At 37.3% G+C, this 72,089-nt stretch overlaps 1 protein-coding gene across 1 annotated transcript; it reads right to left on the minus strand.

Moving 5' to 3' along the window:
• Positions 1-215: 215 nt before the first annotated feature.
• On the minus strand, positions 216-57,880 carry OPRM1 (opioid receptor mu 1). The gene is made up of 4 exons (XM_014828870.3): positions 57,373-57,880; positions 20,866-21,218; positions 19,564-20,084; positions 216-2,944 (listed from the first exon to the last, which is right to left on the minus strand). Exons 1-4 carry the CDS (start codon positions 57,663-57,665, stop codon positions 2,906-2,908), a joined length of 1,206 nt encoding a protein of 401 aa, XP_014684356.2. The 5' UTR covers positions 57,666-57,880; the 3' UTR covers positions 216-2,905.
• Between the last annotated feature and the right edge of the window lie 14,209 nt (positions 57,881-72,089).

Here is a 72,089-nt window from a genome sequence, read left to right on the forward strand (position 1 = left end):
CATTTGCTGCATTGTAAGCCAAGATTTTTTTATATATTATCTCACTGATCCTGACCATAACCCAATAAGATTGCTATTATTGCCCTGCTCTTAAGAGAAGACTGAAGCTAAGAGAGCTTAAATATGTTGCTCCAAACCACAAAGCCAAAAAATGCCACAATGTGTATTCCAACATGGATGTAGGTGGCTCAAAGCTCAAAACATTCAGCCCCTTCAGTAAACTCTTTTATTTGACATCATCAAATTGTTAACGTGGATCTGGAATATCACAGCAAAAGACTTTTTTAAAAAGTGTGATCAAACCTCCTTCAGAGGACCCCACAGTGAGGGTGTTGGCAGTAGATTCCAGGTAACTCGCTTTTGCCTTAGGTGAGTCTCATCTCTCTTCTCTGCTTTCTAGGGACTAGCAGGGAAAGAAGAATGCAGGAACAAAATGACAGTGAAGGTGGAGACTAAAGGAGCAAAGGCCACTACCCACTTGGGATTAGAATTTCCACAGCAAGTAATCAGGTGAAGAAGCCAAATTTCCGCTTCACATCTACAGTCTGCATTACTGGGATGCCAGATAGGAAGAAACCCCATCCATAAAGATGAGGGTGAAATAAAAAGGAAGAACAAAGCAGAACATTACATTTTCTTTATCTTCAGATTTCTAAGAAACTTTAGCCCATCCAACGGGGTTAGGGCTGTTCCTTCTCTATTTGCCATAGAATTGCAAGATCTAGCAAATTTATGATAAAAAATAGTTTTGAATGAAAAATATTGAGAACACATTTATTACTTACTTTAGAATGTCTTAACAAAGAGTAAGTGATTATTTAGACAGAAACAATAATGGTTGAGAAACAGCCCTGTGAGCAGAGCTCAGTACTCCGTCATCCCTCGAGAGAACTCATGTTACTATAACCTATTAAAGACAAGAATTTTCCTCCCCAGCGACTGACATACAAGTATTTTATTCTTCATTATTGTGTTTCATTTGAACTATCCCTTTTACCTGTGGAAGCTCTAGTAGTGTATATAGGTATATATTTGTAAAAGTATTGCACACAAATGCAGCTATTTAACACTTTAAAGCTTTTTCAGGCCCTGGTTTTAGTTACTTTGATCAGAACAAATATTAAAAATAATGCATATCCATTCTGGGACATAATATTTGAGAAATGGAGGTTATTAGAGGCAAATATAAGACTTAATCAGAAGGAAACATGAAAACATTTATCTTAGTTTTTGTTTTTCTCTCACGCAATGGGTACATGTGTTGGGTCCACGTGACTGCAGCCAATTGGATCTGAGACAGTAAATTGGCTCATTCTGGTCTGCAATGGTTGTCTTCTTGAAACATTGCCTTCGGGTGTCCAGTGCTTACTGTGCCTTGTTAAATTGAAGAATAGATACAAATTTAAGGTTGAGTCTTCTGGCAGCTTGCAGACTCAGGAATACTCTTATAACAGAAGATACTACCCTGTTTTCTACTTGCGTCTTCATAAATAACTACAATATGCATGATTCATTTAATCAATGCAGACAGAATTTCAAAGAGGAAAGCTTTTTGGCATGTGCCATTTGACTTGACTGTCTACATAGATCAAATAAAATGAGTGATTGGCAAATTTCTACCATATTTATACCAAAGAAAACCAGTCAAAGAGGAGGATTGTCTTAAAGAAACTACTTAGAAGACTGACATTTTACAAATGAAATCTTGACATTTAGCAAAGATCAAAAAGACCAACATATTGGTGATGACATTACATAAACACAATATTCTGGGGAAATATTTTGGGGTAATTGTTAATATTTCATGTCCAAGTAACTACAGAGGATTGAAAAGTAGATCAGCCGTTTTTATCTATGGTCATTTGAGTCTTTCTGTTTTGAAATTAAGCTTATTGCATCTATATTTTTAAAAAAGTTTAAACTGTTCTGAAAGTCAACAAAAGCATCTGTCATTTTGTCATGCTTATTCAAAAGGCATAAGTGTTCTGAGCAGAGTCAGAAAAAGGAAAATAATATGCAAAGGGAGCATGCAGTGTGGAGAAACTACTGAGAAATGAAGAGTGCATTTTAATGCTTGACTTCCTGTGTAGAAGAAGTGATGAGTTCACTGACCCACTATCACCTTCTGTGAATACTTAGATGGGAGCAAAGGAATGGAACAGTTAAAACTGAGGAGCAAATCACTGCAAGCCTAACAATGGAAAAATCTCCCATTATGACTCGCAGGAAGTACTTGCAATGCACAAGAACCAAGCTTTCTGAAGCTGACATATTACCATGCTTCAGATTACCTTTCATTTTATCCTTTCCCTTGCAGTTTTGGAGCTAGGTATTCTTTTAAAAAATACAAAACCAAGAAATGAAGGTGGAAATGATGCCTTGACCAAAAGACGATTTTAAGGTTAACGTTAAAGGTGAAAAATAGAGCAAGTATTCCCTTAGAGAAGACTAGAAAGTCTTGGACTTTCCACACAAGATGCTTTGATCAGAGGTAGCATTTACTTTACGTGTTACTATGGTGAATTTAACAATCAATGATTTTTCTTTGATGAGGTCATAAATATTTGCTTGAAAACGAAATATTATATACAGAAGGGTCATCTTCCATGTGACCCCAATTCACATACCACAGTGCGTTTTGGTCCCATTGGGCATCTTCCTTGTGATTAGGTACGCAAGGTGGACTCGTTAGTGTGATATAGTCCTCTCCTTCCCAGTGCTTGATTTAGTTTGGATGTCCCTCTAATGTGCCGAGTGGAGTGGCCAGAGAGGAAAGAGTTTTGATGACTCAGAAGCAAGCATGTTCCTAGGAAACTAGAACCTCCCACACATTCTCGCAGCAATCTTCTTCCAAATATATGGTGGCTTTTAAGCTCAGTGAGGCTCTGAATGGCATGAGACCCACTTAGGGCAACGGAGCAGTTTCTGCTTCCAGATTTTCTAGCTGAAAGAGAAAGAAAAAGACAGTGAGGATTTCAGATTTGGTTGTAGCACACATTTATTGGGTGTCTTCTGTGTGTCAGACCTGTATTGAGGACCTTAATGTATATTTTCACCTGCAACCCTCAAAGTTTTTCCTACATGTCAAGACATTAATTAATCTCTTGGGTTATTATGAATAATCTCTCGGATTGTTATGAATATGCTATTCCATTTGTATACACCAATGAATAAGAATTACATACTAGTCATCAAAGAGATATTATTGATGGCTTCCTTGAAAAACTATATTTTAACCCAAAACCCTCATCTCCCTGTCTTTGACCTTCTTCCTCCCTCTTTATCCTCACATTATTCATGACTTGGCTAAAACGTCAAAAGTAAAACAATGCTTTTATTTTTTTTTTTGCAATACCTCTTATGTTCTTTATTTCTAGATAAAAAAATCTTTATTTTTCACCCAATTCTCAAAATTATTGGAATTTTTTCTGAAGCAACTGATTTGAAGCACAGGGATTTCCCTACCCCAACCTCTACTGTAAAGCTAGCATATATGTTGAGCTAATAACATGACATTTATTCACACACAAAAAATGTGACTTGATTGTGAAGCGTGGCTTTCCTTTTCAAATAAGGGAGGAGGATTAGGGAAATCAAACAATATTGTAATTAACAAATAATCCTTGCTGTAATTGTTATTATTACTTTTGGTGAGAAGAAAAGGAAGCGTTTGTATAGTAACTGTAAAAGGATGAGACATTCTTTTTCTTTATTTTGGTAAAGTCCAAACTTCAGGAAAAGTGCAAAAATAAGAATTGTACAAGGAACACTTCCGTATCTTTTACCTAGGTCCACGTACTATTAACATTTTACGCATTCTCTTCATCATTTGCTTTCTCTTCTCTTTTCTTTCTCCTTCTACACACATGCACATGCACACACACACACACACACACATATTATCTAAACGAATAATTTGATACTAAGATGAACTTCTATCTCCAAATATTTCAATATATTTTTCCTAAGAATAAGGAACAGAAAGATCGTAATCACCATGGGAGAGACATTCTGCCATGGGCCCTGAGGTTCCTGCACATCCTTGCTGACTGTGCCAAACTGCAAGGCTTAACTGTCCTCTGATCCGGAACAGTTCCTGCAGACAGCCACGTGGCAATTCAGTAGACTTAGGTGACCCCAGCGTTGATCACTGTCTGGCTGCTTGCTCCTGGGGAGGTTCATTTATTACTTGCCTCCAAAGGGGTTACGAGTTTATCTTTGAGTTCCTTAACTATGACACAACCCATTGTGTGTGCGAGTGTGTGTATAACCATCTGTAGTTGTGCAGCCATTATGTGTGTAGCTGCCATCCGGCCCCACTGCATCGCCCAGTGAGATCTGAGGGCAGAGGAGGCACTGATGCGCTAAAACCTCTGCTGTTTGCTGTGCTGTGAACACTAAGCTGTCTGAGTTTTTGTCTACTTTGCCACCTATAGACTTGTGCCAAGACAACCTGCTTGTTTGCTCAGTCTTCTCCTTTGGAGTCTTGTTACTTCTTACCATTTTCTAAGTGCAGATGTTCTTCCCAAACTGACACAATGAGCAGGGTGCCAAGACAGACAACGGTCTTTTGGAATAGAAAAGGCAAGTGCTCATGGATGAGATTCGAGGCTATGAAGAAACTCCTTGGGAGCTGGCAGCAAATGTTCTGGCCCAAGTGGTACAGAAAGATGGGGAGTGAATGGTCCACTCTTGTCCTACCTGTTGATGAACATGATTTGAGTCAATGGATGGAGGCTGAGTGGTGAGGGATAAAATCTAACTGGCCGTCCAAATGGTGCCATGGTTGCTGTTGGCTCTCTTACGGACTAGGGGACTAGGAGAAGTCTTTAAGCCCCACCAGGGAGGAAAGCACAACTTCACCCAGTTCAAGTCGCAACTAGAAACATCTAGAGGGCAATATGCCCCCATAGTGAGTACGAAAATGTACACTCACAGTGAGAGGGAAAGGAAGAAAGTCCAGGGATGCTTTGACCAACAGACTGAGGAGCTATTAGACACATGGTTGATGAGGGAATGAGGAAGATTATGCACTTAGAGGGTAAACGAAGCACCTAGGCTGCCTCACATGACAACCCATGCATTAAGTCACTATGAAGATTATTTAAATGCTACAGAATCATGCCCCACAATGAGGTTTGCTAATGTGGATTTCTGTTTCCATGATTATATTATGGCTATCCCAAGGAGACTTTCTTGAGGCCAATAAAATCCTATAAAATCCCATGGAGGAAGCTACTCAAAGCCTGAGGGCTGAAGATGCTATAGACAGGGTCTATCCTAGACAGAGTGACAGCCTCATTATGATCCCTCATCCAGTTAGTTGTTCACTGCCTACAGATTGACTTCACCCTACGGATGGGATTCCTTGGACAATAACCCTAATCAAGTATTGATTGAAATTAATAGAAGAGATCTGGTCCTAGCCCTGTCAGTATGTCTAACCCAAATTGCTGATAGGGTGGCATAATCACATGAAAATTGAGTGCAGCCAAAAATATGTTGAGCTGACAGATGAATTCTTGGGAGAGAGCGTCCACCAAGCATCCTGGAAAAATCTTGCTGACTGAGCTGAATTGCAAGTCCTAACTATCTTCTAACTGAGTCATTTCTGGAGTCACATAGTCAATTAAGAACCTTTGCTGTCCAAACACTGTGGGAACCACAGCACGATCACTTTGTGATTGTTTGCTCCTGGGAGAAGTGGATTGGTTTGTTTACTGCTTGCTACAAAATGTGCTGAAGCCCTGGCTCTGGGCTGCTTTGCTGCAGTGCAATCCACTGTGTATGTAGCAGCAATCTGGGTCCATTGTGTTGCATCATGGGACATGTGGGCAAGGGAACCAGTGCTCATGTGCTGATGCTCCTGCTGTTTTCTGTGCTGTGAGTAGTAAACTATTTTCTCTGGTCCATTGAGTCACCTTATCTATTTTTGAAGCCCACAGAGTTGTAACAAGCCAACCCACTTGCTCACTGAGATACCTCCTTTGGAAACTTGTAACTCCTCATTTTCTGAGATTGGACTTCTTTCTAGACAATGACCACAGTACTGTTATAAATTTCAGTAAATTTGACACTTGACATAGACACAATATTTTAATCTACCATGAGTTTTCCAATATTGTCAACAGCTTTTTAAACTGTTGTTTTTCCAGGAAGTCAACTAGCAAATCCCCTTGGGCTAATTTTCAGCCTATTTTGAAAAACAAAGCTTTGAAAGGCTCAGGTTCAAACTGAAGCTTATTTAAGGCACTTTTAATCTCCATCCATACAACGATTTGAGTGTGTTTCCTATCCCTGGTAGGAATGTAAGAGATTATCTTTTCCAATTTCATCCAACTTTGGAAGGAAACAGAAGTGTTGAGAGGTGAAGTGACATGCCCCAGAGTATTGCTTGAGGAAAGCTGGTTTAATATTTATACTTTTGTGCTTTGCAGCCACTCTCTTCCACTTCCGTTTTCTCTTTCCAATTCGTGATGCCATCCAAAGTTGCCCTTGAAGCCAATAATAGACCTGGGTACTTTTGAAGCTGATTGGAGTTTCAGCCAGTAATAGGCTTCAAAATCTCATTCATTATAGAAACCATGAAAACAGAGCCACAGAAAAAACTTTGGGAGTTGATGACTCATAGGCAGAGTTCTCCATTTATCTAAAGAATAGAGAATTCATCCCCTCTTCCAAGCTCCATTGCCAAACTCAGACATTTTGGGATCTAGAGCGCAATCAGGGGTCAAATTTCAGTGAGGGAGAATTCAAGGAGAGGTGGAATAATCTGGCAGTTCAAAGGATCCAGACTCAATATGATGTATGCTTCCTCTTGCTTTTAATATGAATTTAATTTGTTCAATATAATAAATCTTTTCTCTCATAAAAGGAAGCTTTAGTGGTTGCTTTTGTTGTCCATTAGGAGAAGCTAGCCCCCAGAGTCTGAATGGTGTAATCTATCAAACCCGGAAATGAGCCCTAATTCGTTGGCCTTGATCAAAAGAGGCTGAGAAAGCCTTCTTTGTGAAGAGATCCCCTCAGCAGCCACTGGCACGAGATGACAAGCTCACGCAGCTTGTTACCAGCATCCTGGTACCAGAACTCATGTTCCCTAGCTTCCGATCTTTTGTTCTTTCACAAGACAAATTGTAATTATTCAACCTTTGCTATGCTTCTCACAGTTGAGTATAGTGAGTTTTAAAGGAAACCTATTTTCCTCTAAGACGTTTCATTCCAAACAAAAGAGTGTGTCAATTACAAGGCTTATTCTTAGCAGTGTTCAGGTTAAGCGACGTAAAGCACATCCCAAGGCTGCACAGACGTCCTCCCTCCTGAGGACTGTGACCAGAAAGCGGCAAGCTTCAGAGCAAAGCAAAGCAAAGCAAAAGTGAAATCCCAGACAAAACGCAAGCTGTTCTATTTTCAGAGACAGGCAGTTTCAGTATCTTGTTTCTATTTAGACCATATATTATAAATGAGTGTGACTAAGAGATCAGCAATCAATTTTAGAACGCTGGTGAATTGCCATGTATTCTATTAAAACATTGAATTTTGAATAGATAGGCACATAGATTTGTGCCTCACTGAGACTTACGGTTGAAACTGGGCTTTTTGAAACTGCTTAGTGAAACTTTCATTCTCTTAGGTGTTACAAGGCATTCCTTGAAAAACTGGGTCTGTGCTCAAGTAAGTTTGAGAACTTGAGCTTAAAAAAAGAAATATAAACTTATATATAAAACTAAAGGCAGGGGGCCTGCCCCACGGCTGAGTGGTTAAGTTCATGCGCTCCACTTCGGTGGCCCAGGGTCTCGCCGGTTCGGATCCTGGGTGTGGACCTAGCAGGGCTCATCAGGCCACGCTGAGTTGGTGTCCCACATAGCAGAATCAGAAGGACCTACAACTAGAATATACACCTATGTACTGGGGGCCTTTGGGGAGAAGAAAAAACAAAGAGGAAGATTGGTAACAGATGTTAGCTCAGGGCCAATCTGGAAAAAAAAACAAAAAACAAAAACAGGGCTGGCCTAGTGGCACAGTGGTTAAATTTGTGTGCTCTGCTTTGGCGGCCCCAGGGTTCAGCGGTTCAGATCCAGGTGCGGACCTACACACTGCTTATCAAGCCATGCTGTAGCAGGCCTCTTGCATATAAAGTAGAGGAAGATGGTCACGAATGCTAGCTCAGGGCCAGTCTTCCAGAGCAAAAAGAGGAGGATTCACAGTGGATGTTAGCTCAGGGCTAATCTTCCTCAAAAGCAAAGAAACAAACAAACAAACAACTAAATGCAGTGTACAGACACACACACACACACACACACATTATAGGGCTTTTCAATGCCTTTAAAATGTTAATACACAGTATCAGTTCCCATGACCAAAATAAGATATGCACTATTTCTCTAAAGAGCTATTTTTTCATGGACCACATGTCAACATTTCACTGTAGCAGTGTTCTGTAAGAACCTGGTAGAACTTGTAAAAACTAAAAACTTTATGAGGGAATCATTTGTTCTGATTCCTTAAACATCAAGTCTTAGCACCTGGATTCTTGCAACATCCCCTTTCACGCAGGAAGATGCTGATGCTTGAACATTAGAGGCTTCCAGTGACAAGGAAATCCTTGTATCTCAAAGCTTAGAAAATTCTGTATTTGGTTGTATGGAAATCCCTTTCTATCCATTGGCTTTAATTAGAGGAGCTGTATGGTATAAGTCCAATTCCCTATTCACATCCCTTTTAGTATCTGAAGATAACTATCTTGTCCTGTCTGAGTCTTCCATTACTGAGATAATTATGGGCAGTTATTTCAACCATTTGTCATACTCAGGAATTTTAACTCCTTGCACCCTTTTGGTTGCTCGTCTCTGAATATGATCTAATTTGCTTATTCCGTTCCTCATATTAGAGTGAGGCTAAAATTTCTTTGGTTCTAGACACTAGACTTCTGTTGATGCAATTATCTCTAATTACAACAGTTGAGATAGCCTATATCATATTGCTAATCTATGAAATAAAGTGTGACTTTTTTTCATATTTGCTATCACTCACCTTCTCTGCTTCCATAGTTGGATTCTTACACTAAAGTTTTTCTCTGGTAACTACTATTGTTTTAGTTTTTGCTTACTTTTCTAGTATCCTTTCCTTTCCTTTCATCCACGTTATTCAGCATTCCTCCATTTACTGGGACTCTTTAGTTGAGAATGAGCTAAAGTTTATAAACCTTATCTCGTTGTACCATTATATCCAGATTATAATTCAACATAGTATACTATTACAGAAATTAACAAGAGCTTGTCAATCTCTTGTTAAAAACATTATCCACACTGGGTTTGCCTGATTTCCCTGTCCTCTAAGAAATTAAAATCTGTTTTGCCATAATTAATTCTTAGAGAACTTATCTTGCCTTCTAGAGATTACTGCTTCCTTTCTAACTGCTCTCAAAATATTTATTTTTTACTTTTTTTTTTTTGAGGAAGATTAGCCCTGAGCTAACATTTGCTGCCAATCCTCCTCTTTTTGCTGAGGAAGACTGGCCCTGAGCTAACATTTGTGCCCATCTTCCTCTGCTTTATATGCGGGACACCTGCCACAACATGGCTTGACAAGTGGTGCGTAGGTCTGCACCTGGGATTCGAACCAGTGAACCCCAGGCCGCCACAGCGGAACGTGCAAACTAAACAGCTGCACCCCTGGGCCGGCCCCGTCAAAATATATTTTAATAATATGATCTGGGTTCTAAAAATAATCAGTGCAAAGTTAAATATTCTGTGTGATTTTCAGTTGCTACAAAGTTACCATTAAAATTGAGACTGTACTTTTTTCTTCTAGTTTTCCGGGACTACTCCCTCGCTTCTTTGCTTCTGAGGTTACGATTTGTGTTTCATTTACAAGCTCCCTTAATGTTTTAAGATCGCCCGGACATTTGACCTCATTCAGAGCCTCTCAGTGTTCTCAAACAGCATCTTCACCTTTCCTGGCCTTTCATTCTTTCCTAATAATGATTCAGGGTGAAGATCTTTTCTCTGAAAGAGAAGTTTGAAATAAAATAAAGGTTGAAGAATTGCGCTTTCCTCTTGTCTTCCAATAATGTTGAGTCTTATTCTTTGCAACTGGTTAGCAGTGCCGAAGAAAGCTTTCTTTTCAGAAATCACTATGATGTTTTAGAGATTGAGACTAATGTCATGACACCCGGGGTTTAGTTCCAACTCGCAGGCACTTCTTTAAGGGCGTGCCAACTAATTTGGACCTTGATGTTTCTTCACTTATCAAACACAGTTTCTCAGGTTAGATTCGTGGTTCTCAACTGATTTTTACTGCAGTAGTTTTCAACTGATTTTTTTGGCAATGTCTGGAGACGTTTTGGCTGTCACAACTGGGGTTGGTTGGGTGACACTGGCATCTAGTGGGTAGAGACCAGGGAGGCTTCTAAACAGTCTACAGACACGTCCCCCAAAACACAGGATTATCTGGCCCAAAATGTCACTAGCGCCAAGGTTGAGAAGCCTTGTGTTAGACCAAACTTATGATTTCTTTTAGCAACATTACTTCATTCCTTTGAAATTTTCTCTATAAGAGCTGTAATTCAACTTCTTGAGGAACAGGGATGGGAGGAAATGAAGAGTAAAGCCTCATTGAGTGGCTTAGAACAGTAGTATTAGCCAGTTGCCTGGCACCGTGCTATGTACTTTGCATGGACAATCACATATCACCCTGACGTCAAAGCTAAGTATTAGCTACTATAGTTATCACCATTCTTACCGATGAGGAAATTGAAATACACAGTTTCAGAAACTTGCCCAGAGACATTCAGAGGTGGAATCTTGTCAGTGGTAGAAAATGGTTAAATAAGTGAACCATCAAAATTTTTAAGATTTTATATTATATCTGCTATTCTTACCTAATTATAAAGTTTCCCCTTCCTGCTTATATTTTTAAATTTACATGTACTAGAGTTATGTAAAAATATAGTTATCTTTCTCTTTAATCACCAAATTTTTCTTGAACTCAATTTGAAAAGACTCTCACTATCATCTTTTAATTAGAAAAAAGCATGCAATAAAAAATACATTTCTGGTTTACAATTTCTCCAGTTTTAGGACTAGGAGGTTTGGCCTAGAGGACCTGTAGTCTAATATCCTAAGAAGCATGAATATTTTGCATCTGCTTGATAAATCCAATTGCATTATTGGAATTTAGATGTTGATATTTACTTATAGTATGGCCATGTGAAATCTATTTGTTCCACTGAATTTCTGAAATAACCAGAAAAATCTTCAGTTATTGAAGAGTATGCTAGGCGCGCCTCAAGTCTTTATCTGCAGCATTTTAAGATTCTATGAGTGGCATGTATCTCTTCTGTTTCCAAAGAGTAGCTCAAAGGCAGCAATTTTTAAAAGTTGATATTTTGAATTTGAATGAGCTCACATATATTTGGGGATTTTCGAATATAAGGACATTCTACCTGACATGACAGAGAAGAAACAACAGGAAGCGTGAGATATTCTTGCAAGTTGGTAAATTATAGGATGGGTTAAATAGGCGCTTGCATAGTCAAATATATAGTGGCCATATCCCACTCCACATCCACTCTTCACCGCATTTTCTTGTTGTAAAAGGGTTTTTTCCTTACTAATTTGACTTTTCTTAAGATATTGTAATTTCTTAATGTCATTCCTCACAGACTTTACTTTTTTGCCTTTCTATCAGATGTCTTAGACTTACCTATGTCATCGCAAGAAAATGTTATTCATTTCTTATGCATTTAGAGGCTTAGATACACCATTTGGGGACTTTGGATCATATATACATTATATACATAATATATCTTTTTCTTAATCTTTATGAAGATTTGATAATGTGGGTAGAAAAAAGTGGAAATAATTAGATAGGACTTGATAGATTTCCAGCATTCCTGGGATTTCTAGTATTTGTATGAGAAATAAAATAGTAGGAGGAATATAGTTGACTTCAGGCACAAAATGTACTCTGTGGGCCACCTCTTTTTCATGCCTTCCTTCCATCCTTTTTGTTTTCCTTCCTTCCTTCTTTGCTAATAAATACTGTGCTTTATGTAGACAAATAAAATGAATTAGTTTTCTACATGTTCATTCTTGGATTGAGAGGACGATTATTTTAAATTGTAATGAAACTTTAAGCTTATATTTATTTGATATTTGTGATTATATGGAGCTAACCTATCAGGCTTGTTATTTATTTGCTGTATGTGTCCCTAATAAGTCAAGTGTTAGAGAAAGAAAAAATGGTTCATTTCCTTTGATCCACAAATAGTAAACCCACAAGCACGAAATTAAATTGACACTTATTTGCACCCATGTATAGTTAATACTTACGGCAATTCATTCCTTCAGCATACATCACCGGCAATGTGGGGGTCTTGAGAGCTGGTATTATGATCTTTTGGATACGTATCAGGAAAACCATTCATGTTTTGAAGAGGTACTATTATAATTTAGCACTCAAAATGAATCCTGTTTTAGCCTCCCCTCACTCACACCATATATATGGGATTTTATTGCAGTAAAAAGTAGAAATCGTAGACTATATGGTTCTAATTTTCTTCTCATCATGAAAGTTTCTATTTATTTCAAAGCCAGGAACTCTCCAATATAAGAAAGAAATTCCTGAGTGTAAAGGGAGCAGGCTGAAAAAACTTGTGGCTCTAGGTTCTTGATTTCCAGAGAAATAATAATTAGTAAGGAAAAAGTAAGATATATTTTATTCTACAAGTTTGTAGTTTTCACAATGTCATCCCCCAAAATAATATTATGATTTTTGTAAAATTGTAGCAATTTGCAAATATTTATGGCAACCTACCAAAAGATACAGTAGATAAAGAAAATATACCTTATATCTAGAAGACATATCTAGAAAAGATAAAGATTGACAAGTCTAAAACACTACATCTCAATGTGAGAACTTTTTAATGATAAGTGGTTATCAAATAGCAATTCACCACTTAAGGTTAGCCAATAAATAACATCTCATTTTACGTTAGTTTTTCAAAGAAAAAGATGTTGCTATATTTTATCAGTTGGTTCTATTAGTTGAAACAACAAGCATAGGAACATGCTACAGTAATTATACGAGTTAATTGAATCTTAAAAATTCAACTTCCCTGGAAGATCAGAGTATTCAATCAGGAAGAACTCTAGTTAATTCGCGTATCAATGTCTGCTGTATGATTCTGTTTACAGAATAATCCACTTATGTGAGAGTTGAGAAAACAGTTCTTGCAAGAAGAAGGGGTTTTCTCATCACATGTTGGTCAGGCAGAGCATGACAAACTAGAACATTTGCCTGACTCCCTGTCTTGGTCCCCTCTGGCATCACCACCGCACCAAGCTACCTCTTCTAGGAGGATAAATATGATTGTATGCATGATCATAAAGGTCAATTTATGAAAAATATTAAACAAATCTCTCTGACATGAATAAAAATGTTAACTTGTGGAAAAGAAAATGCTATCGTTCAATGAGAGTCAATATGACCTTAATGACCACAAAAGATTTTAGTTCAAATAGTTTGAACTCATATAATGGTAACCAAATACCTCATTACTGAATTTCTAATTCCCCATGCTGTTCATTAAAATTTACCTTTACCTGTGCACTTTAAAGTTTCCCTGTGCACAGACACACAGATACATTATGAATACATCTAAACAAGCCTACATAACAATCTTACGGTATTCAAATAGTCAGTATATGAATGCTAAAATTTAGTTCTAAGAACCACCACTGAGAAGAGTGAAAAGCAGACTGAGGAGACAGTAGGGCACATTGACTAACAGTCCAGGTTATAATACCAAATTCAACCGGATTCATTCCTCAGCCACTACTTTTTAACTATTACCTTGGGCAAGTTAACTCCTTAAGCACTGATTTCCTCAGCTGTAGAGCAGAGCTAATGATCCGTACTTCTTATGATTAAATAAGGTACTGGACACAAACTTGTCAATAAACGTTATTACGAATAGTCTTAAAACTAAATATTTTCTGGGAATAAGCATATTTCCAATTAAACAATATTGTCTCCTCCCAGATTACAGTCAATTTATAGAAACATATGACATTCTTTTGCTATTTATAAAAGGCATTATTCATTTTAAGATATATGCTATTAACACATACATAAAATGGCACATGCCTATTATGCGTGCACACGTGTGAGTGCACACACACACACTCATAACTGGAATCAATTTCTTTTTAAACCACAGAATTGAAAGAATAACCATTTTGGTTTCATTCACAAAATATGCATTAATGTGGCCCAGCTCTGTAATTTTGTGAGCTATTCTCATTTGAAGCTTTTGTCATGAAATTTAAATGCCTTTCCTTCTCAAATGAGCTTCCCACAGATGTCTTGTAAAAAGCCTCAAGATCTGACTTTTGCTAGTGATGTGATTGATTTTAAAAATTATGCTTCTGATTTTAGGTTAGCCTAATTTCTTGACCTGCTCTTTTCACTAAGATTTTAAGAAAGTGTTTTAAAAATAGTAACCAGAGGGCTTAGGAATGGACCTAAGCTCTGAGGAGTTAGCGGGAGGTCCCATAACGTTAGCTTTATCACTGGTATGTAACTTTGTCCTATAAGACTCTCTAATAGATATATTAGAAAGTTAAGGTTTTGTTCAAGGAAGACTACATTATTCTGCTAAATAGGAGATTAATTTGATGAAAAAATTCATATCAACCAGCTTGACTGAAAGGGTTACCAGTTAGACGAAACAGTAAGTTTGGCGGTGTTTGGATGAAGTCGCAGTTTAAACCAGAGTTTTCAGTTTAGTGTTTTATTAAAAATGCAGATTGTTGAACCCTACCTTGACCCAGAATTTCTTAGAGGAGTTCTTCAGAAGTTACAATTTTGGGATCTCACAGTGAAGCTTGAGAACCTCTGGCTGAGACCATACAAAATTACTTGAGCATGAAGTAGCATGTCGTGGGACAGCAGAGAAAAGCTTTGGATTAATATTAGAAGCCCAGATGTTTGTCTGGATTCTGCCTCTTACTGGTGCTTTGGTCTTGTATAATCATTTCATATCTACCCTTTAGGATTATTGTAGGAAGCCGATGTGATGGTGCACATGAATGCACTTTTTAATCTGTACATCGTCATTCAAATGTAAGATAGCATTATCCTTATGGTTATGGTCAATACAAAGTCTTTAAATAATAATCCATCTGACCTAATAGAGTTGTTCCTTTTCCCATATAATGTTAAACATTAATAAAAAATAATCTAGGGCTAGTCCCAGTGGCCCAGAAATTAAATTTGGCATGCTCCACTTTGGTGACCAGGATTTGGTTCCTGGGTGTGGACCTACACTGCTTGTCTGTTGGTGGCCATGCTGTGGTGGTGGCTCATGTACAAAGTAGAGGAAGATGAACACAGATGTTAGCTCAGGGTGAATCTTCCTTAGCAAGAAGAAGAAGAATGGCAACAGATGCTAGCAGGGTGAATCTTCCTCAACAACAACAACAACAAAAATAATAATAATAAAGATGACAAAACAAAAAATGCTTTATAGAATGCGATTGGGGTGGAAACGAAGTTAGTAGTGGCCAGCATCTCAGGTCTGAGTTGTACCTGGACTGATTTGAGCAAATGCTAGATGTGTTCTGAAGCAAAGTGTGGTCCAACGAGGACAATGGCAAGGTGGTACATGTACAGAGGAATTAAATTGCATTGAGAGCAGATGGAAAATGAGTGCCTATGCCTGAGTCAACCTAATCAAGATCTAGAAGCCATAAAGACAGCAAGTCGAACATAAATCAAGCATGAAGCACCACAGCTGGAGCAGTAGGCTGAGCCCTGGAGTGTACAAAAGAACACGAGACCATCTTTTTTTCTTTTATACTTAGCTAGGGCAAGACCTCTTTAGGGCACTGAGTCCATTTCTTGGCCTCCTCATTAATAGCACTTGTTAAAAGTAAAATCTGAAGACAAGCACAAGTGTAGGAAAGTTTCTGAAAAGTATAACTTTTGATCAGAAGACTAAAGGCTGAAGAAGAGAAAACAAAGAAACTCTCCTCTGAATATTTTCTTGTTACTACAGGGTTAGCCTGAAATAATGTCAGTGTGTTAACTCAGTCACTTAGGTTGTCAATCAGTTCCAAGAAAGGGGTCATTCCCATCACCCTCCATACCTCCTGAAGTATTGTGAGCCCTCTGACCATTCATTCATTCAACAGATATTTTTGAAGTACATACTCTTTAATGTGCCAGACCCTGTGTTAGGTAGATACTGAAGGTACAAGAAAAAGCAAGGCAGGCATGGTTTGTGTTCTCAGGAAGCTGTGGCTTGCCTGTCCTGTGCAGCATGTGCCTACTGTAGATCGTTAGCAAAAACGGCCACAGTTACTCCCCTCTCTATATCCATATCCCTTTGCAATGTGACAGCAACACCTCCCATCAACAGATAGAGACTGTTTTTCCACCTCTTGAATCTAGAACCCATGACCACCATGAGAATAAGCCTGGGTCAACATGATGGAAGATGAAGATCCACGTGGAACTAACTATTCTTGCTGAGTTCATCCTAGATCAGTTGGCTGATAGCCACTCAGGCGGCTGCTGCGGACCCCAGTGTGAGCCCAGGGAAGACTGGAAGAATTGCCTAGTCCAGTCCAGCCTAGCCCAAATTACTGATCTATAGAATCTCAAACTAAATAAATGGCTGCTTTAAGACACTAAATTTTGGAATGATTTGTTATGTAGTCAAAACTGACTGAGTAGCCCTTAACTTTGTAAATATGGCTCACAGTTCATTTTGGGCACAGAATTTTCTCATATGGCTTATCAAATTACCTTGACAACTGCCAACTCTCCACTTCACTTTGCGATGTATGGACACAGTCTCAGTGTACAGTTGTCAGAACACAGACACCCTGGGGAGATTTGATATTGGATCTGTGATCTGCGGAATATGAAGTTGACTAATGTGCTTGAGATGTGACATATATAGTATAATACACTTCTTGGAGAAAATGCAAGTATATCAGCAGCATATAAACATCTACAACAGTACAAACTTCAAACAAGCAGTTTAAAAGTTAGTGTAAATCCAACTAGCTTTGTTTCCTAACATGATTGCTTATGATGCAAAAAAAAAAACAAAACGCTGTTTGTCAGACACTGAATTTGTACAACTAATCAACTCTGTCCTACAGACACGGCCATAAAGTCTCTGATTTTTCCTTCAAAGAATTTTATTATTTTGATATATTATTGAAACTACCACCAAAGGCTGATGTATCATTCCGGATGTCTGTGTTGAACTGCCTTGATTCTAATGATGACACATCAGAGGAGATTAGTGAACTGGACCTTTGATTTATCTTAATTTTCAAACATGTCAGAGTGTCTTTTCCTCTTTTCCTGGCAGCCACTCTTTTCTGTCCAGCTCTCCCAGCTGGGCATTTTGGGAAAGCAGCCAATTCCAGGGCTAATGTGTTTCTGCTGTTATCTGACACTGGTGCTGCTTCATAGAGGCAGCAATGAAGATAAGCCCTAATTGGATGTATTTTTAAAGCAAACCTTTTAGTTACTTAGAGCAGAGCTTCCCCAATTAGCTTCCTTTCTCCTCTCTCTGGCTGTGCAAGAACCACACTAATGTGAAATGCTGGATTTGGAAGGGAGTCAAGGGCAGTGTCGGGGCAACTAAAGGACAATCAGAATGAACTCTGGAGAAACACTCCACTGGACAGGCTGGGAGCTGTATTTCCAGAAAGGCAAGGCAAGTGATGGGTGTTGAGAGGATCAGACATGACAAGAGGCCCCAGCAGTGGTCCAGGGTACACTACCAACTGTCCCACCCTGAAGCACGTGAAAGGAGAGGGAAGGAATATACAGGCACTGAAAGAGAAAGAATCACTACTTCATAATGGCCATCATTGTGCCCCAATGGAGATATATTGCTTCAATGAAAAATATTTTAACCTTAGTTCAGGACTGTCAGTTTTAAGTTACATTCTTTAATATATTATCCTCAGGTTGGAGAAAATCTATTTAAATCCCTACCTTCTTTAAGACACTTGCCAGATTTTGATAGTGATTGAGTAAGAAAGCTGCTTAGCAAAAGGAGCAGGTTTAGAGGGCTTGATATTGAAAAAAAAATAGAGAAAAGAAGCAGGGTAGAAAAACATTTTTTTCTGGCTTTTATTTCTGAAATGGAATTATAAGTGAGACATAATAAGTTAATAATTTCCCTTTGGTTGGAAGTAGGTCTGCCATCATTACCTCCTACTCCCTAGGGGGTGTGAGTTCCTGCATTCATTTTAGTGTTATTTAATAGCAGGGGTATGAGGATAAACGCCCCCTTTGGCAGATCCATCCAGACTGTATTACATTAGTCCTGTGGTCAATTAGAAGGGGTGAGCCTGGGCTGGGCTGGGTTGCGGTAGTGGGGGTAAGAGGAGAGAGTGAGGTGGGGCGTGGTGAAGAGAAAGCAGAGAGGAAGCAGCTGCACTCCACTGAACCAGGCTCTCCATCTGGCTCCTCGACTTGACTTCCTACCCATTTTTATGGAGGCATCTGTCCCCACAGACCTGCCCCCGACACTAGGAACTTCATCTCAGGTTCTGACTCAAGGATTTACTTCACAGGAAGTTAGAATTTGAGTTCAGTGTTATAAGGTTACACAGGTTGTGATTTTTGCATGCAGGCACTATTTGAAAATTTACTTACTGAAATTAATATTAACATGTGGAATGTTTGACTTACTTTATAGGTCAGTTTCCAAATTTTGCAAACCAGTGACCTAACAAGATAATATTAACTTGGAGACATATTTTTCTCTTTCCTCTCTTTTGATTTCTCACGGGATTATAGTACTGTGTGTAAATCCTGAATATTCCCCTATCTGTGCAGGCCCCCATATGTACTCCTCTGCACGTAGGAATAAATTTTCCAACAGATAGTCCCTCTTCACGATAATAACCCAGACTGGTAAGATGACTGTTGTGAAACTAATTTAGTTCTAATGATTAAGTAATATGTTTGGTGTTTGCTTTAGAGTTCCGGGATAAAAATTTACAAACAGTGACTTAACAAGGTTTAGGTCGGCCGTTTTTTTTTTTTTTTTTTCCTTTTCTCCTTTGCTGTGACACTGATTTGCTGGGAACATCTTGTACACATAACCACAGTGGACAAAGTGGCTCTTGAAAAGTGGCAGGGATATTGGAGTGCTATGCATAAAATACATAACATTGCTGGGGAAATATGAAGAATTCTAGATCAAGATCACTTCCAGAATGTGCTAGAGTCATGAATTTTGCATAGAAGAAAAGACTCTGAAGACAGTTATTTTTAGCAGCTTTACAGTTTCTAGGTGGCTCATCTAAATGAATAGGTACAAATACATAGAGCTCAGTTTAGGTAACGAAGCTCCTCTCCAACACAATGATCACAATTTGCTCCCCCCTCCTTCCATCCTCATGCTGAACCTCAATCCCCTAGTAATTGAACTCCTTCTAATGGATTAAAATCTTGGGTGCGTGCAAAGTTCTATAATTTTTATGTCATCCCCAGTAGATATACCCAATTTTAGAAGCTGCGTACCTGATGGTTAGTCCTATCCACTGTATTGGCCGTGGAGGGGTGGTCTCTAGTGTTCTGACGAACTCGAGTGGAGTTTTGCTGCTCAATGGTGGAGGAAGTTGGGATACAGAACTCTCTGAAGCATCGTTTGAAGTTTTCATCCAGAAATGCATAAAGGACTGGGTTCAGGCAGCTGTTTGTGTAACCTAGAGCAATGCAGAAGTGCCAAGAGACGGTCTGGAAAGTAGTTTCTGGGATTGTAATCAAGGCTTTAATGATGACATAAATGTGAATGGGAGTCCAGCAGACAATGAACACAGCCACAACCACAAGCACCATCCTGGTGATTCTTCTCAGGTTTCTGTCTTTTTCTTTGGAGCCAGAGAGCATACGGACACTCTTGAGGCGTAAGATCATCAGTCCATAACACACCGTAATGATGAGGACTGGCATGATGAAGGCGAAGATGAAAACACAGATTTTCAGCAGGTTTTCCCAGTACCATGTTGGGTGAGAGAATGTTAGTGTACAGTCTATGGAACCTAGAAGAAAAGAATTATAAGGAAGAATTAGCAGCATTCAGTATTATTGAGTATTAATATTACCATTTTGCTTTAATGTACAGCCTTGAGGAGAGATAACTTAAGGCCATTACTACACAAGGCAGTAAGGGAAGATTTAAAAAAATTGTGAGAGAAACACATTTTCTTGTTGATTTTCAGGAAGAGTTATTTTTAATCTTTTTTCTAAATATCTCATTTTGTTGTCTGCTTCAATTATATTAAGCTTTCATTCAGTCAACAATTATGGACCTATCATCATTAGCTAGATCCTCTATGGGACTATGTTGATATCAAAACATATAATCACTGTCCAAAATCTATAGAAGTTTTTCTCTGATGGATGTTTTCACTCCACTTTTTGATAGGTAGTTCATCATCCTGATATGAGGTCTAAAAAGACAAATTTGTCATGTAGGCAGTCAGTTGAAATTTTAAAACAAGCCTCTAACTTAATGTTATTTGGGTTTAAGCTCTAATTACTCTTGGAAGAGCTATATTCTTATTTCCCTATCATTTTGAAAAAGTAAATGCAGAGAAATCAGGAACCAATAGATTGCATTCTGTATAAAATGTTTAGTGGGCTTAAAATTATAGGTAAAATTCCTATTTCGAAATATTTAAAGGCATTTTGCTGGAAAGAATCGTTAAAATTACAATTTGACTAAGACATTGGACCACTCCATGAATTCTACTTGGCTCATGACTTCACCAACATATTGATCTAAAAACTCTCCTCCCTCAGGCCTGCAACATTACTCACCATGCCTGTATTTTGTTGTTGCCATAAACATTACAGGCAGACCAATGGCTGAAGAGAGGATCCAGTTGCAGACGTTGACGATTTTGGCATTGCGGGGAGTACGGAAATCCAGGGCCTTGACGGGATGGCAGACTGCAATGTAGCGATCAACACTCATAGTACAGAGGGTGAATATGCTGGTGAACATATTATAATAATCTATGGAGATCACGATCTTGCAGAGGATGGTTCCAAATGGCCATGTTCCCATTAGGTAATTAACACTCTGGAATGGCAGGGTGCTGGTTGCTAAGGCATCTGCCAGAGCAAGATTGAAAATATAGATGTTGGTGGCAGTCTTCATTTTGGTGTATCTAGGAGATGAAGAAAGAGCAGTGGCAGAGTCAGAAAAAGACACTGATGTGAAATACAGATAAGCTTCCAATAATAAAAAAAAAAATGCAAGGATTAGTGGAAAGCATTTGAGATTAAGTATGGAAGAATTTTTTCTAGTACTAGATTGGCTATTTATAACCATGTGCCTATGGAGTAAATATATAATTTCCCTACCTGTCTGTGTTCTTATCTGTAAAATGATTATAATAATAGCTGCCATACTGATGTACTGTTCGTTTGGTATTTTTTAGTGTGCCAGGAACTGTGATAGGTGTAAAAGACACGGGGAGCTCTCAGTCAAGTATCCAGGCACTGGATAATAATTCACTTTAATTCTAAACACATAAGAGAAAAGTTTCAGATATGTGGCTAAAATTATGGAACAACATAATAGTGCAAGAGTGTATATATAATGCATGTATGCGCATATATACATATGTACATATACACAAATGCAGGCTATTATGGGCACATAGAGATGAGGCAAAGGCAATAGAAGGGGTAAGATAAGGAAAGAAGGAAGGCATCCTGGAAGTCCAGAAGCAAAAGTTTAATCTGACGGTTAGTAGGTGTAGCTCGGTCCAGGCAGAGAAAGAACCCACAGGCTTAGAGTTGAAATGGCATGAAGCGCATGTTTGGCACTGCTTAAGGGTGACAATGAATCTGATCAAGGAGGAATATGGAGGCCAGTTCATGGAGAGACTTGTATGCCTTGGTAAAAATATTAGACTTTATCCAATCTGTGATGGGAAAGTTAGGTTGTTTTGTTTTTATTATATAATAGCTCCATTGAGGCAGATAATTAAACTGTGCAGTTTGATAAGTTTTGACATGTGCACACCCTTGTGAAACCATCAGCATAATCAAGATCAGGGACTGGCAAACTACGGCCTGCAAACTCAGTTGGGCTGCTGCTTGTTTTTGTAAACAGGTTTTATTGGAACTTATTCACACGCATTTAATTACTTCTTATCTATGACTGTTTTGATGATGCAATGGCAGAGTTGAATAGTTGCTACAGAGACTGTATAACTTGCAAAGCCTAAAATATTTACTATCTGGCCCTTTACAGCAAAAAAAAAAGCACCAAATCATCATCAAGGTAAATGAACATTTCAATCACCCCCAAAAGTTTCCTTGTGTAGCTCTATAATCTTTCCATTTTGCCCATCCCTGTCTTGACCCCCATCCCCACTCTTCCCTAGGCTATCACTCAATCTTGATCTGTTTTCTGTCATTATAAATTAGTTTACGTTTTCTAGAATTTTATGTAAATAGAATCATTCAGTATATATTCTTTCTTTCTAGTTTCTTTCACTCAGATAATTATTTTGAGATTTATCCATGTTGTTGCATGTGTCAATAATTCATTCTTTTTCATTGCCAAATGGTATTCCATTGCTTGGATATGCCATAACTTGTTTATCCATTCGTCTATTAATGAGAATTGAGCTGCATCTAGTTTGGCGATATTACCAATTAGCTGTTATGAACATTCATGCACAAGTCTTTCCATGGACATATGTTTTTCTTTTTCTTGTGTAAGTATCTAGGAGTGTTATATATCTTCAAAGCCACAGAAATTAGAACTACTAAGTAGAAGAAATAAGCAGACACACTGACAAGAGTAATAAATTGTATCTGATGGTAGAAGAGTATCTTGCAAATATATTGTCAAATTGTCCAATATATTCGACATTCCACATCTATTTACCCCGATGTTAGTAACAGTACCTCAGTTTCACTCCGGGGACCCACCCATTTCCCACTCTCAGTCCATGTGTTTCTGTGGGCTCCATTACCAGTTCAGGGCATAAAGATGTAAAGCAATTGGGGCCACCATGGATGTTCAGCAGTGGTCTCACATTTCAACTAGAGCAAATGATATTTTGAGGGGACTTCTGGGAAAAGAGTATACTATTTTTCCCACAGGACCCAAACCCGAGAGGATGTAAAGTACACAGTTTCTGGAAGAGCTTGTCTGAAAACGGACCTAACCCTGAGGATATGGATTCAACAGAGTGAGAGAGAAACCCATACCTGACACCGGATCTTTTTTGGACTTTTTTTTTACCTGGTACAATAAATTCTCTTTAAGCTTCAGCTTGTGTTGTTTTTCAGTCACACGAAATTAGGACTCTAACTCATTCAGCCCAAGATGGCTGTTGGTAGGAGGAGATGTTTATAGACTCCTTTGTTTAGGACCTTAATTCAGTGTTCCAGGAAAGTTTGTTTGGTTTCAGTAAGCACCAGGAAGCTGAAGTTATAAAGGAGGATTTCATTAACCTCCTCAGGGTCAATAGGCTCGAACTGTTTCTCGAGCTCTAAAATTCTGACACTCGATCTAGCCTGCTATCATTTCAGAAGTGGCATTACTGCCAGAACGGCTCCTCATTTTCAGATTTGGGGGCTTTTGATTCGCTTTAATGGTTTTACTTCCTTAAAGAATTTTAAAGGGAAAAGGTAGAGAAAGCCATTTAACTTGAGGAGATAAACCAATTTGATTTTAGTGAGGACCTTAAACATGGCAAACATAAAAAGATAATTCAGACAGGATCCTCCAAACAACAAAAACTAAGAAATGAAAACAAAATTAAAATTGTGAAATATTTTTTTTTTTGAGGAAGATTAGCCCTGAGCTAATATCCCCTGTCAATCCTCCTCTTTTTGCTGAGGAAGACTGGCCTTGAGCTAACATCTATGTCCATCTTCCTCTATTTTATATGTGGGACGCCTGCCACAGCATGGCTTCGTAAGTGGTGTATAGGTCCACACCCAGGATTCAAACCAGCAAACCTGGGCCACCAAAGCAGAGCATGTGGACTTAACCACTGCGCCACAGGGCTGCCCCCCAAAATTGTAAGACTTTAGAATTACTGACCATAATGTTCAAGAAGTTTTAAAATTTTTGATGCTATTTATAAGCAGAAATTTCTCTCTCAAAGCAGAAGAAACACCCCCATTGCTAGCTACACCACTGATGATAGACCTGCATGATCTCAAGGCACGCCCAGCTGTGTTAGTCACTTTACCACCCAGCAGACCCTCCATCTCACATCTTAGCTTTAATAGGCTGTTTTATGTTAAATAATCAGGTTCTTTACTGTCAGTAAACTTTAACCTTTTCTTCAGGCTCATCTTAGTACTGGGTACCTATTGATGTATGTCTACTTCAGTTTTAAAAGAATCATTTTCTCCCCCAGAATGAGAATGAGCTCCCCCTGAGCTAACATCCATGCCCATCTTCCTCTACTTTATATGTGGGACACCTGCCACAGCATGGCTTGACAAGCCGTGTGCCCGTCCTCAACCATGATCAGAAATGGTGAACCCTGGGCTGCTGAAGCGGAACGTGTGAGCTTAACCGCCGCACCACCGGGTCAGCCCCAGAAGGAATTTCTTAAATATGTGAAAGAGAATTATACAAGACTAAAGGTTTGGGAATTCCAACTGCCTCCAGCATATCTCCGAACACTTTAATCTACAGGGACCATCTGATCAGAAAAGGGCTCATGCAGTCCAGCAAACATGAGCTTCTCCTTCTTTTCTGTTCTGATGTGGTGGTATGAATGTTGACCCACAAAAGTTCACAAGAACGATCAGGGTTGCACTACAAGTTATAGGAGTGTGCAAACCAGAGTTAGCAAACGGGCCAAAGAGGTCAGCTGAAGGAGGGATTATCTTTGCTATTCAGTTCACCTGAGTGGGTCTGAGTAGAACTCCTGGATATTAACACGCAATCCTTTTTCCATCCCTTCTACCTGTTACTTCTTACTGTGCCATTAATGAGTTTAGTAGTAAAGAGGGGAAAGTGAAAGGAGAGGGATGTGGAGCATGTCCTTAGAGGGTCTCATCTAGACTCACAGGGCCTTCCTGACATTGACCTGTCCTACTGTGCCCACTGAATTGGGGCTTTTCCTTTAGGCAGTGTCCCAAGCTACTTTTCCTTTCTAATTATCCCATTGAAATTGTCCTAGTATGTATTTCTTTAAATTGTTCTAGGTGATTGAGTAGCTTATTTGCTATACGAATCCAAATAAATTACCTTGCAATTATTAGTTTTTTAAATGATATCTTCTCAGGACCTTCAATGCTTGATCCATCAGAGTGATTTTATGGAGCTTCCAGGTGCTGTGCTGCGGAAGAAGCGTATGAAGCCCATTCCAGCGGCAGCTCATCTATTCTCCTGATAGAACTTTTATTTGTAAATGTCCTTCCTCTTTTTCATGGTTATAAAATATTTCCTATTCATCTTTAGACCCATTCTTCACGCCATTTCCCAACTGTTACTACTTACCAAAACATCATTGATTTTAACCAACTTGTGCTAAATGAAGCTACGCTGAATAAATTACTCTTGCTTTGCGAACCTTTTGTTGTTGTTGTTTTAATTTGCTTTTGAGTTATTCTTGAATTGAGATGACCCTATCTCTGTCCAGAAATAAAACTGACCAAGGAAGATTGAAAGAAGGAAGAACCCATTCTAGAATCCAGCTTGTCTGTTTTATACTACATCATGCAGTTCACATCTCCTGTTTTAGGAGCTCACAATAGAGCCAATGGAATGTACGGAAGATTTTTACTTCTTTTTGGGCTTATTTTCTGCCTTTTGATGTTTTTACCAAATGGAGTTTTTCTCCCTTTTGCTAATATCAGTGAAAAAGAAAGACACCAAATTCAGTAAGAATTCGACGAGCCCCTTTTATTTGTTTGGCACTGTGCTTGCAAAGATACCTTTCTAGAATCTGTTATGACTTTTATGTCCACTTACCCTCACATTAAAAAATCCACATTTTTAAAGGAGAAAAGAAACTCCCTAGAGTGTCATCCTTAAATAGCAATGATTTCTTGGATAAATCCAACAAAATAAATGTACTTATATACTTCAGGTTATTACTTAGATGAAGAAAATGGTCATATGAGTGAGGACCTACCTGCATTTCTCCTTTATTATCCATTCCATTCTGATATCTCAGGCAAGCATGTGTGTGCGTGTGTGTGTGTGTGTGTGTGTGTGTGTGAGAGAGAGAGAGAGAGACAGACAGAGACAGAGAGACAGAGAGAGACAGAGAGAGACTGAAAACAACAGAAACCAAAATCAAAACCAGTGATACACTCTCTTCAGCTATTAACACAGAAAAAGGCCGTATATTAATTTGTTATTTTCTGTTATGTTCTCCACTAGCTTAGTGAAAGAGGGGACAGGACATGTCTCACTTAGCCATAAAATGTTTAAAACATTTCAATAACATTTATTTCACAGTGGTTTTGTGTGGTCAATGAGCAAATCTCCAGTGAGCTTATACTAGCAAATGGAGAGAGTATTAACCTCGGACCTCTGAGCCCCACAGACAGACAAGTGACTGTGGCTTGCTGGTTTCTCTCAAAACAGAAGACAGAGACCTACAAGAAATTAAACAGAGGCCCTTCTTCCAGAGGTCAATTGTCTCTTTCCATCTGTGTTACCAGAGCGTAATGATCATCAGTCTTTCTGGTTGAGTGTTGCTCTCTCTTTATCCATACCCACTTCATTTTTTTGTTCTCTATATTCCTATTTTCTTCCTCCTCCATGTCCTATTAATGGCAGTTCACGATAAAAATCTCTTTCCGATGGAACAAGGGAAAAATCTGATCCCTTGAAGCATTGAGAGCACTTTATAAATAGAAAATGTGAAACGAATAATTGATCATATTTTTCATCTTTGCATTTGGTGCTGAGAAAAATCAGAATAAAATGTGTGTCTTCTCTTAATTGCATAGAATTCTAATGGCATATGAATCTAATACAATTCTATTCTACAAACTCTTTTGCTAATCTCATCATTTCATTCTTTTTTGGCTTCCTATTTGCCTCTTTTCTTCTTTATTTCTCTTATTTTACTGTATGAATGTTTATAAGGCTCTCCAAATCCTCTTTTTGAAATTGGACACTGAGGCAGAGAATGAAGAGAGAATACGGCCACACGTCAATGCTCACTCCTCTGGGCAAAACAAAGGAAACGAGAGAGACACTCTTCCGTGGCGGTCAAGAGACTGCTTAACCATATTTTGAATTATGCTTTTTAGAAATGCTTATTTCCTGATTTATTTGATTTCTGAAAATTTTACTTCAGGACATGACTAGCATTTATCTCATCAGAAGTGCGTAAGAAAAAAACCATGTTTTGCTTCCTTGATTCCATGATAAATAATATTTGTGCATTAATATTTATGCACTATAGAAAAATACCACTATGCTAAATCCTCTGATGTCTATAAACCATTATAATTGGATTAAATATTCTTATCTGTGACTTTAGACTTTTGTTTGCAGATATAAAGATTATTCATCTCTTTAGGCCAAATGACTTCAAAAACAGCATCAGAACACTTACCTCAGGAGCTTGGGCTTTTTGCTTCATAGATAACAATGTTTTGCTTTTATTCTAAAGGCCTGGTTTTTAGAATTTAGAAATACTTTAGCTTTCAAATTTGAGAATTCTAAGAGAAAAGGAAATTTCTTCTATTTTAGGATCCAAGAGTTCTGTACGTAAAAAATGATCAAGTGCGCATTACCACTAACGTCAAATGATGGTGTATCCCTAGATATTTCTTTAATACTGAAGCAACAAAAAATAAGGTGACTTCAGAATATAATGAAACAATTCTATCAATATTAGAAAATTGCTTTTTGAAGAACCTCAAGCGTATGCCGTAGAGTATACATTTTTAGAGGGCATAGACTGTGAGGAACATTATTATCTATTGCACTCTGCACAACAAATATAAGGCTTCATCTACACTTTTGGTGATGATGTTGTGCATGTAATCACTCAATGTAAGTAAAATATGAGAGATAGTATGAACAAAAATGTTAAAAGAAATAAAAAATAATTAAATTATTCATTCAGCACTGAACCCAGCACAAGCTGGGCACCAGTAAACGCTTGCTGAATGGAATTGAATACAGGAAGAGGGTTTGGGTTATTTTATTTTTATTTTTTGTGACAAGATGAAACAAACTTTTTAAAGGGAACTGGCAGCTTTTGGAGTAAAAGTGAACAGGTAATATTCCTTTTTGCCTTGTCAATTCATTGTCAAATTAGAAATAACTTTGGTCATAGCAGGTCATGGAATGATGAGAAGTAAGACCTGAAAGGGGCTTTCAAGACCACATTGTGTGATCACCTTGTTTTATGGTGAAAGAACCTGAGGTGCAGAGAGATGTGCAAATGTTTGAGACTTCCCACCCCCATTTCTCTAGGTTTCATCTAAAACTAAAATGTGCCTTCTGTACTGTACTGTTGGCCATGTGTATTTCTGGATATACATTGCTGATATATTTGGCCCCTATCTAGCTAAAACAAAGTGGTCATGCAAAGCTTTTTTATCTTCTTTTCAAAGATGGCCATGCTGGGAGTATCTAGGAAATTTTGAGAAATTTTCTCATTATATTGACTGTTATCACAGAGTCATACATTTTTAAAGGAAAGCTACGTTTTCCATTTCCTTTGCTTTACTTGCTCACAATCCATGGTTTAAACCCATCGTTTCTGCATAGTTGACTCACAATCTCTCTCTCAAATTCCATGACTGCCTTTCCAGCTCTCTTTTGGATATCTGCACCTGCTATTGGTTTCTCAAATGCAATACTTCTCAGTGAACTTGTTCTTTCTCATCCACTACCACCACCACCACCACACCACAATCAGTAATAGAAAAAATTAATAACATTATTTAAGAAGATATGACAAATGGAGAATTAAGATAATTAGAAAGAAAGACCAATAAAAGTTAATTACTCTTTTAGAAATAGGAAGTAAAGGAGGAAGGATGTAATATGACTCCCAAATTCTAGCATGGAAGAATGGTAATATCGTTACCTAACAGAGAAGAAAGAGAGGAAAAGCAGATTTGGTATTGATAGAGAGTTCAATTTTGAGTGCATTATATTGTAAGACAAAAACAAAATGTCCATTAAGCAGCTGAATATGCTTGCAGTTCAGCTGGAACAATTCATTTATGTCATCGGCCTTTGGATGGTAATTCCCAGCATGCAAGTGGCTAAGATTGCCTTGTGGCTTGATACAAACTGTTGAACACAGAGAAGGGCAAGATTCCAGAAAAGCACAGAAAATAAGAGAGGAAGAGAAAAAGTTAGAGAAGGAAAGAGGGAAAGAGAGAGCACATGAATGTGTTATACAGGATGCATGAGAAGGTCAGTGAGAGAGAAATGAGGTTTAAAATGTCAGAGCCAGAAGCTGGTCTGTGGAAAATTTTTCTAATCACCAGCCATATATTTTTGTAAATGGAGGATTTGATTTTAATCAATATCCAATCAAAATAGTTCTTTTCTATTATGACTCTATTTGATTATATAGTGTAAAATGCAATTATTCACAGACTGTACCTCTTGATGACAATTGTTTGAGATAGAAGTTAACAGAATTCTTGCTTTTGAAAGCATAAGTTTGTAGCAGTACTCCAGCCATGAGTATGTCTATATGTGAAATTACATATTTTATGCATCCTAACATATTAGACACATCTTACTTGTATGATACATATTTTCTTGATAAATCTTATAGCTCATATAAGAAAGAAATTTCTCCAAATTTGACAGTCTTAAAATTTGCATGACAATTCCAGTATCAATTTTTAAACTGAAAAAATTTTTTTAAAGTATCAATAAAAATAAATAAATTTGATCAACTGTGCTTGAGGAAGAATTATTTTTCTACTTTCCCATAGAAAATGAGGTTGTAAAATTGTTATCAAATGACGAGAGATTCAAAAAGTATACAGCCTAGAATTTAGAAAAGCATAACAGATGTATGGCAGGGAGTTAATTAATAAAAAATTATTTTTCTAGATTTTGTGATGTTTGTAGTGTTTGTCAGCTTTTAAAAATTTGTATTTTTCATGATTTTTCAGTCTAATTATTTGCTTTAATTTCTTTTTATTTGCAATTTTTATCGTTTTCTTAAAGAATGCTCTAAGGTATGTGAGCTCTGAGCCCCACTCCACACGTTCTGAACCTGTCCCTGCCCCATCTCAGCTCGCTCTAACAGGGCTCTTCTTGAGATTCAGCCTCGTGATCTCCCTGTTCTGTGCCCTGGGCTTTCTACCATACAGTAACTGGAGGGCTCTCTTGCCGCATGTAATAGGGACGCCTCTGGATGGCACATTGATTCTCAACTCCAATAATATCCTACACTCCATTTTTGGGTCTCCTCCATTTATTACAAGACCATCTCAGTTCCTTTCTCTGCTTAGCTCTGCCTTACCACCATTTCTGCTCCATTGTAATGATCCAGTTGCACCCTGTGATACTCTGTGAGGCATCTCATTGCAGAATTCCAGCCCGATGTGAGATCGTCTCTTATTATTTTGTACTCACAATCATATTTTTTATTTATACCCCCATGCAGAGTTTCCACCTAGATGGAGGCAGTGAGGTGGGCAAGTGGTAAGGCAGGGTCTTCCACTAAGAGTTAACCTCTGTGGTTTTTTTTTCTTTTTTAAAGATTTTACCCTTCCTATTTCTATCCAAAGGCCCCCTGGGCAGATAGTTGTATATTTTAGTTGTGGTCCTTCTAGTTGTGGCATGTGGTACGCCGCCCCAGCACGGCTGGATGAGTGGCGCCAGGTTCGCACCCAGGATATGAACTGGTGAAACCCTGGGCCGCCGCAGCAGAGTTCGCCAACTCAACCACTCAGCCACGGGACCAGCCCCAAACTCTGTTCTCTTTTTCCTGTCTTTCCAAATAGCTTTCTTCCAGCCCGGAAAATTCTCTTTTCTCTCTGTGTGGGAGGAAAATCACTATTTTCACTAGCTTTTCCTCTAACTTACGGTTTATGATATAAACTGTATTCTCACAGTCCTTTAGGTTGAGATTTTCATAATCAAGTTCAATATTTTAGAATTCATTCAAAACATTTCCCTTTTTTCATCTACCTAGTCTTGCAATTTAAAGCTAAGTCTTTCAAAACCCTATAATGGAACACATAGTGAAGAATTTTATTTTTTCATCCTCATTGCGTTATTTCATAGCCTCCTTTTTCTTTGGGACAATAAAGCTCAGTCTCATAGTCTGGTTTTAAAGATAAAAGAGCTGTAAGATATTTACTGAAAGGAAATATACACATTGGGTAGTATTTTAGTTTATTGTTTTGCTAAATGCCTATTAGATATATGGTGAAATTAAATAAGCAGTTCGAATACGGAGCCTAGAAGAGAAAATGGCTGAAGGTGTGGATTTGGGAATAGTTAACATATAGGCAGTGTATCAAGCATGAGACAGTGGAAGAACACTTAAGGAGAAAGTGTGTGTAGGGAAGAGGAAATCTCTAAGAAATGTAGAAGATTTATACATCTTCTACAGATTTATAAATCTCTAATTTAATAAATTAGAGGTTAAACAAGTTAAATCTCTAATAAATGTAGAAGAGTAAGGAATAGCCAGAGAATTAAAGAAGAAACTCAGAGTCAGGGTTAAGGAAATTAAGAGAGGAAAGGGTATCATGAAGTCTATAGTGGTCTAATTCACTCAATGTTGCAGAGAGATCGAGTAAAATGAGGACCGAGATATATGACCACTGCCTTTAACAAAACACAGATTATCAATGGTGTTGACAACTGCCTGGAGTGGTTGAGGTTGGAAGATAAATAGATAAGAGTTAAAAAGTAAATGGGGAGTGAAGGAGGTGGATGGTATGGAAAACATTTTTGAGATGGTTTACTATGAAGAGAACCAGAGGGAATATGAGTTCAAGAAATAATTTTTTTAAAACTTGATCTGATATATTAGAGAATGTGTGTGTGTGTGCTATTGAATCATGTTGTAGCAATGGAAAATTGATGAAGCAGGGAAATAGAAGATACCTGTGTGAGCAATGTCCTTGAAAACTGGAAGGAGATGGAATTCCCAGCACACATGGAGTGGTTGGTCACTTCTTGATTGTTACTAGCAACAAGACTAAAAATATGGGTACAGATACAGAAAAGGTTTGCAGGTTTGTTGAGAACTTTCTGTTTGCTTATATTTTTTCAAAATCCCTCTCTTTACCTCATTTTCCATTTTGTGACTTCATTTCTGTTTTTCATTTTAGCAGAGTTTCTACAAAGAATCCAGATTCAGTATCGTTGATTCTACTGTGTAGGCAAACACAAAATATTTGTTGAAAGAATAAATAAAGTAAAAGCCTGGGGCATCGGTTAAAGAAGGTGACCGAATAAAGAATGTGGGAGGTCTAGCAGAGAGGAGAGAGGGAAAGTAAATTTAGTAAAGAAATATTTGCTTGGCAGTGTTGACTGCTCATTTGAGATTTGTAGTTTACAAAGCATGTGATTAGAATGATGGATTGGAGGGCTCAGTCATGTGGGATGACCAGATTCAGGCTCTGGAGAATTAAGAGGTGCTGGTCTGAAAGGAGGGGGCGTTCTTAAAGGAGAGATTTTGAAGTTCTTGATAATGACTATTTATGAGTGTGTCTATAGAAGGTGGAGCTAACATTTAGCTAGAGTGAAATACCATTACTGAGCCCAAATCAAACACCGTCTCTTTCATGGTGCCTCTTGATCCTTCCCATGGGTGTGATCTCTCTAGACTCGTCTCATAATGACTATAGTCACCTATAGAATCTTGAATGCCAAAAATTATGGTTGTCATTTTCAGGATTTTAAATTTGGTTCTTTATTTAACAAACACTTATGTGTCAGCTATTGCGCTGAGTGCTTTGCAAGTGTTAAATAATTAGTAGCTGTTATGATTATCCCCATTGTACAGACAAGAAAACTTAGACAGAGATTGGCTAAATAACTTGTCCTGGGGGACCCTGGATAACAATTGTTGGAGCCTAGATTTGAGCCCAGATTATTTGGGCCCTTAGCTGCTATGCTTTGCTTGTTAATAATCTCTTATTATTTTCTAATTGCTTCTTCTTGTTTCATGGAAGCAATACTCTCTTTCTTCTCTCCAAAATTGTTAAACATAACTTATTTTAAAGACCTTGCGTGATTGCTTTTTTTTTTTGGTGAGGATGATTGGCTATGAACTAACATCCATCGCCAATCCTTTGAGGAAGATTGTCCATGAGCTCATATCTGTGCCAATCTTCCTCTATTTTGTATGTGGCATGCCACCATGGCATGGCTTGATGAGTCGTGTGTAGGTCCACACCCAGGATCTGAACTGGTGAACCCTGGGCTGCTAAAGCAGAGTGCACGAACCTGATCACTACATCACCAGGCCAGCCTCTGCTTGTTTTTTAATTGTTTTCTCAAGTGTAAATTCTTCTGTTTGTTATGTCTTCCCCCATCTCTTTTGTTATGTAGTCACCTATTAACAATACGGTGAGTAATGATTTTAAGGGGGCCCTTGAAATTAATATTCCTTGGTAGAATGTTCACCGCCTCCACTGTGCAGCCTAACTGGGGACAGGAGGTGGAATTAGCTCCTGAACCTTGTCTACCATACGATTTTCAGTAAGAATGGATGATGAGATGGGCTTGAGGTAGAGAAAGTACACTGCTGGCTACCTTCTAACCCTCCAGAGTATTGCTAGTCTCCCAGGGACAGCCTCGTAGTTCTGCCCCAAACATTGTCCAGTTTTTAAATGGATATTGTTGCTTCTGTCTAGCCTGTGGACTGTAATATACCCAAGGGTCAACTCATATGGCTGCCATCACTGTGGAAACCCATTCCATTATGGAACCTTCCAGAGGCTCATATTATCTGTTCTCTGTCCCAGGTATTCCTTCAGAGTTTTAGTTTATCTGAAGTAAAACAAACTCTTTTCTTCTGAATTCGTATTTCATAAGTAAAGTCATCAATGACTCTAATACTGTTGATCTCTCCCTGTTGTATCATTCACTCCTTTCAAAAGGAGGAGGAGTGACTTATCTAGTTTACATGTTTAGGATAAAGATCTGTCCCTTCCTCTATCTCTTTCTGAGATTCAGCTGCTCAAAGGAAACACATTTTCTATCCTACTACTCTAGGTTCTAAATTTTAAAGGGGCTGTCCCCTTGTGCAGAGGTCTCCAGTGGTCCAGGCCTGTGACTAGGTGGGTTAGTGGATTTCTGGGGTTCAGATTAGGAAGCCATTATTACTGTGCAACTAAGCCACATCAGCAAAGTCTTTATCAATGATAAAGCTGATATTTCTTCTCCATCTGCTGATTCATTTTGTATTATCTCTCAGTTGATTCAAACATCAGCAGAGAAAATAGGAGTGACATTTAATAGGGCCCTTTAAACATCTACATCGCCTACAAGAATTTCTTTACCATTTTCAAAAGTTTATGTATGGCTCTTCACTGATTAATTGCTTTAATTTGTGTTCCTTAAAAAATAATTTCTCAAAGGCGTTCTGGAGTTTGGAGACCAGGATTGGAGTCTTCTGCCTATTCTCAATTAGCCACTTTTGTACTCACTTTAAACAAGTTTTCAGTTTGAGTATTTAATAAAGGCAAATCTTGTGCTATTAATGAACTTGAGAATAAATTTCAACCTTTTGCTTGCTTCGCATGAAATCTCAGTGCTGTGTAACAGATGTGTGGATTATACTAGTATTATCTCTTTTGTCTTTTAGTCTGTAAGCTTCTGGAGTATAGGGACAATCTGTACTTTACTGCCTGCTTGCCTGAGCCACATGATGAAGTCTCCTGACCCTAATGCCTACGTCTATATAATCTCTTTAGATACGACATTCCTATTCATCTACAGTCTTAAGGAATTTCTTCCCCTCAGTAGGAATCTCTATAGGAATAAATCATACCTTCCCACCCCACGTCATCTTATCATTCCCACATTGGTCCCCATTTAAATCCCTCCCCTATGGCCAGAGGAGAGGAGGGGATGGCATGTAATAGCAGTGAGGCTGAATAATAGTGAGAAAGAAAAGAGCTCCTGACAGCTTTCAGGGAGCTAGCCTAGTTGCAAACAGCCGGGCTGTGGTATTTCTTTGTGGAACATAATTCTATAGAACATCAACCTCAGATAAGGACTCTCCATGACCATGATGCAACAAGACAAAACAAGTCGACTAGATGACCATACCTGAACAGAGCTAAAACAAAAATCACCCACAACCATAAAAATGCCAAACATCTCCCTCTCCTGGTTAATATTAAGCCACTACTACTCTTATTCAATGAAAACTCTAGTCTTACTCTGTGAATTCTGTCTCCTAGACAAAAAAATCACTGATGCCCATGTGTCAAATTACTCTTATGTCTGTCTAAATACTCCCTGTCTAGACAGACTTCTGGTTCCTTGAATCCTTTCCTAAGTCGCCAACATAAATTAAACTCCCTGTGGTGTTCTCTCTCCTTTGCTGCAGCAAGCTTAATAAGCCTAGTTTTGTTTGGCTCTAGGTGTATTCCTGGTGGCTTTTGTCTGGTGAGCATTGACAACAGAGTGTACTTGGATCAGGAGGTTGCACCAGAAGTAGTAAGACAAGACCAGTTAGCAATTGGAGGTAAGAATTAGGAATTTTCCAGTGATGTCCACAGATGGATATAGGCCACTTAGAGGGCATTGTAGCCACAACAGCTGCTTGCACTGTGGGAATTTTGGCAGTGTATTCTCTCAATGTCTGTCTGAAGCAGGCGGAACCCATTCTGGGTGGAACTGGGGGCTACGAAAGCTTGTATTGGATACCATCTCACATTTTTTCAGGGTTGTTCCCCTTTTTCAAAGCCCGCGACCATGCATTGCATCTGTAGCTGGATTTTCACCATGCTGTAGGTTAACTCTCTTCACCTAATATGCATTCCATTCCTTCAAATAGTAGTTGACCGTGATTCTTAGGATCTAGAAGTCATCAAAGTAAAGACCTGCTTGCTCAATTGTAGTCAACTGGTTTATATTTGTAGTGCTTATTTTCAATAACTTCTTGAGATATTTTACATTTTAAAATGACTATCTGATGTTCCTTAATTAAAATCTTAAGTGTCAGGAGATCAAGCAATGAAAATCTTCCTTTTTAAGGTAGGACCATTCCTGTTGCTTGTCAAGTCATACCAACTGTTTACTTAATCTTAAGAGCAAGTCCAGCCCCATTAAAATGCTATGAACCCACAGAGTAGTGAATAACTAAAACTACTTTGATTTTGTTAATTTCCCCCAATTTGGCTTCTTAATCAAGTTAGGTAGAAAACAATCCAGCATAGTCTGGTAGGAAGAACATTGGGTTTGGAATTAGGATACATAGGTCTGACGGCTGTGTCTTGTAACCTTGGCCAAGTGGCTGAGCTTCCATTTCCACAACTGTAAAGAGGTGATTCTATCACCACTAAAAATTACCATTAAAAAAAATTAAATGATGATGGTGATAAGTGCTGTGTTTTGAGTGTTACATCTATAGCCAAATTCATTGAATGCTTTCTTTGAGCCAGGTATTGCTGTACGCAGTTTACTTGAATTTTCCTACTTACTCTTCACAACAGACTTATGAGTTGCATATTATCACTTCTTTCGTAGATGAATAAACTGAGGTTCATGGAGGTTAAATAACTTGCTCAAGAATAACAGTGGCAGAGGCAAAGTTTCAATCTAGATCTGTTTGTTGTAGTTTATGCTCTTCACTATTACATTTCACTGCTGCAACACGCACCAGGTAAGATAAGCTATCTGGAGGACCAGTAATTACTTTCATAAAGGGCAGGAAGTTTTCAAGCAGTTCTCCATACAGCTGTGTAAACTGAGGCTCACAAAACTCCTAGTAGAAGCTAAAACAATTGACTATTGTCTCTAATTTAAAGAGAACTGAGGTTTCGAAAAGTTGTCAAGGACAAAAGTGTTTAACATCGTACATTTGAAAGACCTGGTTTTTTGTTGCTATGCAAGCAAAAACCTGGATATTTTGGATTTTCTCTTTGTTTTTGCGTTTGTGTGTGTCCGGTAGATATAACCATGAGCAGTGTGTAATAATAGCACAACGTGTTGGAGAGAATTATGTATCAGAACACTGTGTAGAGAGTTGAAATAAGAATGTTCTCATTTCTCCTCAGTTTTGCAACAGAGATTTAATTAAGATCCATGAAGACTTAATTTCAAATTCCGTTAGTCAAAACTGTTGATGAGCATGCCCTGTTTTTCTCTTTTAATGTGTCATAGCACCTGCTGCTGTCTAAATATTTTGGCATTCCATTAATTCCTGCAACAGTAGCTGTCCAAAATCCTTTTTGACCAATTGAAGGAAAAATTAAGGTAATTATTTCCTGTAGGTCTTCCTTATATAAAATTGTATACTTATGATAACTGTTTTCTATCCAAGAATTACACAATCTTTTATAACTTTCTTATGCTGACTTGAGATTTTTCTAGGAAACAGAAAGGAGTTTATTGAGATTTTTTTTCTAAGTATTTTCAGGCAGAGAAATTTTTTGGAAGGTATTTTCCTTCCTCTGTGGAGAATTCACTAGCACTTGTTAGGAGAAAATATGATTCATGAATAAACCAGTAATCTGGCAAAGCAAAGAAGTCCTATTAGTTTTCAAAATTTGAAATTTTAGTCTTATAGTGCAATAGGATTATTAAATCAGTGTAGAGTTGTCTTTCAACTTGGAATAAACTCATTTGGCACTAACGACATTTTTAGTCAAAAATTAATGTATGTAACTCTATTTTTATAGGCAGACTCCAAACATGACCATGATTTATATTTTAGTGAAAAATCCCTCTATGCAATATTTTATTGCCTCTCAAGATCATATAGTACTTTTGAAATTTTATCCCCTTTTATTTTCATATTATTAATTGTTTTTCTTCATTATGCCATTGAAGATCCATTTTTAAAAATCTTAAGAATGTAAAATATAAACTACAGATCACCATAAGCTGAACAGGAAGAGACAAACTCTGATAACATTTTATGTTTAATACTCTAACTTTGTGATCAAAGTTATGCATTTCATGTTTGTCCTAGCTTAAAAATTATATTGGACTTTATAAATGAAATAGAACATCTTAAAAATTCTAGCTATGTGTTTAATTTTTGTAGAATATATTTATATTTTCATAATTACTTTTTTCACCAGGAAAACTTCTAAGTGTCAACATTAAGTCCAACATACATTTAACACCATTTTAATTTTAATTTTTGCCAAGTACTGTCCTAGGCAATGGTTCTCAACTGAGATGTGCCCCCTCCTGTTTTGGAGGAAACTTCAGTCTGGTGAGAGACCGGAAGCAAGTGATTTAAAAAAAAACACCATCTAATGTTAGATATTATGGCAAAGTATGGAGTGAAATGGCAACGTCGAAAGGAGAAAGTAACTTGCATTTGAGCGTCAGGAAAGTTGCACTTATTCAACATTTGTTTCATCACATGGAGAGTGCCCATGAAAAGGTTATATTTGCTTCCCGGGGTAATATGTCTGGCCCCTGCTACCAAATATTTTGTCTTTGATGGTGGCAGGAAAGGATTAGTAGACAGTCAACACCAAATGGGCCTATTTATTATCTGTTTTCTAGAAATAAATGTAAATCTAGTTTCTCCAATTACTCTGTCATGTATCTGTTTTTTCAGAAGCAAATATAAACCTCTGCTAAATACATTTAAATTGGCAAATTTTACTACTCATTTTACTGATAGAGAGTAATCATCACATTTTGTTGCCAGTTTATTTTCTGCTCTGTGAAGTAGAACTTCTTTTTCTTGCCCTAAACTTTGCATTTTTAAATGTCTGTGAAATGGTTGGCCCATAGCAGAGGCTAGAAATTTCTCTTTAGTCACTAGTGTGACCTTTTGTGTGGTGCATCACCCAGGTGAATCTGGATTCTTTAGTTAAACGTTATCTTGTGATTTCTCTTTTCCCATTTCCTGGGGGAAGAACCTGACTCCTATTGCCTTCCTGATATTATGGTTAATATTATTGGTAGCATAATAATATTATGGTCACCTCATCTTTCTTCTCCTGGGTAAGAATAAATCCTTGGTTTTTCAGGGGGAGAAAAAAATTCTCACCACTGAGAATTCTTCTCCCAATATTTGTCAGTTTTCAGTCCATCATGTTGATGCAAGAAGCAGAATTCCATTGACTGGTAATCTCCCTGGATAACTCATGTTCTTCAGTCTGCTTCCAAACCATAAAATGTGGAATGAACTGGCATGGGAGTTGTACAGGCTAGTTCTCCATACTTTTCGTAAGTGACTCCATGAACCATTTGAGAAGCAAAAAAGGAGTTATAGGTAAGAGTCATGAGTGAGAAGGGAGGATTTTCAGTTCTTTCAGTGTCCCTTTACTTTGTATAGACTCCGTGGAGTAACACCGATATGCCTGGTTGCTTTCACTTGGCAGTGATTCCAGCTAACTTTCTCCCAGCCTGTCCATCTGGTGTTTTCCTCATGGGGAGACAAGGACACGGAGTGCGATGCTTTTCTTAGAATTTACTTAGGAGGATGCTTTAGCAAAATCTTTGAGTAAAAGTGTATCTTTTCTTCCACGTTGATTCCTCTCAGATTCTTCCAGAATTAACTCTTCCAGATGCATTTTTGCTCCATCACTTGTAGCCACTCTCCCATTTGGACTCCTTTGGACGATGAAGTGGGAGAAGGAGAGAGCAGAGACTCCATGTGCTCAGGTTCTCTTCTCTACTTGAATGTGAAAAATAACCCTGAAAAATATCTTCGCTCTCCAAGTTAAACAATAGTTACAAGAATTTTATTTTTGAGAATTTCAGGTTTCTTTCAACCATTAACTCTCAGAGGAATAACGATGTAAAAGTTGTTATTTTCACAAACCAGAAATGGGACACTGAAACACAGAAGCTGAAATAAATATAGCATTAAGATAATAGTATAATCAATTCAATTTACTGAAACATTTCAGCTATACTATGTCTTATGACCATTTGTTACTCTGTTAAGTTCGGGGACATAAGAGTTAAAAACAAAAAAGACAGTCTAGTCTTCAAGGGGCTTACATTCTCCAAATCGGAAATTTCCGTTTTTTTTTTTTAATTAAAAAAAATTTTTTTAAATTTCTTTTTTAAAGATTTTTTTCATTTTTCTCCCCAAAGCCCCCCAGTACATAGCTGTGTACTCTTCGTGTGGGTCCTTCTAGTTGCGGCCCGATGAGCAGTGCCATGTCCGCGCCCAGCATTCAAACCAGCAAAACACCAGGCCGCCTGCAGTGGAGCGCGCGAACTTAACCACTCGGCTACGGGGCCAGCCCCCATGGAAATTTCCTTTTTTTATTCAGGTAAATGGAAATACGAAAATGGCATGGTGCTTGGCTGAATAACAGATCCAGAAACCCCAGCTGGATCTATACCTCTCAGCACTGAGTCTGGCACACTGGTTGTCTCCTGATCAGTTTGTTGATATAAATTATTGGCATCCACCAGTCACAACATAAAATTATGCTGTTGGGGACACAGTATGAGAGCACCTTTAGATCACAACTGAGTTTTCGTAATTAGAAGTTCTACAAATAATTAATGGATTCTATTTTTCCAGGCTGAAGGGCAGAGTCAGTTAGAGACCTGTACCCAGTTAGACCAGAGACACAAGCTCAATTCAAAATACCACATCCTGATACATAGGAAACACTCCAGATTTAGACCTGTAAGGAGACAAGTTTCCTGTTTCCTCTGTTCTCATTTTCAGTGCCACTCCCTATCAACAAATGAAAAGTCATGAACAGGTTGTCAATTACGGGAGATTCTGGGACATATGCTGTAAGAGTTAAGATAATAGTCCAGTCAGCCATCCTAATGAAGCCTCAACAACTGGCTTGAAAATCTCACCTTGATGCAATTAGACATAACAGTTTTGAAAGACCTTAAGTTTCAGGGTCATATAGATCTTATTTCCAATCTTAGTACTATAATTTATTAGCTGGACAAAGTTGTACTTATTACTCAAATTTTCTGTAAAACTTGGAAAATACTAGTATCTTCCTTAAATGGTTGTTGTAAGAATGAAAATTTTAAAAATAGTGTATTTAAGGATTGTTAGTATCAATTCTAACGTACTAACTTTCAATAAACATTAGCTAAGATGGTGGTGATGATGGTGGTTATGCTTCTCATGCGTGTCAAATTTAATAAGGCAGATACAACTCTCCAACAAGACACAGATTAAATGTTTCTATTTATAAAAGTGCTACTTCTGTTTGCCTATACTAACATTGTTTTAGGCATATTTTCTCATATGTGCTAAAGATAACTGATGCATTCTTTCCTATGATTGCTCTGAAAACACAACTATTTTCCTTGATCAATTATCCCCTACAAAATATTTTGACTTTTTAAATTCTACATCTTATATTTTAACTAGAATGTTGAGCAATTTGTTATATTCTGAATATCAACTTAACGTCAAACAATGGTGTGATCAAAATATCTCAGCTACATCAAAGCAAGGTTTCTATCATTGTATGAGAGTTAGAGTAAATTTTTTGACAGATTAGAGGACATATATATTTTTTTTGAGGAAGATTCGCCCTGAGCTAACACTCCGTGCCCATCTTCCTCTACTTTATATGTGGGATGCCTGCCACTACACGGCTTGATACACAGTGCATACGTCCGCACCTGGGATCTGAACCAGCAAACCCTAGGCTGCCAAAGCAGAGTGTGCAAACTTAACTCTTGCACCACTGGGCTGGCCCCAGGACATATCTCTTTATGTAAAATATGTTTTAAAAGGCAATTAAGGCAAGGGTATGTAGATAGGCATGTTAATTCATTCATTCATATACCGTTACTTTGAGCTTTTATATTGTTGAGAAAATAATACTCTTTTGTGGAAATTATCATTGGTGTGATTTATGTGTTTTAATGTATTCTTTGTGGCATTGACTCATGTACCAATGTACCAACGTCTTTTATGAAAATGTGACATATTTGTTTATTGGCAGGAAACTTATTCTTTGTTGACAGCAGTAATCCTTTTCAAAAGATGGCATCACTTTCTCCTTTGATACTTATATCCCAAATTCCATAAAAAGGAGAGTAATTTCAAAGAAGAGAAGTTTCAAGTCTGACTTCCAGCTTGAGCTTTCTGCTGCCTGTGTCCATGTGACAGGGTGTTCAGAAGTAGACTGCTCATCGTTTCAGTACAGTGACACACTGATAAGCATCCCAGAGCAATGATTCTTAAGATTTTCTTCCTCTGAATCCCATTAATTCAGGACCCTACTATTCCATTGCATTATCCTTACAATTTGTAAAATGTTTACATCTGCTTTGAGAAATATTTGTAAATTGTGGTCATTAGGATTATCTTTCATTGTTTTATGAAAATTAATCAAGGCCCTCTCCACTGGCTTTTATCTGTCTTGTCTCTGAGATATAAATAATGTCTTCAACAAAATTTGGAAAATTGAATAAAGACTTAAATCTGAATTTATCCCATTGCTGGGCTTGGTAATGGAAGAAGATGAACTGCAATAATTGTAATAAACTTTGGGAATCATGTTTGTCTAATAGCGTGGCTGAAGAACACTAGGTTCGTCCTGCCCTTGGCATCTATCAACTGGTAAAATGGTTTAATTTTCTTCTCTGTCAGACTGTACTTTCGGAGAGAGGCAGGACTGCGTCTGTTTTGCTCATTGGTAGATCTGGAGCTTCTAGGAGAGAGCTTTGTGCATAGTTAGTGTTCAACAAACACAGAAAATAAATAAAGGATCCTCAGTGTCATCTTATTTAATATTAGTTTGGTTAACAATTTTTTCTCTCTCTATACTCACAAAAATTTTATAAGAATCAAATTACTCAATGCAATGAAAAAATTAAAGTCCTACACAATTTTAAATGTATCTTTATTCTTTAGATATATGTTTTGTTCGTTTTACAAAGAAGTTAAATAAGCTTCCTTTTGTCATCAGAAGGACAGACCATTTGAAGGATTTCAATTAACGCTGTCTGCTTTTAATAGGACTTCTTATTTTAGTGGACTTGGATTGACACCATAATCAGAAGCACATATTTAATTTCATCCAATTCATGTGGTTTCCTTTTCAGAGACGATGGGGGCTGAGTAAGTATGAAATTATAATGTCGGTAATAATTTCCCCTGTTCTTCTTGGCAGGCACAATCAGGTTCTGATGTTCGGGTTATACTGCCGGCAGCACTTTACAATTAAAGTTTAATACTCCCCCACAAAATGCTCCACCTTTCACTGGCATTGAACCCAGTGTTTCAGCGAAAAAATGCTCAGAAACAAAGAAATCCTTCGCTTTCATTAATCTCCTTGTTCCCCACACTTTCTGTACTTGGAATACTTAGTTCTCAGGGACACTGTAAGCGTCAAGAATGTTATTTTCTTCCTTGTGCTTACTTTATTTATAGAGTTTACTACTCTGATTTAGGAATTTTGCAGACATTTTGCTTTGAAAGTCCTGGAAAAATCCATTATGAAGGTGTTAGGAATAGACAGGCACACAGACTCACTGTGTCATCAATTCATCCTCCATGAAGAGCCTTGTCTTTTTGACCAATTTTACTGAGACTAGCGACTCAGACTCGTAACAGAAGCTAGGACCCTTCACTGAAATGATATTTTCAATGCCTAAATTTCCGCAGCTAGTATTCAGAGAATGCCATTATTATAAGTTATTTCTCCTAATTCAAATAAACTACTCTGCTGGGTAAAATGAATCTAATCACATGCAGTCAACATTTAGACTTCAATTCTGCTTTAGACACTTTGACTATAACACCAATTTAAATGTGCAACATTTAGGGAAAAATTGCTATTTTTTTCCAAAAAATAATTGGTTTGCCTCTTTTTTCTCCACTGGATTTGTTGGACATTATAAAAAGACTTATCAATAGGGAGCCAAGTAAGTTGCCTTTATCCATCCTTAGGATACTCTTCACATCATGATGGTTGCCCACAAGATGCTTTGGACTCAGCGCATCAGGAAAGAGTTGACTGAAATGAAGAATGACAACAGTGACACCCTTGCAATGCCTTGCTTGGCCTCTGCAGAAATTGTGATTCTAAAAGGATAAACTGCATTTCGAAATATTATAACCAATAATATGTTTGACCTATGGGAAGGCAAAAGCACTAGTTGAATGTTGAGATCCCTCACATTGATGATGTGAGCCTAGTGGGAGGGAAGATAAATTCCCAGAGGAAGGGAAGCAAATAACAAAATTCCCTATTTTTATATAGCACTTCTAGAGTTTTATCGCACACTTCCGTGTATCTTATCTAATTTGTACCTAAAATCCATGTGAGATTGAATATGATTATTATTCCTTTAGTAAACGCTGACTAACGAGATTCAGGGAGGTTATGTGACTATGATAAGTAAGGAGCAGGGCTTCAAACATGAGTCTTCTGGTTCCAGGTTTAGCATTCTATCCACTCCAGTATACCTCTTGTGAAGAGAGCTGATCTGTCAATTTTAGGGAAATTTTTGAAACATCCTCAGCTTTAGCTTTTCAGGAGGTAATTTAACTAGTTTCTTATTCTGTGAACGGCTTCTTAAAGTTTAGAGAAGTAAAACATATGGACAGACATCTTAAACCTCCTTGCCAAACAGGACTCAGTTTTCTCATCCATAAAATGGATAGGTTGGTCCAGATCTGTGCTTCTCAATCTTGACTGCATGTCAGAATCACTTGGGGAGATTTTAGACCTATCTATGACCAGAAGCTACCCCCAGAGATTCTGATTTAATTAGTCTTAGGTGGAGGTGGGTTTCCTTTTTTTTTTTAAAGGCTTCTCAGATGATGATAATGTCTAATCACTAAATGGAAGATCCTGGAGGCCTTCTATTTGTCTTAACACGTTGCAAAGATTTATGCAATAGCTCTGGGTGTTCCAGGAGTAAATTGGAAGGAAAGTCAAATTTTTTTATCCTCGAATTTAGCTCCAATTCTCTCTTGAGAGATTCTGTGAGCTGTGGAATTCTTCAGCTGGACTATATATCATCCAGTTAAAACTCTCCTTAACTTGGCTCTCCTTGCAAACCTGTACCTGGTGGCCATCTGGCTACTCTAAAGAATTTCTGTACGTGCCAGAAAGTTCTCTGTGAGAACAACTGATCAAAGAAGCAGTCATTTGGAGACAGATGGGGACTGAATTAAAGATGTGAAGTGAGGCAGGGAGGAGATTTCAGCAAGTCTTTAGGAAATCATTGAGCAAAACCATGGATAAGAAGCTGGAGGATAAAAAATACCACAGAACACCTTGGTCTACCCCAGTCCTTTTTATCCAGCAGGATAGTCTGAGTTCTAAAATGCGAGGAATAACATTTTTCAAAGCAAACTTTGAGAACTGCAGAAACCAAAGTTTTGAAAAACAAACAAGTTATGTAAGTCAGAAAGAAGAGAAAAAAATCCAAGCAATGAGCCTTTGTGCTTGAAAGGGCATAAAGAGAGATTGAGTGAAATGAAGCTGCCAGTCACCATCTGGGTGCACTCGGGTGGGTGCAAAGTGGCTGGTGTGCACGCATAGGTGTCTTTGAGGACAGATTTTATGTTTGTTAAGAAGTTAATATGAATTTTCAGATGACAGTTTCAATTTTTCCTGAAAGCTTCAAATGATGGAAGATGAAAATACTGTGGGAAAGCCTAGAAAATTGCCCTCATTTAAGATAACCGAAAAGCATATCCAATAGAGGGAAATTTTTCAGAAATGCTATTTTCTAAGCACTTACTCCTTAATCTCTGGCTAAGGGTGGTAATGAATATTGTGGATCGTCTGAGTCAAATGAAGAGATGGAGGTTGACGATGGGGACCTGGAGTGAAATGAGACAATCCTGTGTGATTACTACTTTAGTCCAACTTCAACATCAGTTTCAAAAAAGTAATATCCTCTGTCTTAATAATCTATGAATACTCTCTGGTTTGTGCGAAATTTCACATTTGTATTGCTATTTTCTGATATTGAAAAATATTGCAAGTTGGTACTAGGATATTTTTACAAAATGCTTTGTCTCTATCTATTAAGCAACATTCAATCAAATTTGTCAAAGACAATATATTGTTATTTTATGACCACTGAAAGCAAATAAATTTTATTTAGCACATTCTGTACCAGAGTTTGGCAAATGATAGCTTGTGGGTCAAATCCAGCCCACTGCTTCTTTTTATGACCTGTCAGCCAAAGAGGTTTACATTTTTATTTGTATTTTTTTCTATGTTTATATATAATAATTAGCTTGGTTGTTTTTAATCTCAGGCTGTAAAAGGGAAGTAATATTTATTGTGGAATAATTTGCATCATATAATCAAGTAAACCAAAATGAAGATTAGCATTTTTGTACTGAATGAAGAATCATGTCATTCTTGTAGAGTAAGTTAACCAAAGAAAATATGGCATGATTGTTTTTCTGATAATTAAACGCATGGATTTTCATAAAAATTAACTAAAAGATTAGACAAAATAATTTTAAAAATACCAGTTAAAAATCGATTGTTTTGTCATTGTCATTAATAAGAAATATGTTTAAATTTGAGAAATATTTAAAAATTTTAAAATATGTAAAAACTGAGTTTTTACATGTCTGCCTTTCTTTTTCTTTTTCCCCCTAAGCAAGATTCACCCTAAGCCGACATCTGTTGCCAATCCTTCTCTTTTGGCTTGAGGAATTTCAGCCCTGAGCTGACATCTGTGCCATTCTGCCCTCGTTTCGTGGGTGGGACGCCTCCACAGTGGGATTGGTGAGTGCGGTAGGTCTGTGCTCGGGATCAAGACCCACAAACCTGGGCTGCTGAAGCAGAGCACGTGGACTATAACCATGCAGCCATGGCTGGGCCCTGCATGTCTGCCTTTTATGTCTTCACAGAGCCAGCATCCTGGTAGAATAATCACAAAACAAAGTAAGATTATAGATGGTTTTACATTTTTAAATGGTTGAAAAAAGTCAAAAGAATAATATTTTGTGGCAGGTGAAAATTATATGGAAATTCAAGTTTCAGTGTCCATACAAAGTTTTATCAGAACATAGTCATGTCCATTCACTTACACGTTATCTATGGCCACTTTTGGGCTTCAGCGGCAGAGTGGAGTGGTCGTGACAGAGACCATCTGGTTGCAAAGCCTGATAGATTTTCTTTCTGGCCCTTTGCAGTAAACATTTGTCACACCCTCGTCTCGACTGAGAGAAGTGAGCCCTTTTTATCTGATGGGTATGAGTTGTATGTGTGCCCAAATGTAGTAAAAATGAAGTGAAATTCTTTGGAATCATTTAGATTCAAACTTTACATTGGCTCATGGAAGCATTTTGTCATCAAACAGGGTTTTATGTTCCAGACTGCATCCCTACTTTATTTGTGCATTCTCCCCCTTCTCAGTGTGGAGAAAACAGGCTAATTCACAGACCTGGAGCCATTACACCATAGGCAGAGCCCTTTTTAGTTTCTTATTAAAAACTAGAGTAAGGAATTTGTGGCTTAAAAATTACTCTGAAGCTTGTTGTATTTAAGCATCAAGTAACAGTTGCAATTGTACGTCTATAGGGCAGTTTCACTCTTAGGTGAAAGTTTTCTTTCTGGAACTTAGAACTTTACTAAAAATAAAAACATAAGACTTCAGGCAACTGAAAGGAATCCTAAATTGTAATTATAATCCAGACATTCACATACTTACATTACATAATCCCAATTCTATTTTAAACTTCTATTTTTAGAAATATAAGGGGATCAATTTAATTTTAAGAATTTTATTTCAATATGGAAAATGAAATATACCATGTATAGTTTCAAATTTGTGTGCCATACTTAGGTCTCTAGTGACAGACTGATGATTGAATCATACGAGAATCCATTTTGCTTTCAAGCTATTCTCTCTGAGTATGATAAATGGTAATAAAAACACAAAACTTGTCTTCATTTCTTGAACCTGCTGTCATATTTAATATGGAACATAGCCTCCTGGTTTTTTTCTTCAGCTGTATTTTTAAAATATTTCCTTGAAGAACATTGCATATGCAATCGATCCTCATTATTCGTGGGTTCTGTATTTGCAAACAAGCTTATTTGCTAAAATTTATTTGTACCCATAAAATCTGCATTCATGGGCTTTTGTAGTGATTCGCAGACACATCTAGAAAGGCAAAAAATTGAGCAGCTCTGATGAGCAAGTTCCCAGCTGAGGTCAAGCCCAAAGTAACACTCTGCTTTCCCATTTCAGCTCTCAGACTCCAAATGTCTCCTTTTCGAGGTCTATTTAGTGCCACAATTTTGGCACGTTTGTGTGTTTTTGTTGGTGATTTCACTCTTTAAAAAAAGCATAGCACTGGTGTTCCTAAGTACAAGATGGCTGTGACGTGCCCAATGGAGAAAGTGGGTACCTTACATAAGCTTTGTGCAGGCATTAGTTATGATGCTGTTGGCTTGGAGTTCAACGTTAATGAATCAAAAGTATGTATTAAATAGGCTGCCTTTAAACAGAAACACGCATAACAGAACATTACCTATTGATTAGTTGATGAAACTGTTGTGATTGGAGGCTCACAAAACCTAATCCTGTATCTCCCACAGAAGCAAATCTTCGTCATCTCTAATTTAGTAGTCAGGGTGACTTTATAGAACATAACTGCCATGAATAATGAGAATCGACTATATTAATTTCCTTTTCACTCTCTAAAATTTTACTTTCTGGAGTTAAATTATGAGTAAAGTTTGTGGACTTATGTGTACAAATGTATATAGATACATATGTGTGTATGTCTGAATTTATTATTTGCTGATAGCAATCCACCGGTACAGATCAGTTTTCATGACTCAAGACATAACGGCAAGAATAAAGCAGTGAATTGAATGAATTGTCTGAATTAGAATTTATATTTGAATAATGTGAGATAAATCTAAAATGCTAAAAACTTTGAAAGACACAATATTTTAAAGACAGACAGTTCTGTTGCTTGACTGTGAAATGTTGAATTTCATGGCTAACACAGAGAGATAATTGTAGACCAATTCTTCAAGGATTATCAAGTAACATTTTTTAAAGTCCTGAGAAAACGCACAGAGTTTTCACAGTAGGAGCATATATTATGGGTTACACTGCAGGAAAGTTGGTTTAATGAGTACTTTGAGGCAGCTGCAAGGAGGAATGGATTCAAGTTGGGATTTGAAGAATGAGAAGGATTTTGGTAGAAAAAGAAGTGGAGAGATGATGGGAGGAAAATAGAAAGAGGAAAGAAAAATGTAAAGAAGACATTAATATGTAACATCTTTGAAGACAATGAATGGATCAGGTTGGTTTAACTTATTCAAATATTAATTTAAATTATCCTAATACTTCTTAGTAAATCTGAATGGTTACTATTTGAATCACTTTAGGATACCTACTTATATGCAACTGATAAGCTAACACATGGTTGAATTAAAAAAAAAAGACGATATTCTTGCCTGGACAGACACTGATATCTAGAACAGAATCCTCTCTCTCTCATTAGACAGAACCCATCATATGCTCCACCATGTATAAGAGCCCTACCTACTCAACCCATTGGTTTACAAAGTTTCACTTGATGAGATTTGATGCAACCACTATCTCCTCTCTCTCTGACTCAGTTCTGAAATGCAACATGAAGAATATGATTAATTTCTGAAGGCAAATATTAAAGTGATCACCCCATGAATTAAACAGAGAATGAGAGAGAGATATGAGGGTTTAAGCTGAATTTGAGAAATCTGGGTCCACTTCAAAATCTTTTGTGTGACCTTTGAGGGCAGCTATAGGCACTTGCAAAGGCTTTACCTGGCAGGCTTTGTCGGGTAGAGCTGCTCTCTACCACAGATTTGGTACACAGACTAGAAGGAGCTGTGGTCAAGGACTCATGACCCTCCCACACCTTCACCAACCATGCTTTTGTGTGTATATACATTCTTACCCCAAACACCTCCATTTGCAGGCCTCCTCAGTGAGGGGCCATTGGCAAGGTCCTTCCCAGTTGCCTCTGCTGAGACCTCCTTACCAGGACACCTTGAAGAAACTCTTCTCCACTCCGACTCAGTACTTTCCCATGCCTAACTCTCCTCCTCTCCCTCCTTCTGGACCCCAGGTCCATAAAACAACAGGATCCTTTTGTTTGGGGCTCCCTGTGCAGCAAGACGATGACCCTCCTTCCCCCTCCCCTATATCTGCGTTCATATATGTGACCTGGTGCCTCTCTGTGGGGAAAAATGGAACATTGGGGAGCTGATAGCTTTTCCTGTTCAACCTCTTGCTTATACTGTCACCGTAAGTGAATAAATGCTTGCCTGTGACTTTCAGCTTGGCTCATTATCTTAATTGACCACTGCAACAGCTAGCAACTCAGCACTTTCTCTCTCTGACAGTTTCCATGTGAGCTCATTTAGAATCCAAGGGCGAGAAATGGATTTGGCACCAAGATCATTTAATTTTGTAGGTGATTACTTTTTTCTCTATACAGGATAGCTGGAAAAAATTGTGGAGAAACAGTCATTGAAGTCGCCACGGGAAATCTTAGTCCTAGAAGGGACTTTAAGATTTTTAGTCCAATTCACACATTTTACAAGTGAGAGAATGAGGCACAGAACAGAGAGAAGTCGATCCACAATTGACACTTGGGGTTCTGAGCCAAAGCAAAGCTTTTCTTCCGTGCTACTCTTCTTTTCTGAATTTCTGTCTTGGTTCAAGGACCCTCAGCCTGAGGAATTGGGAGGGAAGGAAATAAGGTGGCCTAAAACAAAAAAGGATGGCTAAGGAAAGGCATTGCTATGACAAGCTTATGGCATGATGCTTCTTTTATATGACATTTCTTGTATTGGTCATTTTAGCTCAGTTTTGAGGACCTTGAAATTTTCTTGAGCTTAATTATTATAAGTACTCTTACGGTTACTATACAACTTGGGATAAGCAGAGAAGGGAGCGGTAGTTTTTGTCTTCAGATAATTTTTTAGAAGGCATAGGGAGTTTCATTTCCTTTACATATCAGAGACCCTAGTGCTACCATCGCCATGAACTCAAGAAGTAAACTGAATGCCATACATGACTGCTGCCTACTCCTTGTCCATTAAGCAAAATATACTGAAGTATTAATGTACTTTTCTGGGTCCTGAGGCAGGAAAAAAATGGAAGGAAAAGCTTAGCTTATGAACTTGCTTGGTAGTTCTAATTGGGAATACTTATTAGAATTTTTCTTAAGAGTTTCTACTTGTTAAGAAAAATCTATATTCAATGAGTCTATAAAGCTCTATTTATTAATCAGATTTTACTGTGCCAACACATAGTAGCCACTGACAAAATAACAGGAATGGTGAGCTTTGCAGAGTCTGAGACAAGAGCTTATGTGAAGGTGAATCATCTTGGAAAGCAACTGCAGGGAAGAGAAGTGAGGAACAGAAGCGAGTAACAGAAATGGGGGAGGAGTGAAACTGGAAAGAAGGAGCAGCACATCTTTGAGATGATCAAAATGTTGACCAGACCTTCCGATGTGCCTTCTGGTCTGCTCCTCAGAACTGTGCAAGTAAGGAGAGACTGAAGCAGAGGGGACTGTTTGTCCACAGGCCCCCATTTCCCCTGCCAAGGGTTGTTCCATGGAGTGGCGACTTCTTCCCATTTCCTCAGGCTGATTTCTCTGGAGGCTGGTGGAGTTAGAGAAGCTCCAGGGCAGAAGGTGAGGGATAGAGATGCAGCTAAAATGAAGTGTTACCAAGTGATATCTGGGCAAAATTGACTGCTACATCAATTACTGAAGTAAAAGGTGAGCTGAAGGATGAGAGGTAAGGGACAAGAGGAGTCTGAAATAATATGAAAACCATTGTTTTAAAATATTGCCTGAGGGAGCCCTAGAAATTCCAGGGAGGTGCCTTTGGGACAGCAATGGGGGGGGGGGTGGAATGGACGTGGCAGTTGAGCAGTGTTCTTGGGCCCCAACACATGATTAATTCTGAATAGCTCTTCTTTGATCTGTTTTCTATGTTGACTTCCAAGTTCTTGAAATAAGTGTCTACATCTAAAAATGAGTTTGGAGACTATTGTCATAAATCATTATTTCAGTTAAATTTATACTAAACTTTGTGAGGGTTAAAGATTTGAAATTCTCATATTTTAAAGCTCCATGCAACATTTATTCTTGGTATTTATTGTTAATATATTTTAAAATGTCATAGTCTTTTATATTATTTATCGAAATGAGTTTATTTTTTCCTGTTGACAAAAACAATTTGATTTCAATTAATACCTAAAGTGGAATACTAGGGGAAATAACATTTTCAATTTTTATGTGTAAAGGATCTTCCAAGATGTTCAAAACCCCAAAGTAAATATTGTCAGCATTTGTCACTTAAATGACATTTTGAGGTAATCAGAACCAATTATTTTTATTTCCTTCTTAGAAGTAGAGAAATTATGCCTAAGTTATATCCATGAACAGATTTACTTGTTGCAGCAAATGCACAAAATTTTTTTCTGAATAGTGTATATAAATATTAATGGAAATATTACTTAGTTTGCAAAACACTCGCAGAGAAATCTTTACAATAATTTTTAATGCAGATTTAGAGATAAGTTAAAAGTATTCAGGAGAGTTAATGGGCAAAGTTTTTGCTTGCTTTATGTTGTTTTGTTTGACATCTTGTTTTTATTATTTATCTGCTAGAACTAGAACAACTCTGGGCAAATAGTGAAATTATTTGTATTAACATTAATGTAAAATATAAATATTTAATATATAAAATTTGAAGAATGTGTTGAAAAGGTTACATTTTGCTTGTGGAAACACACATGTGAAATAAAAGTTTAAAAATATGTATGTGAATAATAACCACCAAATTTATGATAGTGATAGTCTCTGAGAAAGGAGCAGAAAAGAGAGGAGGCTTCTTATATATATTATATATATATTTTATATACTGTATTATTATGTGTATATAATTATGTTATATATTACATTATACATTACATGTAATATATAAATTATGTATTATCCATTATATTATGTACATATAAATAATATATAATATACAATATATATTACTAGAAGTATACATATTATAATTATATATATAATTTTTAAAGGTGAAGACATTATTCTCTATATATTCGTTTATGTTGAAAATATTTCATAAAATATAAGCTAGCTCATTCTTTCAAGAAAGAAAGAATAAAGGAACAAGAAACTCAATGAAAACTTTGTGCAAATGACAGAGACACAGCTCACAATGTAGAAAATGGAAAGCAGTTTAGTGTTCTCAGGACACGCTGAGGAACAGACCTTACAGCAGAATTAGCGTCTTTATAGGAAATGGTAGTTAAAGTTCAGATTATAACAGATAATACCAGAGGCTCTCCATTGTGAAGTGAAAGGCATACAATTCAATTCTTATGTTTTGATGTAAACCATTATGTTAGGGACAGATTTTCATTTAGTTGGAGTTTTTCCCTTTAAATCCATATTCTAGGAGATTTTATAGTTTTTTAAAAAAGGAAGTGAGCTGTATTAGTATTTGAGCTTTCTAAATAAACTATATTTTTTATTTCATGGAAATTGCTAGTGACCATATTCAGTGACATATACATTCAAATTAATTCATGCATATATATTTGTATATGTCTATATATATAAATACATACATGCATATCCTTAAGTTAGATAAAACATTATTATTCCTTATTTCCTCTGCTGCTTATATCTGAATTAAGTAAAAACCTTGTACCTCTGTTCCAATCAGGCTTGACTGATCATTTTGTAGTTTAAACTTGAATCAAATATTTAGTATATAGAGCAAGTATAAGCTCATAGGACTTGTTTTAAAATCAGAAATACTTTTTAGTGAAAGAAAAATGACAATAACACCTTCCATATATTTAAATGCTCTTCTCTGATAACTAGTAGTATTGAGAATTAATCTAGCCAAATTAAGAAATAAGCTTGAAAATGAAGGCAGTATCGTTTGGTACTCTTAATTGGAACTTTACTTGAAGGGATGGTTTACACAGCCCACAAAAATCTAAGTTTCTAACCCTCTACCTGTTTCATCAGTGTCTGCATAGACCATGTTCATGACTACATGGAGAAATTTTTTTTGAAAAAAAAACTCACAAAATAAACACATCTGGGACTATATTAGTTTTTACAGTTATAGCTAATTCTATACTTTGGTCAAATATTTTCAATAAGTGAAATATTCCTGTATATATTCCTGCTATAACTATATGTGATTTTGATTGATTTTTTCCTTAAAACATACTTAACAATAATATACTATCATCCCATTTTAACTGCTACATCTTATAATATTTTTATCACCATATTTTCCAGAATCTTTGTGGTAATTTTTATAATGTTATTACCCTGGAAGTAATTTTTTTCTTTAAAACCAAAAATGCTTTCAGGCCATGAATGGTTATAACATTTGTATTGTTTAACATCTGGATTTTAAGTCATATGACAGTATCTCTTTTCCTCCCTTGCGTTCCTTAGAATAGCACCACGTAAGAATTCTACCTATGTCACAGTATTTAATAATGTTGTTGATGTAGGTATGATGATGACGGAGTTGAGACACAAAACAGAAAAGCCTTAATCACAACATCTGTATTACCAGTTATTTTTGTTGCTGTTTTTGTTATCATAGCCATCTGAGCCTCACAATTTACTCAATGCATTAAGATATTCCAATAAACATTGCCTTAATCTGGTTAGAAAACTGTAACTACTTGACCACTTAAAAATATTTGTTGAATTTTAAATAATAGCATTTAAAAGATGAGCATTTCACCTCAATACTTTAATAGAGGCAGCATTATACTCCTCTTTTTAACAGGAGCAGTAATATTTCTGAACTGGCCATTTGGTAGTGAAAACATCACAGCCTGAAGGCAGTCCAGTTAAACATTCTCAGCTAAATAGACATACTTTCTTCAATCTCCAGATGCTTTCCTCCTTACTTCTTTGGTCACTGAACTGTCTATTTTTCTGTTTCACAGTCATATTCCCAAAGGGTTACCTGACCTTGGAATTAAACACCTGACTTGCCACAGGTGGGTGTTTGGGGTGACCTTTTAAATCATCCTGCATTTTGTTAGAACTTGAAGTACAGAGAAAGAAAGCATAATATCATGTTCTCAGTAAGATATAAGGTCACCCTCCTTCTCCAGCTCATGAAGAAGTCAGAGGTAATGCCTTTAAAACAAACTCACCCAACTAGCAATCTCTTAAACACTGGAATAAGACAAATCTGTTTATTTCACAGCCAGTTGGTGCTCCACTGGCTCTTTCTTTACAGAAAAGTATAAAGTAGAGGGGAGAAAAATGAGGGAGGAAAATACCAAGACAAGAAATAAAAAGGAATGAAAGATTATGTCTCAGATGGTAAGATTTCTAGATGCTTTGGTAATTTCTCTTCATCCTTATTCTCTAGGATCCTAGACACAAATTTGGGATAATTTATTATTTCCACATTATTCCTGCTAACTAAATCTACTCTGTTAACCTTTTAGTTGAATTAACTCAAATCATGATTTGCCATCCTGATAAATGGAAGATTGTATTGGCTAAGAGAGATTCAGTGGGATTGAGCTAATGGACTATCTGTCCTTGGAGAGATAATTTCTATTTTCTGTGCCTCAGTTTACTCACCTCATATAGAGAATCCTTAAGGTCCCTTCGAGCCCTATAAGCTTATTATTCTATGAATTTTCCCAGGAAAAATGAGAAACATATTTTCCCTTCAAAAGGCAAGACTTTAGTTATGATTTTTATTACCATAACTGCAGAATGAGACATGGTTTTTATCTTTGATATGAATCTTTGTATTGGATAACATAAAGTAAATGTTTTAAAAAATAAATGCTTCCTTGATTCTCTTCCTGGATTATTTTTTTCTGTTGTTAGCCTTTTCCTCAATAGATGGTGCTCTTTTCTCAGAGACGCTACTTATCTTATTCCTCATCAGGCCATCAGGAAAATTAGTTTTACTCTTTAACAATTATTAATTAAAGAAATCAGATATATAAGTAGAAAGAATCGATTGCAAGCAACTTTCAGTACCTTGATAATGAAAGCATAACGGGGAAAACAATTAATGATTAAAGATCTCCATTGAAACCAGAAATATTGCTGAATAGATGAAGCAAATGTTGTAGCTACATATGAAAATGCCATGTTCACTACATATGCAGAACCCTTAGTAGGAAGAAGACCCCAAATTAAGAGCCATTTTAAAGTGTTAAAATATTTATCTACTTTAACAAAAGTAAATATATAGTATTCCATATTAACATGTAGGACTTGAATATACACATCAACACTAACACAATCTAAATCATTTAATATTGAGAGCTTACACACTCTTTACCAAATAAACTTGGAATTTCTGGCTAAATAGAAGGTGGGCCACAAACTCTTTTGATATAATTTAAGTGGACTAAAACACTTTTTCTTTTTTTCAGATCAACCATTACAACTTCCTATATCATAGTTTGTAATCCAGAATTATGCTACTTTTGGTCACTTCTAACTGGTTCTCACTTTTGGAGGCATTGAAAACAGTCACGTCCTGTGGTTCTCCTGAACCGCACTACCTATTTCGGATTCAGTTTGTGACTCTCCTAGTAGATCTGCAGCTGACAGATGCTGACTGCTCTAGGCAATACAACTGTCATGTTTGTTACAACAAAGCAACACTATTTACTGTGGAGAGACAGCAGGAAAACTTCCTCTATGAGTGTGGCCTCAAGATGGAGGGAAGAGGGGGAGTATAGGCTACTGTGACAGGGAAGGGGATGGGTGGGGCGGTGGTGGAGCAAAGTATACCCAAACCAGCAGGAGTAGGAAAGTTGCCAAGGTTCATCTCTGGAAAGAACTGAGAAGGAGATCTGGCCCTCCAATTAGGGAAAACGACCTAGAATTCCTCTTCCATTACTCATAAATTACGATTTCCTCAGCTCCTGCCAAAGGCTGTGGGGCTCTGTGCCCAAGAGCCCTCTTGACTCAGTATAAGTGAGCTCTAAGGTAGAGAATTTTTTTTGCCAGAGCTTTATAGCTTTTACCAAAGCAACTTCTCTGTTCCTGAAAAATAGAAAAGTAGATTTTTGCACTCAAACAGCAACCACTCTATCCACTGTCGCTCCCACATTCTCCACTGTTTACCTCCCTTCTCTCATCCTCCCGCCAAACAGTCGGTCTGGGGACTCAGGTGTCCCTTTTTGCCCCTATTAGCTGCTGAAATCTCCGTTCGGACCCCTGGCACCTTCCTTACCTGACAATCACATACATGACCAGGAAGTTTCCGAAGAGACCCACCACGCATACGATGGAGTAGATGGCCATGATCGTGATGGCTGTGATCATAGAAGGACTGCCGGTCGGAGGGCACAGGCTGTCGCTCCCGCCCAGTTCGGTACGGTTCGGACCGCATGGGTCGGAGAGGTTGCCATCTGCGTGGGAGAAGTTGACCCAGGAACCGGGGCTGGGTGCTGGGGAGCAACTTGAAGAGTGCGTAAAGGGATCATTGCAATTGCTGGCGTTTGTGGGGACGGTGCTGCTGTCCATGGTGCTGACGGCCGGCTGTGACCACGATGTGAGGTAACCGCGAGCGCCCGGACTGTTCTGGTTCCACGCGCTTCAGCCGCTTCCTTTAGCTGCTGCCACAGCTCCTGCTGTTTCTTACAGAGACCATCCCTGGCGGAGCCAGAGAGGAGCAGAAGGGGATAGCTGAGCATCTGACGTTATCCACTGCTTGCAGCCCCCTCCCACCTTAGTAGTTCAGAGAGAAACATCCCCAACCCCAAACCGCTGAGGGGAGGGAGGGCTGTGCAGGATCCACAGGCTGGAGGGGAGGGAGGAGAGAGAAGGGTGGATTTTGCGCAAAGCGATCCAACGGACTGATCCCCCCACTTAGAACGGGCCGTGCAAACATCTCTAAGGAGGGACAGAATCGGGAAAGGAGTTGGAGGGAATGGGTGGGGAGTGAGACAGAGTTTTTGGTAACAGTAAAGCATGAAAAGGGAGTTTGACATCATCCATTTTTCCAGTGCCATTTTCTCTGTACAGTATGACAGGAAAGACATTGGCCTGACACAGCCAGGGCAACTCTAACACCCCAATGTTCTTCCATCAGTACTACCTACTGCAATCATTTGGGACAGGGGACACAAAATCTTCTTATTTAGTCCTCCTTGCCTTAGTCCTGCACATTCACAATAAGGTAACCATGTTTTCATATCATTAAATATGAATTTCCAACCCTTGAAACCTGCCTGAACAAGAGAGAACCTTTCCCTGAAAAAGAAATGAGAAACAAACTTTTGTAGGGGGAGCCTATTGCCTTTACTCCATATCCCTCAATTTCTCCTAGAGTAGACACTCTAGTTGTGTTTGATTTCCATCCCAGTGGGAAAGAAGCACAAAAATTGGTTACAGAAATCAGGGGATTATGGCATCCAGGAAAACCAGTGAAAGATAATGATGATCCTCCACATCTTAAATCTCATAGATCCATTTGGAATTACTAATTATCTGTCTTATCTCCAGAGTGCCTACAGGGACATGCACTTCTCAGTATCAGGTTGTCAAAACCAAACAACTTTGCATTATTTCTGTCTGTTTTCTAGTGTAGAGGTCCCTACATAGACATCTGGAACTGGAGTGGTCCACACAAGGTTGAGGAATTAATACATTTAAAAATTTGATACCTCACTTTTAAGTCCACAAATGCTTCTATTTTAGAAATAAATTTGTAAATCAACCAGGGTTAAGGGATTTTTGTTGTAAAATTAACACTAATTCTGAAGTAATTTTCATTTCTGTATATGTATATGTTTGAGCATGTATTTATCTTTTAACAATAAACATTAGCATTAAATATCCCCAGTTGGTCATAGAAAGTCACACTCTTGGGGAGCAGGGAGAAGGGTGGGTTAGGGAGCTTGAAGGGAACATTTAATTCCAATATTATTTTTATCATTTTCTTGAAAACAGGTAACTCATAGATAAACTCTACTAATCATAGGTTATTTTGCCAATTTCAGTATTATTTTAATCCTCTTACATTAAAGCATTTAATTTCAACAATAAAAGGTTATAGAGATCTGGAGACTAATAAAAATACCTTGCCACATATTCTCCTATAAACTAATATATCAACTCACTCACATTGAACTGAAATTCCCTGCCATTGTTTAGTCTCTTGAGGACACACAGAACCGGTACAAGCTTACTTCATATGAAAAACAAATAGACACAACGTAATAAGACCTGACGTTGGAGTCAAATCATTTTGTGAATCTTAGATTTGTAACTTTTTAGCTATGAGTTTGGATGTTACTTTAACCTCACTCAGTGACAGTTTTCTGATCATGTCAAAAACATGTTAATAATACCTCACATGTCTGGTAACAGGATTAAATGAGATGCACAATGCAATAGTAGTTGTTTAATAAATGATAACTGTCATTATTACACTTTCTATATTTGAAAATAACTGAGTAGTCTCTTCTACAAGTTAAATGTTGTCTTCCTTTGACTGTTTCTGATAAGATGTGGTTTTGAGTTTTTTCAGTAGCCTTGCCTCTTTTCTATTCACATTATAGTTTGTATCTGCTCTTAAGGTACAGCTCTAGAGCTAAAAACAGTGCCCTAAGTTTGGTCTGACCAATAAAAACTAAACAAGATTATAAACTTCCTCTTTCTGTGAATACAGGTATCAAAGGGTCCCATTCCCTCTTTTTTTTTTTCGAAGTCACACTGCTGTCTTGACTCTCTTTAGGTTGAGTATTGACAAAATTCCCTAAACATGATACAAATCAGTTAAAGAAATATTTATTAAAGGTCTACTTTGGACCAGCTGCTGAATTTAAAAAAGACAGAAACAATTACTTAGAACACAGAAACTTACTTATACCTGATGAGTCATGTTTTCCCTCTCCTATAAATTTATAATTCTTCTAGAGGGATCTGAGCACACCATAAATTTTTTATTTTTAAATTACATCTTGTTAGATCCAGTTCATGATTCAAATCAAACAAGATCTTTCGGAATGGTGATTCTGTCATCTTTTGTATGCATACTTCCTACTTTATATATTTTACTTACCCTCCCAGCTTTATGCTTCCTGAGAGCAGGCCCATTCGCTATATAGTACTTAATACATAGTGGACTCCCTCCCCCAGATCTGTGTATTAAATATATATGTATATGTACATATATAATATTTTAATTCAATTGAAAAATAATTATCGTGTTTCATAAATGCTACAGACTGAATGTGTTCTCCCCAAATTCATATGTTGAAGTCCTAGCACCGAATGTGATGGTATTAGGAGATGAGGTCTTTGGGAAGTAATTAGGTCATGAGGGTGGAGCCTTCATGAATGAGATTATTGCCGCTATAAAAGAGACCCCAGAGAACTCTCTAACTCTCTTTCCGCCGTGTGACGGTCCAATGAGAAGACAGCAGTCTGGCGGTCTGCAACCCAGAAGAGGGCCCTTACCTGAACCTGACCATGCTGGCGCCCTGATCTCAGACTTCTAGCCTTTAGAACTGTGAGAAATAAATTTCTGTTGCTTATCAGCCACTCAGTTTACAGCATGTTGTTACAGCAGCTCAAACTGACTAAGACAATAACATCATCTGAAATAATCTGGGCGATTTTTAAATGGCACAGTGTGAAAACAAAATACATTTATGAATACTTTTATGAATACTTTTATGGTACCATTTTGTCCGTTGTAACTCAGTGTGTTCTGTTCACCAGCCAGGATTTAAATGTGTAAACATATGGACTGGCCATGTGACTTTCCTTCTAGAGTTACTGTCAAAGAGCAACTCAATTCCCATTGTCCTTTTCTGGAAACATTATTTGTTTTTCATTCTATTTTACAAAAAGTGTAATCATTCTGTGGAGAAGGAATTTGAACTTTGTATTTCAACTATATGTATTTTTTTCTTTTCTCTCTCTCTTTTTTGTTTTTCTTGAGGAAGATTGGCCCTGAGCTAATATCTATTGCCAGTCTTCCTCTTTTTGCTTGAGGAAGATGGTCACTGAGCTAACATAGATGCCAATCGTCCTCTATTTTATGTTGGTTGCACCACAGCATGGCTTGACAAGTGGTGCTAGGTCTGTGCTGGGATGTGAACCTGTGGACCCTGGGCCACTGAAGAGGAATGTGCAAACTTAACCACTGCAACACCGGGCTGGACACTCAGCTATATATTTTTAACCGTAATTTGATGTTTTCCTTTTCTACTACTCTTTCTCCAGTTTCATTAAGGATAATTATTATGTCTATTTTAAGTGTAGGATTTTCTGGACATCATTGCAAGTCTTTCCTTAAATTGTACTAACATCTACATCTCAGTATCTCCCATCTATTCAATACACAACTTGGAAAAAAGAAGAAAAAAATTTAATCTCTTTCAAATATCTTCAGTCTTGGGAATCCCAGAGAAGAGCTGTTATAAAAATAATAAATTAATACCTCTTAATATATAGTATAAAAGGACCTCAAATTCCTCCTATTTTGTTATATTATACTTCCGACCAGAGTTGTCTCAAGTCTACTGTGAAAGGAGATGGGCTGTAAATAAATGAGTCAATTTATTGCAAGCCTAATTATTTTATATAACATGGATTCTAACCATATAACCTGTAGTTTCCTTGAGGCTTCATATGTTATCTGATTAATAGGAATATCTGCCATTTTGTTGGTAATTTTTGCTTAGACTAGATTTTCTATTTGCAGAAAGAAAAACTTATCTTTCAGTCAACATTTAACATTGATATAAAAGCCATATTATATAACATTTTTTCATTAAAATATTTTCTCCAAAGCCATGTGTTTAGTAATAGTGAGGATGAATCCCAGGCAAGTGCTAAAAGTCACTCCTCTTCCTTGTATTTCAAAATATGTTGGCTTTAGTTATTTGCATAATTGCCATCATCTCATACTTATTTTGATAGCTTTGTCCTGATTTTTTTGAGAGTAGCTGTTAATAGAACACATGATAAACAGCTGTTAATGAGGAATACAGACATAAACACTATGGGTGAAGCTATTACAGTGGTTTGAAGCACATGAAAAAAGGGAACATCCAAGATTTCACTGGAAGAATATTTTATGTGTTTGTTTACAGATATTTTCTATGTTACCTAACATCTAAATCGGTATCACTAATGAGAACGTAAATGCATTACGATACAACGTTATCTTAGATCACTGCAGTGTTGTGTAAACATCCAGTGAAATGGAATAGGTACTCTCATTTATGTGGTAAAAATAAAACAAAAAAGAAGAAAATACTTCACAACTACCTCAACCTGATAAACCTAAGAGAGACATCTGGGATAGAGTGGGCCAAAGTCCTGGACTTTAAATTTAAAAAGCAGCTTGAAATCCAGACTCTGCTATTTACTTCCTTGTGACTTAGCTAAAATTGCTCATGCTTCCTGATACTTGGTTTCCTGTTCTGTAAAATAAAAATATGAGAATCAACTTCAAAGAAGTTTTGCAGGATAACTTGTATATGAAAGAATTTATCCTTTGCCTTTTGGCTTTTTATATCTTGTTGTATGTGGCCTGGAGATTAGCGAGAAGAATGATCAGAAATATTACACTATGTTTAATAGCACAGAATTGACCTTACAGGACCTGATTCTTTTAAGGGCCTGCAGATTGTGTCGATGAGTCCAACTGCTTCAAATAATTCATTTAAGCAGCTAGTTTAAGTGGGCCATGGATCTAAATGTCTTTCTTAAAATCTGGAACCTCATCTCTATTTGAATCTTGCTCTTCACTTTTCAGTTATAGAGGACCACCATTTCTCCAGTACTCTCTCTTATCACTTTATATTTAGAGGCACAGTTGTCGGATTTCTTGGTCTCAGGACTTTTTTACACATTTAAAAATTATTGAGGATTCAAAGAACTTTTATTTATGTGTGTTGTCTTTATCACAATTTATCGCTTAGAAATTAAAACAAAAATTTAAAAACCTTTATCAATTCATTTAAAATAAGAATAAACCTGTTATATGGCAACAATTTTTTTGAGAAAAAATCCTATATCTTGTAAAATAAGAAAATATTTAATGAGAAGAGTGGCTTTGTTTTACATTATGCAATTAGTTTTAATGTCTGGTTTAGAAGAAGACATTTGGATTCTAATATCCTCTTTAGCATTTGGTTAGTTGCGATGTTTTTTGGTTGAAGTATTTGAAGAAAATGTGGCCTTACACTTGTGGTTGGAAAAAGGAAGCGCATTTTAGTGGCCTTTACAGATAATTGTGGTTATTTTTCTTTGATAATAAACCCAAACTTAAGTGCTTCTTTCTTAAATGTTAGTTGGAATATGGAAATTGAAATCATATCAGTGAATTTTTTGTGCTCTGTTACATTAAAATCAATTGGTCTATCTTCCACTTTGAAATAATCTGCTACTCATGCATCATTTTGTCATGCCTTGATCATCTGAAAAATATTGGTTTACTGGATTATGTTAATTTTCCAAATGCTGAAACATTCCATTATATAATATTAAAAATCATATACCTTAATATCACCACTGATAATATAGGAAATTTCTTCAAATATTGGAATGCTATCTAATTGACAATGGAGGAAAAATTTTCCAATTTCCAATTTTGCTTGGATTTTTATCATGGGTAATAAATACTTTCAGTTTTCTTTGAAGTGACAGTCTCACTTCCTTCATTTTCAGCAAAATCTCTACAAATATACACTTCTGAATACATGCAATTTACCTTTCAGTCATACTTTATGTAAAAATAGTATCCCGTGGAAATTTTGGTTCACAACTGGAACAATCACACAAGTGCTTTTCCTCGAGAGAGAGCCGTCTACTCTGAAGTGAGAGAGAAACGCTTGGTCTCTACTTCCTGTTTCATCGTCCAGAATGTCAAAAAGACATACACTCAAGGGTCAAGATTTAATTAAATTAATAATTGTTACTGATCCATCAATGACATTTTAAAAGTGAAAATTCTTTCTTTTTTGTGAAGAATACAGTGAGTACAAGCAGTTTGGTGTCACTGCCTTGATTCCCGCTCAGGTGCTGGCAGCTTTCCCCATCACTTCTTTTTGCATCATTGATGCAAATTTCAATACAGTGAAAAAGCCATATAACTTTCTAGAATTATTATGAAAATGGTTTTGACCTCATGGATTCTTTAAGGAGTTTTAGAGAACCCCAGGATCAATGGACCACACTTTCAGAACCACTGATCTAGACTATTATAAATATTTCCTGTTTTCTGCTTTCATTTCCTATCAATCCTTTAGACATATACATATATATCTCAGTGCTGTATAAATAAATCTTCCTAAAATTTCTCCCTGAGCAAATACTCCTTTGCACCATAGCCTTCAATGACTCACACACACACACACAAATCCTTATTAATCCGTATAAGAATCCACGTACTACTCTGTGATTCTTTTCCCCGATTAACTTTTTCATTTTTCCCCTACCTGAACTTCCAGGCACCACAGATCACAGAGAAAGTGATGGTGCAGCATTCTTCTAGCACATTAATTCTGCTTTCAAACCATTACACATCTGCCTGTGTACAACAGACGCTCTTACTTTGGTGTTAATACAATCAGGCTATTCCATTTTCATTAAAAAAAAGGCACGTTATTCTTGTTTTTATCTCTAACTCAAGCACTGCCCTCAGTCTTCCCTCTATTTTCTCACAGCCCCGTTGGCTCCTCCACACTTAAAATCTGGCCTTTCTTTCGTTTTTTTTTTTTTTTTTTGAGGAAGATTAGCCCTGAGCTAACTACTGCCAGTCCTCCTCTTTTTGCTGAGGAAGACTGGCCCTGAGCTAACATCTGTGCCCATCTTCCTCTACTTTATATGTGGGACACCTACCGCAGCATGGCGTGCAAGCAGTGCTATGTCCACACCCGGGATCCGAACCGGCAAACCCCGGGCCACTGAGAAGGGGAGTGTGTGAACTTAACCACTGTGCCACTGGGCCAGCCCCTGGCCTTTATTTCTAAGGACACTAGGAACTTTCATAATGGTAGCCTCATGGCATTTTTAGTCTTATCTTATAGAATCTCTCTTCCTGACACTCTTTATTATCTCTCCACAACTTTATTTCTTGATTATCTTTCCACTCTGATCATTCTTTTTTTGTTTATCTTAATGGTTCCTTCTTCCTTTGCTTGCTCCTTAAAATGTTGAATTTTCCAGCATTCTTTGAACCTTCTCAACATTGTTTTCCAAAGTGATCTCAAATAACCCTTGATTTTAACCTATATGTTGATGGGCCTTACCTACATCTCTAGCTCTGACTTTTATCTAAATCTTCAGATTCTAATACCCATGGGTTTGGTAGACATTTCCACTTAGGTGCTAGAAATGCCATATGTCCAAAGTATTCTCACCTTCTTATCCAAACGTACTTCTCTTAATGGTATCACCATCCCCTGAGTCTCCCAACCAGGAAAGCTGACATCCATCCTCGGCACTTCCAAGTGGGCGGCATCCTGCAGTTAACCACTCTGCATAAACTCTGGTGTCCCGTTTACCGGTAAAATCTTATTTTCACAACAAACAAGCAGTGTGACCATGAAACACTGACTTAACCAGCTGACAGCCTTTTTTTTTTGAGGAAGATCAGCCCTGAGCTAACATCTGCGCCAATCTTCCTCCACTTTATGTGTGCATCCCTGCCACAGCATGGCTGATGAGTGGTGTAGGTCTGCATCCAGGATCCGAACCTGTGAACCCAGGACGCCAAAGTGGAGCACACCGGAATTAACCACTACACCCCGGAGCTGGTCCCTGATAGCGTGTTTCTTTAATCTATAAAATTCGGTTCCCATTAGTGCCTCCTTCAGAGGGCTTTTGTGGGTAGTAAATGACTTGTTGATAAAAAAGCGCTTACAAGAATCCTTGGCACATATAAACATGATATAAATATTTGTTAAATAAAATCATAGACTGCTCCCAATCCCTTTTTTGTCTCCACATTCAATCACCACGATTGCTGATTCTGTCTTTAAAATGTCCTCTCATTCTTGCTATTACTCTTCCAGTTCAGGCTTTTGTCACTCATTGAGAGTTACACAGTCAGCTCTGAACTGATGTCTCTTTCTGTGCACACATTCACCATATACACTGTTTGCCAAAATGAGATGTTGAAAATGGAAATCTGACTGTGCCCTACTGATCATGTTTGTTGGCTTCCCATAATTTATAGAATAAAGTTGAGTCCCCTGTCACGTATAGTCGTTTAGGACAAACCCTTCTAGCTTCATCTTTGGATATTCGTGGTTTATGCTTTGCTCCCAAGAATACTGAACAGCTTATAATTCTTGTACGCACCATACTCTTTCTTGTCCCTGTATTTTGCTCATTTTCTCCTTAGCACACAAGAAGTATTTAATACATATTTGTTGACTGACTATAGGGCACTGTTTTGATCCTATTTAATAATGTAGCACAATAGCACAGTGATAGAATATATAAGACCTTCAGTAAACATTTCTGTAGCAACTGATTGCCAGGAAAAAAGCAAAGACCCAATGGTTAGATGCATCTAGACACGGAGCAGAGTATCTCAGACTGAACGCACTGGTGCAAAAACATTGGATAAGTCATTTTTCTCATAAGTATCTTTAGTAAAATACTAATTTAAAATTGTCTAAGAACCAATATTTTTACATTAACATTAAGAAAATGTGTTTTTTAAAAATAATATTTAAAGAGATTTAAACTCCTAATCACAGAGCTTTGGATGGGATTAAACTATCATAGATTTTTCTTTAATTTTTATTTTTTTCTTATTGTTTTTAATATAAAACCAAAAAAAAGTTCTATGATAATCCTAGCATTAACTTACACTTATATTCTTTCTGGCTATAACTTCTACTCATTACTTTCGATTATATATTCTAAACTTCATCTGCATCCATTTGCAGGTTCAGAGATGTACTGATATAATTTTATTTTTTTCTCTTTTCTGTGACCCCTTTTCTATAGAAGCAATGAAAGCAATAAACATATTTTACTTATTTATTTATATTGATGTAACATTGGTCTATAACATTATATAAATTTTCGGTGTACATCATTATATTTCAATTTCTGTGTAGACCACATTCTGTTGGTCCATCCATGTTGTTGCAAATGGTAAGATTTCATCTTTTTTATGGCTGAGTAGTATTCCATTGTGTACCACATCTCCTTTATCCATTCATCCATTGATGGGTACTTAGGTTGTTTCCAAGTCTTGGCTATTGTGAATAATGCTATAGCTAACATAGGGGTGCAAATATCTTTTCACATTTGTGATTTCATGTTCTCTGGATCAATACCCAGAAGTAGAATAGTTGGATCATATGGTAGTTCTACTCTTCTTCTTCTCTTTTTTTTTTTTTTGAGGAAGATTAGCCCTGAGCTAACATCTGCTGCCAATTCTCCTCTTTTTGCTGAGGAAGACTGGCCCTGAGCTAACATCCGTGCCCAACTTCCTCTACTTTATATGTGGGATGCCTACCATAGTATGGCTTGCCAAGCAGTGCTATGTCCACACCTGGGATCCCAACTGGCAAACCCTGGGCCACTGAAGTGGAATGTGTGAACATAACCGCTGCACCACCGGGCCAGCCCTATTCTTATTTTTTAAGGAATCTCCATAGTGGCTGCACCAGTTTACATTCACAGAGCTGTGCATGAGTGTCCCCTTTCTCCATATCCTCTCCAACACTTATTTCTTGTCTTTTTAATTACAGCCATCCTGATGGTTGTGAGGTGATAGCTCATTGTGCTTTTGATTTGCAATACGTGTATTTTTAAAGTTGTTTTTAACTCTGGATTCTTCCTATTTAAATATATTTTTTCCTCTTTTCATTGAATAGATTGCACAATATTTGATGTATAATGATATTAATCACCCTAACCTCTTCTCCAATCTCCTTATACTTTCCAAATCCTGTAGGGAAAATATCCCAGAATTTTCTTTACTATAAACAAATTTCCCGGGGGAAAAGCTGAGGGCATATCTTGGCTTTTTTTCTGGCTTAAAATTAAACTTTTCTGCTCCTCATTTCTCTTGAAAAGGTCCAGGCATACAGTAAGACTTTTGATTCAAGCGAGTTGACACTTCCAAGCTCATTCTTGGTAATATATTACTATCAAAATTTGAATTGTTAAAGGGACCAGACATAGTACTATTTTGAATTAAAAAACATTTTTCTGGGTATCAGAAAAAAGTTTTAAAATCCTAGTGTCTCCATAATGCCTGTCTATTTTATTTTCTTAATGAAGCTTAAGACCCCCAAGAGCAAAACCCGGGATTTACACTTCTTTGCAAATATGTTAAAATGTCTTCTTAAATGTAAATGTGTGTCTGAATACTGTGAGAAGACTCTCAGAAGGATACAATGTGTCAGGTATTCTACAAAGTTTTGAGAAAACATACCCGAATATAAATATAAATAGGAATATGTCTGTTCAAAGATTTCCTAACAAGAGGCTACAGAATCATCAATGATAGCCGATGGTATTTCTAGAAAATCTCATTTGGAACTGTGCTCCCTTATAATTATTGATGTATCCTTAATATAGCTGCAAGTGTTTAAGTCTTTGTTCTTTGAAGGTAAAATTGATTTTCTGGAATAAAAAAAGTGATTTAGAGCCAAGTTTATGTATTGTGCTTACATGATTTGACTTTGGGCTTGAAAGATAGTCAGCCTTCTGGGGCTGGCCCCATGGCATAGTGGTTAAGTTTGGTGTGTTCCACTTCCACAGTCCGGGGTTCACAGGTTTGGATCCAGGGCATGGAACTACTCCACTCATCAGCCATGCTGTGGTGGTGACACACATATAAAAAGTGGAGGAAGATTGGCATAGTTGTTAACTCAGAGCTAAGCTTCCTCAGCAAGAAAAAAAAAAAAAAGTAATCAGCCTCTGAGTATGGGGATAGAGTTTTGAAAAAATTTAGCTTATACATTTTTTGAAGGTAATTGCAAGATTAGTTCTTGAAATAGCAAGTATTTGTAGAAATACATAATCTTACAAAATGACCATTTTGAAAAACTATTTTCATTTAGGTATTCATGCTCTAGAGTGCTTAGTTTTAAAAAAAAAAAAAACATTTCATTTGCTGTCATATTGCAATTTACTACCTTAGAAAATGTCAGTTCTATGTATATTTAAATATTTTGAGGGGTGATCAAAGTATAAAGGGGATACTTTTCAATGTACGAATGTATATTTGAGTTCAGTGAAGCCTCATGGAAGGAATATAGAGACCTGTACGAAAAGAAGGGGAATCTATAAGCTAAACCAAATAAGATGGTATTATTGTTCAGAAAAATTGTGATATAATGAAAATTTTGTTTTGGTGGGAGAGAAAGTACATGTTCAGAAAGAAAAGAAAGGTATATTAACAGGGGTGAGGGTGGGGTGCCAGGGAGAACAGCTTAGTGATGGATGCAAGGAAGGTGGGCTTTGAACCCAAACAGAAAATGCCTTCTTTTTCGAGAGAAGCAGGAAACATGAAGAGAAAGGTTATCTTAGGTCTAGGCATAGTAGCATTTTCAAGACTTAAGTTCTCATTCTTGGGCCCAAAGATTGGATAAGAGAATGACATTGTGCTTAGAAGAGGGTACCTAATGCTTTCTCCTGGGGCAATATAAGTGACTTTAGTCTATTTTTATTATTTATCAGAACAATAATTGGTTTTGGAGTCTCATATTTCTTTTTTATTGAGGTTATGATAGTTTACAACCTTGTGAAATTTCAGTTATACATTATTATTTGTCAGTCATATTATAGGTATACCAATTCATCCTTTGTGCCCACCTCCCACCCCCCATTACCCTGGTAACCACTAATCTGTTCTCTTTGTCCACGTGTTTATCTTCCACATATGAGTGGAATCACATAGAGTTTGTCTTTCTCTATCTGGCTTATTTCAGTTAACATAATACCCTCAAAATCCATCCACGTTGCTGTGAATGGGGTGATTTATCCATTTTTATGGCTGAATAGTATTCCATTGTATATATGTACCATATCTTCTTTATCCAGTAGTCAGTCAATGGGCACTTAGGTTGCTTCCATGTCTTGGCTACTGTGAATAATGCTGCAGTGAACATAATAGTGCATAAGTCTCTTTGAATTGCTGATTTCAAGTTCTTTGGATAGATACCCAGTAGTGGGATGGCTGGGTCATATGGTATTTCTATTTTTAATTTTTTGAGAAATCTTCATACTGTTTTCCATAGTGGCTGCACCAGTTTGCATTCCCACCAGTAGTGTATGAGGGTTCCTTTTTCGCCACAACCTCTCCAACGTTTGTCATTTTTTGTCTTGGTTATTTTAGCCATTCTAATGTGTGTAAGGTGATATCTTAGTGTAGTTTTGATTTGCATTTCCCTGATTATTAGTGATGATGAGCATCTTTTCATATGCCTATTTGCCAAGTGTATATCTTTTTTGGAGAAATGTCTGTTCATATCCCCTGCCCATATTTTGATCGGGTTGTTTGATTTTTTGTTGTTGAGTTGTGTGAGTTCTTTATATATTAAGGAAATTAACCCTTATTGGATATATGATTTGCGAATAATTTTTCCCAGTTGGTAGGTTATGTTTGTGTGTCAATCCTGTTTTCCCTTGCCTTGAAAAAACTCTTTAGTCTGATGAAGTCCCATTTGTTTATTCTTCCTATTGTTTCCCTTGTCTGAGAAGACATGGTATCTGAAAAGATCCTTTTAAGACTGATGTCAAAGAATGTACTGCCTAAATTTTCTTCTAGAAGTCTTATGGTTTCAGGTCTTGACTTTAAGTCTTTGATCCATTTTGAGTTTATTTTTGTGAATGGAGTAAAAGAATGTTTTGTTTTCATTCTTTTACATGTGACTGTCCAGTTTTCCCAACATCGTTTGTTGAAAAGACTTTCTTTTCTCCATTGTACGTTCTCAGCTGCTTTGTCAAAGATTAGCTGTCCATAGATGTGTGGTTTTATTTCTGGGCTTTCAGTTCTGTTCCATTGATCTGTGTACCTGTTTTTCTACCACGCTGTTTTGATTAGAATAGCTTTTTGTATATTTTGAAGTCAGGGATTGTCATGCCTCCAGCTTTGCTCTTTTTTCTCAGGATTGCTTTAGCAATTCGGGGTCTTTTGTTGCCCCTTATGAATTTTTGGATTCTTTGTTCTATTTCTGTGAAGAATGTCATTGGGATTCTGTTTGGGATTGCATTAAATCTGTAGATTGCTTTAGGTATTATGGACATTTTAACTATGTTTATTCTTCCAATCCATGAGGAAGGAATCTCTTTCCATCTCTTTATGTCTTTCAATTTCTTTCAGGAAAGTCTTGCAGTTTTCATTGTATAGGTCTTTCCTTACCTTCGTTAAATTTATTCCAAGATGTTTTATTCTTTTTTGTTGTGATTGTGAATGAGACTGTGTTCTTGAGTTCTCTTTCTGTTAGTTCATTATTAGAGTATAGAAATGCTACTGACTTATGTAAGTTGATTTGGACTCCCGTATTTTTGATGACTAGGACCAAGAAAAGACAAGAAGAAGAATTTTGGGGGAACAATAGAAAATGATAAAGGAATTTGAACCCAGGGATGTGTTCTTTATGGAAAAAAATCTCCTCTACCTTTCCACATGGGTGCCAGCAGACGAATGTTAAAAGTCAGAAGAAATGAGTGACTCTTTTGTCTGTAGTTTCCTTGGACAGTGCTGTGAATAATCACATTGTTCTACATGGTGAACAGTTTAGTACCTTTCACATGGAAAATGATCATAAATATGTATTTTTTGATGAATTGATCAGGCAGTTGACTTATTTGACTAAATGGATTGAGTGGTAGATGACAAAGGACACAGCACAGTCGTACGGTAACAGCACTTCCACTTAAGTGGTCTGATTTGATTTTCAGAACAATCCAGGTGCTGTATGTTGAGTAGGAATTATTTTATTTCCATAT

The sequence above is a fragment of the Equus asinus genome, chromosome 1 (genome assembly GCF_041296235.1).
Source record: "Equus asinus isolate D_3611 breed Donkey chromosome 1, EquAss-T2T_v2, whole genome shotgun sequence".
NCBI classification, from domain to species: Eukaryota; Metazoa; Chordata; class Mammalia; order Perissodactyla; family Equidae; genus Equus; species Equus asinus.

What these genes read in the sequence shown, in the direction of transcription:
- OPRM1 (XM_014828870.3), bottom strand. Translation starts at nt 57,665, where the DNA reads ATGGACAGCAGCACCGTCCCCACAAACGCCAGCAATTGCAATGATCCC. An exon ending in GTCATGTATGTGATTGTCAG is followed by an intron (nt 21,219 to 57,372) that starts GTAAGGAAGGTG and finishes TTCATCTCCTAG; the next exon opens with ATACACCAAAATGAAGACTG. An exon ending in TGGATAGGACTAACCATCAG is followed by an intron (nt 2,945 to 19,563) that starts GTACGCAGCTTC and finishes TTTCTCTTTCAG; the next exon opens with CTAGAAAATCTGGAAGCAGA.